Genomic DNA, 72,089 nt, shown 5'->3' on the forward strand with positions numbered 1-72,089 from the left:
CTCCATGACTGGTGCTACAAGTTGGAGATTGATTGTACACAACGCAAGAGTAGTACTGTTACACATCCACTGCAGAGCCGGTGGTCCATCTCCAATAAGAACTCTCTGCCAAGGAGAGAGTACCTGAATGAATCCAGAGCCCACTTGACTGCCAGGCACTCCTTCTCCACTGTCGAATTCCGAGCCTCTCTTGGGAACAGCTTCTGGCTAATGTAGGCAATAGGATGGCAGTCCCCTGGCTCACCCTGCAGAAGAACAGCTCTTACAACACCCAGAGGCATCAGTTTGCACGGTAAAAGTCTTGTCAAAATCTGGACAACACAGGTTGCTTACTCAGAGCTTTCTTGAAGTCCTCGAAGGTGTTCTCCGCCACTTTTGTCAACTGGACCATGTTTGGACAGGTCTTCTTGGTCAGATCTGTAAGGATGGCAGTACCAACCTACGGTACCAACCTGCCATCCCAAAAACAATCAGACCTGGCTCTTGGTCTGAGGAAGAGGACGTCTCAATGACCTTCGTCACCTATGGCCTGATGACACCATTCCCGATCACATACCCAAGGTATTCGGTCTCTGTCTTGACGAAGGCACATTTGGATGAATTGATTGGCGGCTGCCTGAATCCCATAGACCACCTTCTGATGCTGCAGATGCTCTTCCCAGATGGGGCTGGGAAGGATGATAACATCATTGAGGTAGAGAGAAGAAAAATCAGACAGTACCTGATCCATGAGCTGCTGGAAGGTTGCCAGCGTTCCGTGACATTCAAACTGCATTTTTGGAACAGCCTCCAGGGGGCCCTGAACACCGTCAGCTCTTTGGACCTGGAACTCAAGGAAACTTGCCAGTAGCCTTTACACAAGTCAATGGTATTCAGGAATTTGGCCTTACCCAAGCATTCGATGAGGTCGTCAACGCGAGGGTTTGGATAGGAGTCAAACTTCGACACTGAGTTCAAGTACTGGAAGTCAATGCAGAACCTGAGAGTGCCATCCTTCTTTGGCACCAGCACCACAGGACTGCAGCACTCACTCCGTCAATGTCTTTCTTCAGTGCCACCAGGAGGCGCTCAGGGATACGGTAGCTCATACATCTGGCAAAAGCATGTTCTTTCAGCATTATGTCATGCTCAACCAGGTCTGTGCCTGGGTGGCTGAGATCCAAGACAGAACTGGAGGGGGTCTGACCAGTTAAGTATTGCTCTTCCAATTCCTCCTCATCCTCCACTGTCCTGATCATTAATACTTGTTTCAGATCTGACTGGTGACAGGTAAGGGTTGCAAAGGTACTTTGATTTTTCCTCTGGCTGAAGTCTGTTGGCACCGAGGACAACTCCTGCAGAATACACAAATGTCAGCCTGTAAGCCTGGCCATTGGAAAATCATGCGGTCTGTGGTTTTGTGCTTTTCCATGTGCCGTGCCCAGGGGATGGAGTGACTTAAGGTATGTACTAGCTCATTGACCTCTTCTGGGACAGCCAACTGCTGGACTGGACCAATTTTAGATTTTTTAATTTTGATTATAATAAAAAAAACAAAAAAACATTTGTGGTTAGATTAGCTTTAATATTGCAGATAGATTAGCTTCCATCATTGTAATTGTCTGCATCATTTACAATCCCCCATATATTTTTTTGTAAATATACAGTACCAGTCAAAAATATGGACACACCTACTTATTCAAGGGTTTTCTTATTTAAAAGAAAAACTTTTTTTTAAAGTATTGTGTAGTTGAGCTGCATAAGTATTGCTCTTCACTTTCTAGAAGATCAAGTTTTGAAATCAGTGGAATTAGAGCATGATAGCTAAAGAGATGGAGAAAACACCTGTCTCCTGATTACATCTTCAAACTAAGGGCAACTGTGGTATGGCATTCCTGACATGGAGACACATCCATCATGCATGATGATGTATACAGTTAAGATAGCTAGCTACATTTTCAGATATTACACGTTTCTAATTTTGACAAAGTGGTTTCATTTCAAGCTAAAGTGTATTGTTAGCTAGCTAATGTTAATTGACTTGCTCCCTAGCTGACTATTATTGTAATGTTTCCCGGAGCCGTTCTCTTTTCTAGTTAGAGCCAAATGTTAGCTAGCTAACATTTGACGTGGTTGGTTAGCTCCCAGCACTATGGCATTGTTGGCACTTTTTTCATTGTTGTTTAACTAGCTAACGTTAGCTGGCTGACTCGTTAGCTAACATTACGTGACGTGTGTACAACACCCGTTGAATATGGCCGGTGTCAGTAAACGTCTGCAAAAAAGTGTAATGAAATTGTTGCCAGCAGAGCTGGTTAGATTGGATAACATGAAAACGGAGGTAAACAAATCGGTCAGAGCGCCAAGTGCTCGCTCCGAGGGCGAAATGAGATGGGTGGGGCTAAAGCTTAAGAGGGTGTGAACGATGCTGAATGAGTGTAGACAAAGAGAGCTTCACTGGAAGGCGATTTTCTCAAAAGTGAGTTTACAAGTTGATCAACTTTCAAAGCAGAATTACTTTCCCATTGTTCCTCAAATACAGTGTATGATATACCATTTTGTAGCTCTGAGTCTACTTTTATCCAATGTAAAAAACAACATTTCACATCTTGCTACATAAGACCGAATCCAGGTGGTGAGTCACAAATTTACATTTGTCATTTAGCAGACGCTCTTATCCAGAGCGACTTACAGTAGTGAATGCATACATTTTTTTTTCTCCGTACTGGTCCCCCGTGGGAATCGAACCCACAACCCTGGCGTTGCAAACACCATGCTCTACCAACTGAGCCACAACTAAACCTTACACAGCCTGGAGGTGTTTTGGTTCATTGTCCTGTTGAAAAACAAATGACAGTCCCAATAACCGCAAACCGAATGGGATGCCGTGTCGCTGCAAAATGCTGTGGTAGCCATGCTGGATAAGTGTGCCTTGAATTCTAAATAAATCACTGACAGTGTCACTAGCAAAGCACCCCCACACCATCACACCTCCTGCATGCTTCACGGTGGGAACCATACATGCGGAGATCATCCGTTCAGCTACCCTGCGTCTCACAAAAACACAGTGGTTGGAACCAACAATCTCAAATTTGGACTCATCAGACCAAAGGACAGATTTCCACCACTCTAATGCCCATTGCTCATGTTTCTTGGCCCAAGCAAGTCTCTTCTTATTATTGGTTTACTTTAGTAGTGGTTTCTTTGCAGCAATTAGACCATGAAGGCCTGATTCACACAATCTCCTCTGAACAGTTGATGTTGAGAGATGTCTGTTACTTGAACTCTGAAGCATTTAGCATTTATTTGGGCTGCAATCTGAGGTGCAGTTAATTGCCGATTTCTGAGGCTGGTAACTCTAATGAACTTATCCTCTGCGGCAGAGGTAACTCTGGGTCTAGTTTCATCAAAGCGCTTGATCGTTTTTGCGACTGCGAAATTGAAATTTTCTGGATTGACTGACCTTCATGTCTTAAAGTAATGATGGACTGTCGTTTTTTTATCTTTGCTTTATTTGAGCTGTTCTTGCCATAATATGGACTTGGTCTTTTGCCAAATAGGGCTATCTTCTGTATACCAACCCTACCTTGTCACAACACAACTGATTGGCTCAAACGCAACAAGGAAAGATATGACTTAACAATTAATTTAACAAGGCACACCTGTCAATTTAAATGCATTCCAGGTGACTACCTCATGAAGCTGCTTGTGAGTGTGCAAAGCTGTCAAGGCAAAGAGTGGCTACTTTGAAGAATCTCAAATATATTTTGATTTATTTAACACCTTTTTGGTTACAACATGATTCCATATGTGTTATTTCATAGTTTTGATGTCTTCACTATTATTCTACAATGTAGAAAATAGTAAAAATAAAGAGAACCCCTGGAATGAGTAGTTGTGTCCAAACTTTTGACTGGTTCTATCTCTATAAGGGGAGGGATGGTAGGGTTAGTGGAAAATACATTTTTAAAATATGAGATATATATATATATATATATATATCTCATATTTTAAAAATGTATTTTCCTTTATTATTTTCCACTAACCCTACCATCCCTCCCCTAATTGGAGTAAACTAATGAACAAAGGCTTTTACATACTATGTCACACCCTTCATCTCCATTCAAACCCTCCCATCTATATTGTATTTCTTTGCCATATACTTTTCAACTGTGCTGTTTCACAAAAGTTCTGAACCTTTCTATTCTCATAGTTTTATTAATCAATTGACTGTCTTCTCAAATCTCCCAGTAGTGCTATCTGCAGAGTTAGCTCCAGGTAAATGTTGCAATTCTTCAGCCATTCTTGGACCAAAAACAAGCTACATTGGGGGGAAAAAGTATTTGATCCCCTGCTGATTTTGTACGTTTGCCCACTGATAAAGAAAGGATTCGTCTATAATTTTAATGGTAGGTTTATTTGAACAGTGAGAGACAGAATAACAACAAAAATATCCAGAAAAACACATGTCAAAAATGTTATAAATTGATTTGCATTTTAATGAGGGAAATACGTATTTGACCCCCTCTCAATCAGAAAGATTTCTGTCTCCCAGGTGTCTTTTATACAGGTAACGAGCTGAGATTAGGAGCACACTCTTAAAGGGAGTGCTCCTAACCGCAGCTTGTTACCTGTAAAAAAGACACCTGTCCACAGAAGCAATCAATCAGATTCCAAACTCTCCACCATGGCCAAGACCAAAGAGCTCTCCAAGGATGTCAGGGACAAGATTGTAGACCTACACAAGGCTGGAATGGGCTACAAGACCATCGCCAAGCAGCTTGGTGAGAAGGTGACAACATTTGGTGTGATTATTCGCAAATGGAAGAAACACAAAAGAACTGTCAATATCCCTCGGCCTGGGGCTCCATGCAAGATCTCACCTCGTGGGGTTGCAATGATCATGAGAACGGTGAGGAATCAGGCCAGAACTACACGGGAGGATCTTGTCAATGATCTCAAGGCAGCTGGGACCATAGTCACCAAGAAAACCATTGGTAACCCACTACGCCGTGAAGGACTGAAATCCTGCAGCGCCCGCAAGGTCCCCCTGCTCAAGAATACATATACATGCCTGTCTAAAGTTTGCCAATGAACATCTGAATGATTCAGAGGACAACTGGGTGAAAGTGTTGTGGTCAGATGAGACCAAAATTGAGCTCTTTCGCATCAACTCAACTCGCCGTGTTTGGAGGAGGAGGAATGCTGCCTATGACCCCAAGAACACCATCTCCACCATCAAACATGGAGGTTGAAACATTATGCTTTGGGGGTGTTTTTCTGCTAAGGGGACAGGACAACTTCACCGCATCAAAGGGACGATGGACAGGGCCATGTGCCGTCAAATCTTGGGTGAGAACCTCCTTCACTCAGCCAGGGCATTGAAAATGGGTCGTGGATTGGTATTCCAGCATGACAATGACCCAAAACACACGGCCAAGGCAACAAAGGAGTGGCTCAAGAAGAAGCACATTAAGGTCCTGGAGTGGCCTAGCCAGTCTCCAGACCTTAATCCCATAGAAAATCTGTGGAGGGAGCTGAAGGTTCGAGTTGCCAAACGTCAGCCTCGAAACCTTAATGACTTGGAGAAGATCTGCAAAGAGCAGTGGGACAAAATCCCTCCTGAGATGTGTGCAAACCTGGTGGCCAACTACAAGAAATGTCTGACCTCTGATTGCCAACACGGGTTTTGCCACCAAGTACTAAGTCATGTTTTGCAGAGGGGTCAAATACCTATTTCCCTCATTAAAATGCAAATCAATTTATAACATTTTTGACATGCATTGTTATGGATTTTTGTTTTGTTATTCTGTCTCTCACTGTTCAAATTAACCTACCATTAAAATTATAGACTGATCATTTCTTTGTAAGTGGGCAAATGTACAAAATCAGCAGGGGATCAAATACTTTTTTCCCCCACTGTACATATGGACAGTGCCAAAATAAATGATCTAATGACTGTCTCTTCGCAGCAAAATCTCCAGAGCTGGGAAGGTTGTATCCCCCATATACACTACCGTTCAAAAGTTTGGGGTCACTTAGAAATGTCCTCGTTTTTGAAAGAAATGCAAACATTTTTGTCCTTTAAAAAACATAAAATTGATCAGAAATATAGTGTAGACATTGTTAATCTTGTAAATGACTATTGTAGCTGGAAAAGGCAGATCTTCTTTATGGAATATCTACATAGGCCCATTATCAGCAACCATCACTCCTGTGTTCCAATGGCACGTTGTGTTAGCTAATCCAAGTTTATAATTTTAAAGGCTAATTGATCATTAGAAAACCCTTTTGCTATTATGTTATCACAGCTGAAAACTGTTGTCCTGATTAGAGAAGCAATAAAACTAGCCTTCTTTAGACTAGTTGAGTATCTGGAGCATCAGCATTTGTGGGTTCGATTACAGGCTCAAAATGGCCAGAAACAAAGACCTTTCTTCTTCTGAAACTCGTCAGTCTATTCTTGATCTGAGGCTATTCCATGCGAGAAATTGCCAAGAAACTGAAGATCTCATACAACGCTGTGTACAACTCCCTTCACAGAACAGCGCAAACGGGCTCTAACTAGAATAGAAAGAGGAGTGGGAGGCCCCGGTGCACAACCGAGCAAGAGGACAAGTACATTAGAGTGTCTAGTTTGAGAAACAGACGCCTCACAAGTCCTCAACTGGCAGCTTCATTAAATAGTACCCGCAAAACACCAGTCTCAATGTCAACAGTGAAGAGGCAACACAGGGATGTTGGCCTTCTAGGCAGACTTGCAAAGAAAAAGCCATATCTCAGACTGGACAATAAAAATAAAAGATGAATAAGGGCAAAATAACACACTGGACAGAGGAACTCTGCCTAGAAAGCCAGCGTCCCTGAGTCGCCTCTTCACTGTTGGTGTTGAGACTGGTGTTTTGTGGGTCCAAAAATAGCATAACAGTTTATTTTAACACCAATAAACCCAAACATTTAAAAATGGATTTAGTATATGTCAATCTAGTATACCAGGCAACTAAAAGCAACTTTCTAAACAATGTTTTGATTCGTTTCTATTTCATTAGCTAGTTAGCTAATGTTAAGTTGGCTGGCTAGCCAGTTCAAATCATATAGGTTACAACTTCCTCAATTTAGCTCGTTTGTCTTCATTATGACAGGAAAATAAACTAACAATAACATTATTTACAAGTTAATGGCAAGCCAAATTACAGAAAATAGCTTACAGTTGTGAGTGTGACGAAATAAAGGCAGTGTCAGGTTCTGGATCTTCAAATTCCCTGGCATATCGGCGCCAAGGCACAGCGTGCCGGTAACTCCACAGCTTTATTGAAGGAAACCAAAACAATAACCAGGTACTCAGAAAGAACTGTGCCATACACACACACACAGAAATAACAATAACCCACAAACACAGGTGGGGAACAGGCTGCCTAAGTATGATTCCTAATCAGAGACAACGATAGACAGCTGCCTCTGATTAGGATCCATACTCGGCCCAAAACAAAGAAATACAAAAACAAGATAGACATACAACACATAGAATGCCCACCCCATGTCACACCCTGACCTAACCAAACAGAGAAAAACGACTCTCTCGGGTCAGGGCAGTGCATTCTACTGGAGGATTTATAAATTGGACACTGTCTCGTTGGCCTAACGTTATATCCTAATTTGACTTTGGTGCATGTCATGTTCTTCACATTACCGTCTCAGGTAAACACATATTATATAACACATATAACACACATGACACAGAAGGTGTAGTGAAATGGTTACTTGCATAGTAGATCTTTTGTTTAGATATGTAGCTAGCTAGCTTGCTAAACAATGAACCATAATCCCAACTCATAACGTTACTTTCCTGCATGAATCTGCAGGAAGCTAACCAACCAGGTTCATTGTTAGCTAGATAGCTAACATTAGGCTATAACTAGCAATGCAAATGGCTCTGAGATATGAATAATATTACTACACAGATCATACACGTAAACGTTAGCTAGCGAGCCAGCCAGCTAAAGTTAGCTAGCTAGCTAACAGTTAGCTTTAATTAAAATGAAAACGACTTTCTGGCAAAATTAGAAACGTATAATATCTGAAAATGTAGTTAGCTAGACTATCTTACCCATATACATGGATGGACACTTTGTCACAGATGCCATGGTTGCCCTTCATTTGAAGATGTAATCCGGAGACGGGTGTTTTATACAACAGCCTTCTGTGTGTTCTCTTTTCGAAACCTTCTGCATATTTGCAATCAAACGCCAGAATTTTCTCCATCTCCTTAGCTATCATTCTCTAATTCCACCAGGCATGATTTCAAAACTCGGTCCTCCAGAAAGTGGAGAGCAACACTTACGCAGTTCTACATAGTTCTTCTCTGTGATATCTTCTAAAAAAGCCGCTTTAGAAAGGATTACCTACAATACTGACCAGCTCATGTTATAGACATAAGCGTGTTACATGGCAGACTAATCCGAACTCATCTCTCGACATGCCCAGCCCATCCATTATCTCCGGCCAATCATGGCTAGCGGGAAGGGTCCTGTCTTTTTCCGTGGCTAAACCAACTAGGATCGTAATTTATCACTTGTATTCGTATTTACAGATGCCATACAAGTTCGTTATTAAGGCACATGAAAGTTCACATGTTCCAGAAGACATTTCTGCCAAAAAAAGGCATTTAGATTTTTTTATAAAGTTTACGTTCAAATAGCTCTCCTGTGAAGTAGTGACGCATGACATACGGCCAGTTTCCTGAATCGGGCCATAAATGTCTTTAATGTGAGACTCATAAAATGTATTTAATCAGGTTCAGAATTTTTAATCAAAGCTCTAATCAAATCCAGACAAAGAGATGTATTCTCGTGATGGAACAATTGTAAAATACCGGGAATAGACTGTATTCAACCCTATAGGAAACACACCACTAGCTAGGTTTCCATTCAATTGGAGACAGATTTCCATGTGAATATTAAAAGATCTGCATAAAGAAAATATGCAAATTTCCCCACTAGTGGTGTATATCCACCAAACTGAAATTGTTGCAGATACAAATTAGTGCGTGATGACTTAGTGCACACAAAATGTACTTTTCCGCTTAAGTTTACATGTACTGAATAAAAATCTAATGTAATATTCAATGTGTTTCCATCGCATTTCCAACTATACCCAGAAATACTTTTGGCCAAGGATGTCAGGGAGAACCAGCTGGGTACTTGAAAAACAAAGCAATGAGAGCTCTAAACAGCTGACTAACAAAAGCAAACAATGATAAATCAATGGATAAATCTAATGCATTGAAATAAAGGCATAGGTACATTTTTTAATCAAGAATGTATGGCATACAAATGGCGGAAATGAGGAAGTACAAAGGAAAATCTTATGCATAAAGAAGCTCGGCTACTTCCACGTAGAAATAAACGGTTTAAACCATAACAGAGAGGTGGGGTGTTATTTTCATTTGGAAGCTATTATTTTCATATTTACCACTGCATTTTAAAGAAAGATGATAATGGTTAAATTAGCATTATTTACACACTTTTGTTGCATTTATGGGAGCTAAGGTCTCATTCCCCCGTAATTCGCACCGACTCTACCGATAGTTTTGTCACAACTGTTGCGTTAAATAGAAAATGTGCCTACTCGGGTCTTGGCACATGCACTCTAGCCAACAGCTTGCAGATACAGTGTGGGTAGGCAAGTTTACATGATGAGATGAAAGGAGCACCAAGCTCATTCCATGCACTTTCACCACCCTGTGAAGTTCATCTTAATTTATTTCCTGCAGGCTAATTTAAACTGCATGGTTCCCCGAGACATATCATCACGTGACTCCAAGTTTACTTCGATATGATGGTTATTATATCAATACTTGCTCATAAAGGCGTTTCCACCGCCATTTCTCGCATAATACATTTTACCGATACAAAAAGATGCAACCATGTAGACATGTAGAACGAACAAATTATCTGTCTGCATTTATTAAATTGTACCAAAACTCCCTGTTTCCATTTTTTTAATAAGGTATGACTTTACTCGCATAAAAACTGTGGATGGAAACGTGGTTACTGGTGGGAAAATATTTTTCTTTCTGCGGATTTAGAATATTCGTTTAAAATCTGTCGCCAGTTGAATGGAAACAACAATACAAAAACTTTGTCACAAACTTTCAGGAGTCCAACGTGAAACAACGTGATTACGTCATTCACTTGTTGTGTCGAGACTACTGCCGCGTTCAAGTACTCGTCGGAACTAGGAAACATGGACATTTCCGACTCGCTAACTGGTTGAAAGTGGCACGTGTTTAACTACAACCAATTAGTAAGTCGGACATTGCCGAGTTTTTTCGTTTCGACAAGCACTTGAACCCGACATACCCTCCTCCGCCTCTGATAGTGCAGGAGTTTGTAATTTTAGTTTCAAACTCGGGAAGCATTTTCACATTTCTATTGGCAATAGGAAAACTGGTCTTCATAACTTTACTTAATTCCCAAGGAGGGAGAGGAGCTGGTATCTCGTCATTTCCATGCATGGGAGTGACATAGGAGAAGCGAAGGGAGAAGGTAGGTGTCGTATGATTCTGCCCGCTGTCCGTCCGTTTTCCATTCCTGCTACCGCATTGTCAACTCGGAGTGATAGAAACGGAAGAGCCAGGGCCTTGGCGAATAATAAGTGGCACACCAGAAAACGTGAGTTTTAACAAACCTCTGATGATTGACATTAGGGTAGGGTATAGTGGATTGCCGATTGTGTGCGGTGTCATATACCGGGGGTCGAGGAGAAGATGGGCGATGACTTCATCATTCAATCAACCGGTTTGTGTGTGCCAGTTCAGTTTACCAGCTAGGAATTGAATGGGAGCGAAATAGCGGGGTTAACGCTTGGGGGAAGTAGACTATGCTATAGGGCGTTTGTGTTGACGGACGATCTCCTATTCTATCGCTTATTTTTGTCCGAAGTAAATTTTAGTAGCCTACGTGGAATGAGATTACATTATTCACGCTTTCTTGAGCCAACTCAATGACTGCATTTTGAGGTTCATTCATTTGTGCTTTTGAGAAGATTGTCATTTTCCACTTGCTTTAGGTTCTGAATGATGCAATATCCTGTGTGGTGTTTTTTAATAATGTATTTATTGTTGAGGAGAGAAGCCATAGCTTTCATTTCTTCTCTCAGGAGAATATCATATACTGAACAAAAATATAAAAGCAACATGTGTTGGTCCCATGTTTCATTAGCTGAAATAAAAGATCCCAAAAATGTTCCAAATGCATAAAAAGAAATTGCACAAATTTGTTTACATCACTGTTAGTGAGCAATTCACCTGTGCCAAATTAATCCATCCACTTGACAGGTGTGGCACATCAAGAAGCTGATTAAACAGCATGATTGTTACACAGGTGCACCTTGTGCTGGGGACAATAAGGTCCCTTTAAAATGTGCAGTTGTCTTGCATAACACTAGGGAGCGTGCAATTTGCATACTGACTGGAGGAATGTCCACCAGAGCTCTTGCCAAATAATTGAATGTTAATTTCTCTACCATAAGCCACCTCCAATGTCATTTTAAGAGAATTTGTCAGTACGTCCAACCGGCCTCAGAACCGCAGGCCATGTGTAACCACGCCAGCCCAGGACACTCTGGCTTAGACTTACTGACAAAACTGTGTGTTTGCACAATCGAAGAAGTACAGCAGAAACCGTCTCAGGGAAGCTAATTTGCATGCTCGTCATCCTCACCAGGGTCTTGACCTGACTGCAATTCGGTGTCGTAACCGACTTCAGTGGGAAAATGCTCACCTTCGATGTCTACTGGCACCCTGGAAAAGTGTGCTTTTCACAGATGAATCCCGGTTGCAACTGTACCGGGCAGATGGCAGACAGTGTGCATGGCGTCATGTGTGCAAGCAGTTTGCTGATGTCAACGTTGTGAACAGAGTGCCCCATGGTGGGGTTATGGTATGGGCAGGCAGGCATAAGCTACGGACAACGAACACAATTGCTTTTTATCAATGGCAATTTGAACGCACAGAGATACCGTGACGAGCTCCTGAGGCCAATAGTCGTGCAGTTTCATCCGTCACCTCTTGTTTCATCATGATGCAAGGATCTGTACACAATTCCTGGAAGCTGAAAATGTCCCAGTTCTTCCATGGCCTGCATACTCACCAGACATTTCACTACCTATGTTTGGGATTTCCTTAAACTGTAAATCAGTAAAATCTTTTAAATTGTTGCATGCTGCGTTTTATAATTTTTGTTTGGTGTGTATATAGTCTAGCCTAACGTTAGTGCGGAAGAAGATGCACTGTTTTGGATGCTTCACTATCACATTCTCTGCCTAATCCAGTTTTTTTTTTCTGAACCCAGTCATCTTTTAGGGTATGAGTTAGGCTAGGTGGGTGCCGGGCCTCCTATGCACCACCAATGGTCAAGTCATTCCAACCCTGTTCACTTATAACCTGTTTCACTGCTCATTTAGTCAATAGATTTTATTTCAATCCACCAAACCATGACACGAGTGTCCATCCTTTCTTGGTGCCGTGACTCCTTTTTCTAAGACTCTCGCTCCATACAGAGAAGCACTGCCTTTGTGTTGCTGTATTATAATCTGATATTCCAGTCAGTTGGCTCCAGGGAGCCACATCACATCCTGCCCCAGGGGTCCATGTGTGTCACACAGGTCTAGCTGTGAAGATGCTCACACAGGATATGTGTTTATACTCTGTCTAAAACAAACTCTTTTCACATAATAGTTTAGTGCGTGGTCTAGGCTATTGTAAATCAGTGCCAACCCCCTAATTTAAGTATGATTTTAATGCGACTTATACCTTCTTAGTAGTCCTTTGTTACTTTCAAATTACTTTCCCCTTAAGAGACATTAGAAGAAGACACAAATTAATATAGCCAATTCACCAACATCTATTGCAGGATAAAACTGTTAGTTTACATAGCTGGCCAGAAATTGATGTTGCATTTTACTTTATGGGTTGGTTATGTTAGGCTTCTTCCAACCAATTACTTTCTATAGATAAAACGATTATCTTTACATTAACCCATAATAGTAAGCCAGGGGTGGGGTGCGCACACCTACTCATTCCAGGGTTTTTTCTTTATTTTTACTGTTTTCTACATTGTAGACATCAACTATGAAATTACACATGGAATCGTAGCAATCCAAATATATTTGATATTCTTCGAAGTAGCCATCCTTTGCCTTGATTACAGCTTTGCACACTCTTGGCATTCTCTCAACCAGCTTTATGAAGTAGTCAACTGGAATGCATGTCAATTAACCTCTGGTATCATTGGGACGCTAGCGTCCCACCTCGACAACAGCCAGTGAAATTGCATGGCGCCAAATTCAAACAAATCCCATAATTAAAATTCCTCAAACATACAAGTGTTATACACCATTTTAAATAAACTTCTTGTTAATCCAACCACAGTGTCCGATTTCAAAAAAGCTTTACGGCGAAAGCACACCATGCGATTTATGTAAGGAGAGCGCCTAGCCACAAGAAACCATACAGACATTTTCCAGCCAAGGAGAAGACTCACAAAAGTCAGAAATAGCGATTTATATGAATCACTTACCTTTGATCTTCATCTGGTGGCACTCCCAGGACTCCATGTTACACAAATGTTTGTTTTGTTCAATAAAGTCCCTCTTTGTCCAAAAACCTCAGTTTTGTTGGTGCGTTTAGTTCAGTAATGCATTGTCTCAAATAACATCCGGTGAAATGGCAGAGAGCCCCTATGAAATACTCATCATAAACATTGATGAAAGATACAAGTGTTATACATAGGATTAAAGATAAACCTCTTGTTAATCCAGCCGCTGTCAGATTTCAAAAAGGCTTTACGGCGAAAGCACACCATGCAATTATGTTAGGACAGCGCCTTGCCACAAAACACCATACAGACATTTTCCAGCCAAGGAGAGGACTCACAAAAGTCCGAAATAGCGATTTATATGAATCACTTACCTTTGATCTTCATCTGGTTGCACTCCCAGGACTCATGTTACACAAATGTAGGTTTTGTTTGATAATGTCCCTCTATGTCCAAAAACCTCAGTTTTGTTGGTGCGTTTAGTTCAGTAATCTAAAGGCACAAAGCGCGCTCTCAACATCCAGATGAAAAGTCAAAGTACAATAAAAGTTCGTAGAAACATGTCAAACGATGTTTAAAATCAATCCTCAGGTTTTTTGTCATAAATAATCAATATTTCAACCGGACAAAAGCTTCGTCAATAGAAAAGGAGAAACAAGAAAGGCGCGCTCCCGATCAAGCGCTGGCTTTATGTCTGGAAATGTCCACTATCCACTCATTGAAAGTGCTGTATTTCCCTCATTTTTCAGAGTAAAAGCCTGAAACAATGCCTAAAGACTGGCCACATGTAGAAGAAGCCATAGAGATCGTGAACTGGGTCCTAAGTCTTTGTATGGTGGATAGGCTTTCAATGGAAAAACAGCCTTTCAAAATAATAGTACTTCCTGGATGGATTTTCCTCAGGTTCTTGCCTGCCATATCAGTTCTGTTATACTCAGACATTATTTGAACAGTTTTGGAAACTTTAGTGTTTTCTATCCAAATCTACCACTTATATGCATATCCTAGCTTCTGGGCCTGAGTAGCAGGCAGTTTAATTTGGGCACGCTATTCATCCAAAATTCCGAATGCTGCCACCTCCCTAGTGAAGTTAACAGATGTGCCTTGTTAATTTGAAATTTCTTCATTTCCTTAATGTGTTTGAGCCAATCAGTTGTGTTTTGACAAGGTCGGGAGGTGTAAAGAAGAGAGTCCATATTATGTCAAGAACAGCTCAAATAAATTATTGAAATGAAGCAAAGAAACCACTACTTAACCTGTTGAGGACAGACGTTCCGCTAGCGGAACCCCATTTCCCCTGCGGAACCCCTAGCCAACAGCCAATGGCATCGCACGGCACGAAATACAAAACCAACTAAAATACCACAATTAAATTTTCTCAAACAATCAACTATTTTACACCATTTTAAAGATGACTATCGTTAATCTAACCACATTGTCCGATTTTCAAAAAGGCTTTACAGCGAAAGCAAAACATTTAGATTATGTTAGAGTACATAGACACAAATAATCACACAGCCATTTTCCAAGCAAGCATATATGTCACATAAACCCACACCACAGCTAAATGCAGCACTAACCTTTGATCTTCATCAGATGACACTCCTAGGACATTATGTTATACAATACATTCATGTTTTGTTCAATGAAGTTCATATTTATATCAAAAAACAGCTTTTTACATTAGCATGTGATGTTCAGAACTAGCATACCCACCGAAAACTTCCGGTGAATTTACTAAATTACTCACGATAAACGTTGACAAAATACATAACAATTATTTTAAGAATTATAGATACAGAACTCCTTTATGCAATCGCGGTGTCCGATTTTGAAATAGCTTTTCTGCGAAAGCACATTTTGCAATATTCTGAGTACATAGCTCGGCCCTCACGGCTAGCTATTTTGACACCCACCAAGTTTGGGGCTCACTAAACTCAGAATTACTATTAGAAAAATTGGATTACCTTTGCTGTTCTTCGTCAGAATGCACTCCCAGGCCTTCTACTTCAACAACAAATGTTGTTTTGGTTCCAAATAATCCATAGTTATATTCAAATAGCTCCGTTTTTTGTTTGTGCGTTCAGGTCACTATCCGAAGGGTGACGCGCGAGCGCATTTCGTTACAAAGAAATTCAAAATATTCCATTACCGTACTTAGAAGCATGTCAAACGCTGTTTAAAATCCATTTTGATGCTATTTTTCTCGTAAAATAGCGATAATATTCCAACCGGGCGACGTTGTATTCATTCAAAAGCTGAAAGAAAAAAATGGAGTAGTCTCGTGACCGCGGATCTCTAGTCTCACTGTCCCCAGGCTGACCACTTACAAACTCTCCTGCTGTTTTTCGCCCAGAGACAGCGGACACCCCATTTCACTTTCTGGCGGCTTTAGAGATCCAATGGAAGCCTTAGAAAATGTCACGTTACAGCACAGATGCTGTATTTTCGATAGAGATGCAACAGAAGGACAACAAATTGTCAGACAGGGCACTTCCTGTATGGAATGTTCTCAGATTTTGGCCTGCCATATGAGTTCCGTTATACTCACAGACACCATTCAAACAGTTTTAGAAACTTTGGAGTGTTTTCTATCCAAACTAATTATATGCATATTCTAGTTTCTGGGCAGGAGTAGTAACCAGATTAAATCGGGTATGTTTTTTTATCCGGCCGTGAAAATACTGCCCTCTATCCCAAAGAAGTTAACTTGTTATGGATAGGGGGCAGTATTTTCACGGCCGGATAAAAAACGTACCCGATTTAATCTGGTTACTACTCCTGCCCAGAAACTAGAATATGCATATAATTATTAGCTTTGGATAGAAAACACTCCAAAGTTTCTAAAACTGTTTAAATGGTGTCTGTGAGTATAACAGAACTCATTTGGCAGGCCAAAACCTGAGAAGATTCCAAACAGGAAGCGCCCTCTCTGACCATTTCTTGGCCTTCTTGATCATCTCTATCCAAAACAGGGGATCTCTGCTGTAACGTGACATTTTCTAACGCTCCAATAGGCTCTCAGAAAGTGCCAGAACGTTGAATGATGACTTTGCAGGCCATGGCTGAAAAACAGAAGCGCATTTGGAAAGTGGTCGATCTGAGAACAATGAGTGTCGTGCACGAGACGACTCCATGTTTTTATTTTCAGTCTTTGAACGAAAACAGGGTTTCCCGGTCGGAATATTATCGCTTTTTTACGAGAAAAATCGCATAAAAATGGATTTTAAACAGCGTTTGACATGCTTCGAAGTACGGTAATGGAATATTTAGAATTTTTTTGTCACGAAACGCGCCAGGCACGTCACCCTTCTTTACCCTTCGGATAGTGTCTTGAACGCACAACAAAACACCGCTATTTGGATATAACTATGGATTATTTGGAACCAAACCAACATTTGTTATTGAAGTAGAAGTCCTGGGAGTGCATTCTGACGAAGAGCAGCAAAGATAATCTAATTTTTCTTATAGTAAATCTGACTTTGGTGAGGGCTAAACTTGGTGGGTGTCCAAATAGCTAGCCATGATGGCCGGGCTATCTACTCAGAATATTGCAAAATGTGCTTTCACCGAAAAGCTATTTTAAAATCGGACACCGCGATTGCATAAAGGAGTTATGTATCTATAATTCTTAAAATAATCTGTTTTTTGTGAACGTTTATCGTGAGTAATTTAGTAAATTCACCGGAAGTGTTCGGTGGGAATGCTAGTTCTGAACGCACAGTTACCTCTGCTGCAGAGGATAAGCTCCATTAGTTAACTGCACCTCAGATTGCAGCACCAATAAATGCTTCAGAGTTCAAGTAACAGACACATCTCAACATCAACTGTTCGTGAAGGCCTGATTCACACAGTTCCCACCGTGAAGCATGGACGAGATGGTGTGGGGGTGCTTTGCTGGTGACACTGTCAGTGAGTTATTTAGAATTCAAGGCACACTTAACCAGCATGGCTACCACAGCATTCTGCAGCGTTACTCAGTCCCACTAAGTGCAAACCAGATGGGATGATAATTTGTTTTTCATCAGGACAATGACCCAACACACACCTCCAGGCTGTGTAAGGGCTACTTGACCAAGGAGGAGAGTGATGAGTGCTGCATCATATCACCCGACCTCAACCCACTTTAGATGGTTTAGGATGAGTTGGACCGCAGAGTGAAGGAAAATCAGCCAACAAGTGCTCAGCAGTATGTGGGAACTCCTTCAAGACTGTTTGAAAATCATCCCAGGTGAAGCTGGTTGAGAGAATGCCAAGAGTGTGCAAAGCTATCAAGGCAAAGGGTGGCTTATTTGAAGAATCTCAAATATATACAATTTAAATGTAACACCTTTTTTTGGTTACTACTTTATTCCATATGTTATTTCATAGTTCTGATGTCTTCACTATTATTCTCCAATGTTGAAAATGGTACAAATTAAAGAAATCCATGAATGAGTAGGTGTATCCAAACATTTGACTGGTACTGGATATATTTATACATCCACAACAACCACAATCCGTAAGGCGCAAATAGCTAAATGAGAGCGCAGCGGTGCACGTCAATGTGCCATGTAGATATCAATAATAAGTGATAACAGCATTTTCCATAGGCAACACCACTGCTGTCGCCCTTGCCTCCAACTAAGCGTTTATTCAAGTTGGATAATCTTTGGATGCTGACAGCTGTCACATCTTTGGAAGACATAGCTTGGACTGTAGCCTACAAAAGCCTTTTCCTGCTCTTTCCCGCGATCCATCAAACACATTTAGTGTCATCATAGTGATCTCTGACTTGTGGTCAGACTCGCTCAGGCAGAATAAAATTAAATTCGGGCCCTAATCTATGGATTTCACATGACTGGGAATACAGAACTTTTTTTAATTAATTTTTTTGTTTTTTTAAATGTAGAGGCATAGATCAGAAAGAAAACCAGTCTTGTGTGAACACCATTTGCCTCATGCTTTGCGACACATCTCCTTTGCATAGATTTTGTTCATTGTCCTTAGCTTATGCTTGCCCATGCCATAACCCCACCGTCACCATAGGGCATTCTGTTCTCAACATTGACATCAGCATACCGCTCGCCCACACGCCGCTGTCTGCCATATGTCCGGTACAGTTGAAACCGGGATTCATCCATGAAGATGGCCATCGACGGTGAGCATTTTGCCCACTGAAGTCGTTTTTTTTAAAAAACCTTTTATTTAACTAGGCAAGTCAGTTAAGAACAAAATCTTATTTTCAATGACGGCATAGGAACAGTGGGTTAACTTGTCTTGTTCAGGGGCAAGAACGACAGATTTTTACCTAGTCAGCTCGGGGATTCGATCTTGCAAACTTTCGGTTATTAGTCCAACGCCCTAACCACTAGGCTACCTGCCGAACTACAGTCCGGTCAAGACCTTGGTGTCGATGCTAAGCACACAGATGAGCTTCCCTGAGACTGACAGTTTGTGCAGAAATTCTTTGGTTGTGCAAACCCACAGATCCATCAGCTGTCTGGGTGGCTGGTCTCAGACGATCCCGCAGGTGAAGAAGCCGGATGTACAGGTCCTGGGCTGGCATGGTTATACGTGGTCTACGGTTGTGAGGCCGCTTGGACGTACTGCCAAATTCTCTAAAACGACATTGGTAGAGAAATTAACATTCAATTCTCTGGCAACAGCTCTTGTTGACATTCCTCCAGTCAGCATGCCAATTAAACGCTCCCTCAACTTGAGACATCTGTGGTATTGTGTAGAGGTCGACCGATTTTATGATTTATTTTTTTTTTTGTTTTTTTTTTTTTCCAACGCCGATACCGATTTATTGGAGGACCAAAAAAGCCGATGCAGATTTTTTTATTTGTAATAATGACAATTTCAACAATACTGAATGAACACTTAACTTAATATAATACATCAATAAAATCAATTTAGCCTCAAATAATGAAACATGTTCAATTTGGTTTAAATAATGCAAAAACAAAGTGTTGGAGAAGAAAGTAAAAGTGCAATATGTGCCATGTAAAAAAAGCTAACGTTTAAGTTCCTTGCTGAGAACATATGAAAGCTGGTGGTTCCTTTTAACATGAGTCTTCAATATTCCCAGGTAAGAAGTTTTAGGTTTTAGTTATTATAGGAATTATAGGACTATTTCTCTCTATACGATTTGTATTTCATATGCCTTTGACTATTGGATGTTCTTATAGGCACTTTAGTATTGCCAGTGTAACAGTATAGCTTCCGTCCCTCTCCTCGCTCCTACCTGGGCTTGAACCAGGAACATATCGACAACAGCCACCCTCGAAGCAGCGTTACCCATGTAGAGCAAGGGGAAACAACTACTCCAAGTCTCGGAGCGAGTGACGTTTAAAACGCTATTAGCGCGCACCCCGCCAACTAGCTAGCCATTTCACATCGGTTACACCAGCCTAATCTTGGGAGTTGATAGGCTTGAAGTCATAAACAGCGTAATGCATTGCGAAGAGCTGCTGGCAAAACGCACGAAAGGGCTATTTTGAATGAATGCTTACGAGCCTGCTGCTGCCTACCACCGCTCAGTCAGACTGCTCTATCAAATCATAGACTTAATTATAACATAACACACGAATACGAGCCTTAGGTCATTAATATGGTCGAATCCGGAAACTATCATCTCGAAAACAAAACGTTATTCCTGTTACATTGCACAACCTTCAATGTTATGTCATAATTACGTAAAATTCTGGCAAATTAGTTCGCAACGAGCCAGGCGGCCCAAACTGTTGCATATACCCTGACTGCGTGCAATGAACGCAAAATGACACAATTTCACCTGGTTAATATTGCCTGCTAACCTGGATTTCTTTTAGCTAAATATGCAGGTTTAAAAATATATACTTGTGTATTGATTTTAAGAAAGGCATTGATGTTTATGGTTGGAGCAACGTGTACCTAAGCGACTATATGCAACACAGGACAGGCTAGATAAACTAGTAATATCATCAACCATGTGTAGTTAACTAGTGATTATGATTGATTGTTTTTTATAAGATAAGTTTAATGCTAGCTAGCAACTTACCTTGGCTTCTTACTGCATTCGCGTAACAGGCAGGCTCCTCGTGGAGTGCAATGTAAAGCAGGTGGTTAGAGCGTTGGACTAGTTAACCGTAAGGTTGCAAGATTGAATCCCTGAGCTGACAAGGTAAAAATCTGTCGTTCTGCCCCTGAACAAGGCAGTTAACCCACCGTTCCTAGGCCGTCATTGGAAATAAGAATGTGTTCTTAACTGACTTGCCTAGTTAAATAAAGGTCTAAAAAATGTTTTTATGAAAACTTGAAATCGGCCCTAATTAATCAGCCACTCCGATTTTAATCGGTTGACCTCTAGTATTGTGTTGTGAGACAACTGCAGATTTTAGTGGCTTTTTGGTGTCCCCATCACAAGGTGCACCTGTGTAATGATCATGCTGTTTAATCAGCTTCTTGATATGCCACAACTGTCAGGTGGATGGATTATCTTGGCAAAGGAGAAATGCTCACTAATGGGGATGTAAACAAATTTGTGCACACAATTTGAGAGAAATAAGCTTGTGTATATGGACATTTTCTGTGATCTTTTATTTCAACTCCTGAAACATGGGACCAACACTTTACATGTTGCATTTTTATATTTTTGTTCTGTGTAGAACGGTGTCAAAGATTTTCTTTTTTTAATTCAAAAGTAATCTGGTTTTTCAAAAGTATCTGTCATCTGATTACAATATTTTACCTGGCAACGTAACTAGTTATTTGTTTAAATAATCTGTTACATGTAATCCGTTTCTCCCTAACCTTGTATGTGCGCCAACAGCCTTGTGCGTGCGCCAACAGCCCCTGTAGTTTCACATGCGATTGTAGATGCATAACATGAGTGCATGTGTACCTCTGTGTTTAGTGTCATTGTCTGTGAGTGTTGTCACAGTGAGTGTATTTTATTTAAAGAAAAATAATAATAATTTTATAAAGGGATACGATATCCCCTGTACCTTGCCTTCTTTCTTTTGGCAATTTGCCTGACTGAAAGCCTGTAATGTAGCCTAGTCCAATTCACCTGTGGGGGATTTGTCATGGTACCCACACACTGCTACAACAGTGTGGGCATCTGCAATCACACACACTGACACAAACACGCCTCCCCCACATACACAGCCAATAATAACATTCCTCTTTCTTCCTGCTAGAAGCATCAGCTATTGCATGCCCACACATTTTCTCGGAGGTCCTGAAACACACACCAACAGGCAGACATGGATCTCCATCAGCATAGATTCATCGTTTTGTCAGTTTGTGTATACATGCTTTTTTTTTTAAAGATGCACTATGCAGAAATTGATCTGCCATTTCCTGGTTGCTAAAATTCTAATAGGCTAATTTCAGTTTGGCAAAACAAGCAAGTATAGTATAGAGAATCATTGTACCATCTAAACCATTGTAAAATATATACTGCTCAAAAAAATAAAGGGAACACACCTTCCCTGTGGCTCAGTTGGTAGAGCATGGTGTTTGCTGTGTTTATTGGGGGTGTCTTGCTAATTGCCTAGAATTTCCACCTGTTGTCTATTCCATTTGCACAACAGCATGTGAAATTTATTGTCAATCAGCGTTGCTTCCTAAGTGGACAGTTTGATTTCACAGAAGTGTGATTGACTTGGAGTTACATTGTTTAAGTGTTCCCTTTATTTTTTTGAGCAGTGTATTTCCCATAACCAAAAATATTGTTTTCAGCTGCTTGATACCGGTGTTCAAAACAGAAAGTAAAAGACGCAAAAACGAAGCATAGAAATAGCGCACATGCTTTCAATGCGAAAGATTCATTTCTATGTGAATTTGGTCAGGTCACCCCAAAAATGTGTCAAGCTGCATGTGTTTTGCCAGAGGTTGCAAGGGAGTAATGTTGTGTAACTGGGTTAGAGCAGGCACAGCAGTGTTTAGACAAAGGCCCTAGGCGCTCCCAATCTGTCAGCTAGCCTCTCACTGCTTCTGTCCTCTTATACTGCATTTAAACTCTCTCTTGCTCTCACACACACACACACACAGAGACCCCTCACACACACACAGACCACTCACACACTCTGCTTAGATTAACAGAACTTGGATGGCTGGAAGGATGCTTTGCAAATTTCACTGAGACATACGTTATGAATTATAGTAAGACAAGTCCTACTATATTGATCTCTGTCTCCTAGACTGGTTCCAGCCCCTGAGGCAGCACAGAGGCCCCTGACTAAGGCAGCAGCAGTATGAGTGTGGGTGAGGGCCAGTTCTACAGTGTGCAGGTGGGAGACTCCACCTTCACTGTTCTGAAGCGCTACCAGGAGCTCAGGGCCATCGGCTCCGGGGCACAGGGCATTGTCTGGTAAGACAACCGTTATGTAGACGAGCAATATGTCCTCTAATAGGCTAAGTGAAAGTTTCACTTAATTGTTTATACCAGTCAAATCCTCCATCTCCACAAGTGCATTCCATTTGGGATTGGGCCATAGGTTGTGTAGTCCTAGAACTAGGCTAGCTACTGTTTACTGTTCTCTATTCTACAAGAATGAAAGGTTCCATGAGTATGTCTCTTAGCCTTGCTCTCATGAGTCATGGCGCACACATTTCTCTCCATCCTCCCTTTACCCCCACCCCTCATTCTTCCTTTTTCACCCTTCTCTTTCTCTCCCCCCCCCCCCCCCCCCCCCCCCACACTCTCTCCAGCTCTGCTCTAGACTCGGTGTTAGGTTTTCCCGTGGCAGTAAAGAAGCTGTGTCGGCCATTCCAGAACCAGACTCATGCCAAGCGGGCCTACAGGGAACTGGTGCTGCTCAAATGTGTCAACCACAAAAACGTATGGCACCCGATTTTTAACAAGCTACTGTTTGAATGCCCTCTTCCCAGTCTATTGAGCTGATTGTCTATTTTAAGCTGACACATGTCGTATGATGCAAAAATAATTACCTAATAGATACAATAAAGTCATCATCAGTAATAGCTTGATATTACGTTTCATTACCTGTTTTATAACCTATATTCTATTAATCTATTCAGATGATGAGTGGTGTTTGTCTGTCCTCAGATTATCAGGTTGATCAATGTGTTCACGCCTCAGAAGTCACTGGAGGAGTTTCAGGACCTGTAAGTCTTCTTGTACCTGTGATCTTTCTTTTATTGTTGATTAGTTCTGCGCTACATTCCGATGCGTGATGTAATTCTACGTGTACTATACGAGTGTGGATATTGAAACAGAGCCCTAATCTTCAACTCAAATCCAGTTTTGATACAGTAATACCCATAGGTTTGCTGATAGACGTTCTCTCCAGTCTTCTACTATTCAATCTCTGCTTGTTCTTATGTCTTCTCCTTCCCTCTCCTCTCCCGGTCTCTGTGCCAGCTACCTAGTGATGGAGCTAATGGATGCCAGTCTGTGCCAGGTGATCCACATGGACCTGGACCATGAGAGGATGTCCTACCTGCTCTACCAGATCCTCTGTGGCATCAGACACCTGCACTCCGCTGGTATCATCCACAGGGTGAGGAGCACACACACCTGCGCACGCTCACACACTTGCATGAATGCAGCACGCGTGCACGCACACACCAGCATACACACTGAATAAATAGTGCCTGCCGATAGTATTCAGAGCCCTTGACTTTTTCCACATTTTGTTACATTACAACCTATTTCTAAAATTGATAAATATTATTATTTTTCTCAGCAAACTAAACACAATACCCCATAATGACAAAGCGAAAACGGGTTTTTAGAATGTTTGCTAATTTATAACAAATAGGAAAAACGAAATACCTTACATTTTCAGACCCTTTGCTATGAGACTCAAAATTGAGCTCTGGTGCATCCTGTTTCCATTGAACATCCTTGAGATGTTTCTGCAACTTGATTGGAGTCCACTTGTGGTAAATTCAATTGATTAGACATGCTTTCCACCTGGCTACCCCTACCCTGGTTAACTGCCTGGCACCCTCCACAGCAACCCACCAAAGCCCCCACCATTTCTCCTTCACCCAAATCCAGATAGCTGATGTTCTGAAAGAGCTGCAAAATCTGGACCCATACAAATTAGCTGGGCTAGACAATCTGGACCCTCTCTTTCTAAAATGATCTGCCGAAATTGTTGCAACCCCTATTACTAGCCTGTTCAACCTCTCTTTCGTATCGTCTGAGATTCCCAAAGATTGGAAAGCTGCCACGGTCATCCCCCTCTTCAAAGGAGGTGACACTCTAGACCCAAACTGCTACAGACCTCTATCCTACCCTGTCTTTGATATCTATCCTACCCTGTCTTTCTGAAGTCTTCGAAAGCCAAGTTAACAAACAGGTTACCAACCATTTCGAATCCCACCGTACCTTCTCTGCTATGCAATCTGGTTTCAGAGCTGGTCATGGGTGCACCTGAGCCACGCTCAAGGTCCTAAACGACGACATAACCGCCATCGATAAGAGACATTACTGTGCAGCCGTATTCATCGACCTGGCCAAGGCTTTCGACTCTGTCAATCACCACATTCTTATCGGCAGACTCGACAGCCTTGGTTTCTCAAATGATTGCAATCCAAAATTAAATCTAGAATCGGCTTCCTATATCGCAACAAAGCATCCTTCACTCATGCTGCCAAACACACCCTCGTAAAACTGACCATCCTACCGATCCTCAACTTCGGTGATGTCATCTATAAAATTGCCTCCAACACTCTACTCAACAAACTGGATGCAGTCTATCACAGTGCCATCCGTTTTGTCACCAACGCCCCATACACTACCCACCATTGCGACCTGTACGCTCTCGTTGGTTGGCCCTCGCTTCATACTCGTCGCCAGACCCACTGGCTACAGGTTATCTACAAGTCTCTGCTGGGTAAAGCCCCGCCTTATCTCAGCTCACTGGTCACCATAGCAGCACCCACTTGTAGCATGCGCTCCAGCAGCTATATCGCTCTGGTCACCCCCATTTTGGCTGCCTTTCCTTCCAGTTCTCTGCTGCCAATGACTGGAACGAACTGCAAACATCTCTGAAGCTGGAGACTTATATCTCCCTCCCTAGCTTTAAACACCAGCGGTCAGAGCAGCTCACAGATCACTGCACCTGTACATAGATGGGCTGTTTACAGATGGGCTATCTACCTACCTCATCCCCATACTGTATTTATTTATTTATCTTGCTCTTTAGCACCCCAGTATCTCTACTTGCACATTCATCTTCTGCACATCTACCATTCCAGTGTTTAATTGCTATATTGTAATTACTTCGCCACCATGGCCTATTTATTGCCTTAACTTACCTCATTTGCACTCACTGTATATAGACTTTTTGTTTTCTTTTGTTCTACTGTATTATTGACTATGTTTTGTTTATTCCATGTGTAACTCTGTGTTGTATGTGTCGAATTTCTACGCTTTATCTCTGCAAGGTCGCCGTTGCAAATGAGAACTTGTTCTCAACTAGCCTACCTGGTTAAATAAAGGTGAAATAAAAAAATATCTATTTTTTTGGAAAGGCACACACCTGTCTATATAAGGTTCCACCGTTGACAGTGCATGTCAGAGCAAAAACCAAGCCATGAGGTCGAAGGAGGTACAGATCTGGGGAAGGGTACCAAGACATTTCTGCAGCATTGAAGGTCCCTAAAAGCACAGGATCCTCCATTCTTGAATGGAAAAAATGTTGAACCACCAAGACTCTTCCTAGAGCGGGCCACCCGGCCAAACTGAGCAATTGGGGGAGAAGGTCCTTGGTTAGGGAGGTAACCAAGAACCTGATGGTCACTCTGACAGAGCTCTAGAGTTCCTCTGTGGAGATGGTTGTTATTCCGGAAGGTTCTTCCATCTCTGCAGCACTCCAACAATCAGGCCTTTATGTTAGTGGCCAGACGGAAGCCACTCCTCAGTAAAAGGCACATGACAGCCTGCTTGGAGTTAGCCAAAAGGCACCTGAAGGATTCTCAGACCATGAGAAACAAGATTATCTGGTCTGATGAAACCAAGATTGAACTCTTTGGCCTGAATGCCAAGTGTCATGTCTGGAGGAAACCTGGCACCATCCCTACGGTGAAGCATGGTGGTGGCAGCATTGTGCTGTGGGGATGTTTTTTTTAGCGGCAGGGACTGGGAGACTAGTCAGGATTGAGGAAAAGGTGTACGGAGCAAAGTACAGAGATCCTTGATGAAAACCTGCTCAGGAACTCAGACTGGGGCGAGGGTTCACCTTCCAACAGGACAACGACCCTAAGCACACAGCCAAGACCACGCAGGAGTGCCTTCGGGACAAGTCTCTGAATGTCCTTGAGTGGCCCAGCCATAGCCTGGACTTGAACCCGATCAAACATCTCTGGAGAAACCTGAAAATAGCTGTGCAGTGACGTTCCCAATCCAATGTGACAGAGCTTGAGAGGATCTGCAGAGAAGAATGATGAGAGAACCCCCAAATACAGGTGTGCCGAGCTTGTAGCGTCATACCCAGGAAGACTTGAGGGTGTAATCGCTGCCAATGGTGCTTCACCAAAGTACTGAATAAAGGTTCTGAATACTTAAGTAAATGTGGTATTTTATTTTGAATACATTTGCAAAAAATGTCAAACTTGTTTTTACTTTGTCATTATGGGAGATTGGGGGGGGATTGAATCAATTTTAGAATAAGGCTGTAACGTAACAATGTGGAATAAGTCAAGGGGTCTGAATGCCAGTGTCGCATTCCACTACACTCGCATTAACATCTGCTAACCATGTGTATATGACCAATAAAATTTGTTTTGATACTTTCCGAATGCGCCGTATGCTCTATCCCTCTCTCCCTATAGGATCTGAAGCCCAGTAACATAGTTGTCAAGTCAGACTGTACTCTGAAGATCCTGGACTTTGGATTGGCCAGAACGGCCTGCACCAACTTCATGATGACCCCCTATGTGGTGACTAGGTACTACAGGGCTCCAGAGGTCATCCTGGGCATGAAGTACAAGGAGAATGGTAAGTGGGAACAAGGCTATGGCTGTGTCTCAAACCACACCCTATTTCCCCTGTTGTGCACTACCCTTGACCCTCTGGTTTTGGTTAAAAGTATTGAACTTGGGAAATAGTGTCATTTAGGACACAGCCTAATGTACAATATGTTTTTGTATCTGCATGCTACAAATCTGACTAATCCACTAACAAGTCCTGGGTCCTGTGTGTATTGTGTACCACTGAACAGAGTTGTCCCATTCCTAAAGGTGCTGATGTGTTAGTGATTGGAATTCCTCATAGTGCTGTCAATAGCCACACAGACCAATACCTCACAAGGCTTCTTCTCTCTAAGCTGAGACCTTGAAACTGAGAGATCCCTTTCTCTTAACAAGGTTCTGGTCATACTGCCAAATTGCAGATGCTGATAGTGAGGATTCATTCAATCAGTCACTTGCATGAACACAGAAATTGGTTTATAGAAAAACGGAACTCACAGAAATTGGTTATTAGAGAAGAACAAACATATAAAAATGTCCATCACATTCATCTTATCACAATCATTACATTTTAATGTAAGCATTTTGTTTTCTTCTATATCATATTTATTTTAAAGTACGGGAAATCAACACATAGAACCAGACACTTCAAACCCTTCGTTCTGTGTTATACAATCTAATTGGTATGGTAATACTATCATCATAATAAAGGTTATACTTCTATTAATGGCAATTAATTTATCAAACATACACAGCATGTTAAATAACACAATTTAGACAAACTAGGAAGAAAAAAAAAACTTGCTGCAGCCCATTTTGTCAATTTGGCATCCCCAACTTCTAAACAGGGATTCCAAACAAGTTCCAGGTGTCCCCTCTGGTTGTGGGGAATTATTCTTAGCAACAGTGGCAATGTATTCGGTGAGATCAGTTATATTAGGAGAGTGATCTGGGACAAAAGTACAAAATTCATCGCCAATATACACACTCACTATACATACACATGGATTTAGTACTGTAGTGGTGGAGTAGGGGCCTTAGGGCACACAGTGTGTTGTGAATATACACATTTTAAAAACATTACAATACAAACTGCCTTAATTTCGCTGGACCCCAGGAGGAATAACAACAGCTAATGGGGATCCATAATAAATACAAATGATTGCACAAGTGCCCCCTTGAACTGCCAAGAGATAGTCAAGAGCCTCTCTGTTTGCAGAGCCAATTTACGCAATTCTTTAGGCATTGCCAATTTTCTCTACGTCTCTAGAGATCTCCCAAATTTGGTCTAGGGCACATGCATATTGGCTTTCACAGGGAAGAGAGAGAACACATGTTATAACAGTTTTCACACCAACCTTGATAAGAATGAGATTGCAGCTTGGGCTAACCTTGCCCCAATCTAGTGGCTCTCCTCACATTTTAGGTGTATAGCTCTGTCTCTAGAAGCCTCGCCTTTCCAAACCATAATTAGAACTACCGTAATTTCCGGACTATTAAGCGCATCTGAATATAAGCTGCACCCACTGAATAAAAAAATATATATATATTTTGAATATAAATAAGCCGCACATGTCTATAAGCTGCAGGTGCCTACCGGTACATTGAAAAAAATGAACTTTACACAGGCTTTAACGAAACACGGCTTGTAACAAAAATAAATAGGCTTTAACGAAACACGGCTTGTAACAAAAAATAAAAAAATTAGCAGTTTAGTTGTCTTTTTGCACTGAGTCAATTCCTCACGCTGCTGTTTCCAACGTCTTATCATCGACTCATTAAGACCAAGCTCCCGTGCAGCAGCTCTATTTCCTTTTCCAACAGCCAGATCAATCGCCTTCAACTTGAAAGCTGCATCATATGCATTTCACCGTGTCTTTGCCATGATGAGGGTGACAAAATGACTACCGTAATCAGAATGATGGGAAGTTTGAGAGCGCTCGATTTAATCTAAACAGTAAACAAAAAAGTTTGACCGTAACCCGTTCGGCAATTTCATTGGTCTAATGAAAGCTTCATGCCGCCAAAAAACTGAGCACGTCACAGAATGTGTTTTTTTTGGAAGAAAAAAAATTGAAAGCGGGAAAAATCCATATATTAGCCGCGTCATTGTTTAAGCCGCGAGGTTCAAAGCCTGGGGAAAAAAGTTGCGGCTTATAGTCCGGAATTTACGATATTGCTAAATTGTCCAACCCAAATTTAGAATGGTAGTCCTTAGAACCAACTTGACGCAGGATCACTTTAATTTAAGACCTTCAACTTAGCACACACCGATACTGGCAGAATGTACATTGACATACAGTATATTCATCTTATATTTCCAGTATTAACTATTCTCATCCCTTGTGGTAATGACAGATTTGGTATCTCAATTCATTCTTAGTCAAAATTACTATACATTTCTCACTGTGCAGACCTCCACAATCAACCAGATACTTCAAATAAACCATTTTGGATAAGCCTAAATCAATTACGGGCACAGTTTACCCGACACATCCTTCTGGCGTTTCTTCATGTGTTTCAGTTTGTCCTCCCAATGGCACATGTTAAAAGTGGATGGCCCTTGATAATGTCTCTCACCTGAGCCGCCACTGTCCTTTACAGTCCATTATGTCTTGTCCATTTTCCTACAAGTACACCAGCAAGTTTGGGTGGGATCTTTCTCCATGCTTACTCCATGTGGACCCATGTCTCACTCCTGAGAGAAAAGGCAGTTGATAGCTTCGACTGGATGCTGTGTACATGCTGGCTCGGACTCCGGTCTCACGGTAGAAGTGGTGAAGGACCATACTGAACGCCATTGCTTCAGCTGGTTGGGGGAGGGGGGGGGGGGGGGTGGTGTGAGGTTCACACTATTCTTGGTCAAATTATCCCTTCAATGCATGTAGACACCATCTGTAGTCACTTTTGCCATAGAGGAGAGACCAGAACAACAGTTTTTAGTTTAGGGCATTTCTGATTCAGGAAATCCAGACAAATGATTTATTGTATGACAAACTGTTACTGCTACCAATATTCTTAATACAGATTTCTAAAACAAATGTCAGAGAAACAGCACAGTTGAAACCATTTTAGAGATAGAGATGGATATCTATCTCCATCTCAGCAAAAAAAAGGAACCCTGTCTTTCAAAGATAATTTGTAAAAATCCAAATAACTTTCCAGATCTTCATTGAAAAGGGTTTAAACAATGTTTCCCATGCTTGTTCAATGAACCATAAACAATTAATGAACATGCACATGTGGAACGGTCGTTAAGACACTAACAGCTTACAGACGGTAGGCAATTAAGGTCACAGTTATGAAAACTTAGGACACTAAAGAGACCTTTCTACTGACTCTGAATAACACCAAAATAAAGATGCCCAGGGTCCTTGCTCATCTGTGTGAACGTGCCTTAGACATGCTGCAAGGAGGCATTGAGGACTGCAGATGTGGCCATGGCAATAAATTGCAATGTCCGTACTATGAGACGCCTAAGACAGTGCTACAGGGAGACAGGACGGACAGCTGATCGTCCTCGCAGTGGCAGAACACGTGTAACAACGCCAGCACAGGATCGGTACATCCGAACATCACACCTGCGGGACAGGTACAGGATGGCAACAACTGCCCGAGTTAACACCAGGAATGCACAATCCCTCCATCACTGCTCAGACTGTCCGCAATAGGCTGAGAGAGGCTGGACTGAGGGCTTGTAGGCCTGTTGTAAGGCAGGTCCTCACCAGACATCACCGGCAACAACGTAATCTACAGGCACAAACCCACCGTCGCTGGACAGGACTGACTAGTTGCGGTTTTGTCTCACTAAGGGTGATGGTCGGATTCGCGTTTATCGTCGACGGAATGAGCATTACACCAAGGCCTGTACTCTGGAGCGGGATCGATGTGGAGGGTCCGTCATGGTCTGGGGCAGTGTGTCACAGCATCAGCGGACTGAGCTTGTTGTCATTGCCTGCAATCTCAATGCTGTGCGTTACAGGGAAGACCTCCCTCATGTGTTACCCTTCCTGCAGGCTCATCCCGACATGACCCTCCAGCATGACAATGCTACCATGCACAGAACGAGCAGTATGGCTGATTTCCTACAAGACAGGAATGTCAGTGTTCTGCCATGGCCAGCGAAGAGCCTGGATCTCAATCCCATTGAGCACGTCTGGGACCTGTTGGATCGGAGGGTGAGGGCTAAGGCCATTCCCCCCAGAAATGTCTGGGGACTTGCAGGTGCCTTAGTGGAAAAGTGGGGTAACATCTCACAGCAAGAACTGGCAAATCTGGTGCAGTCCATGAGGAGGAGATGCACTTAATGCAGCTGGTGGCCACACCAGATACTGACTGACTTTTTGACCCTCCCTTTGTTCAGGGACGCATTATTCAATTTTTCTTAGTCACATGTCTGTGGAACTTGTTCAGTTTGTCTCAGTTCTTGAATGTTATGTTCATACAAGTATACTGCTCAAAAAAATAAAGGGAACACTTAAACAACACATCCTAGATCTGAATGAAAGAAATAATCTTATTAAATACTTTTTTCTTTACATAGTTGAATGTGCTGACAACAAAATCACACATTGGATTTCCATTGATTATTTTTATCAACCCATTTAGGTCTGGATTTGGAGTCACACTCAAAATTTAAGTGGATAACCACACTACAGGCTGATCCAACTTTGATGTAATGTCCTTTAACTTGTTATGGATAGGGGGCAGTATTTTCACGGCCTTATAAAAAAACGTACCCGATTTAATCTGGTTATTACTCGTGCCCAGAATCTAGAATATGCATATAATTAGTAGCTTTGGATAGAAAACACTCATAAGTTTCTAAAACTGTTTGAATGGTGTCTGTGAGTATAACAGAACTCAAATGGCAGGCCAAAACCTGAGAAGATTCTGTACAGGAAGTACCCTGTCTGACCATTTCTTGGCCTTCTTTGTCATCTCTATCCAAAACAAAGGATCTCTGCTGTAACGTGACACTTTCTAACGCTCCCATAGGCTCTCAGAAGGCGCCAGAACGTTGAATGATGACTCTGCTGTCCATGGCTGAAAAACAGTAGCGCATTTGGTAAGTGGTCGATCTGAGAACAATGAGACTGGTGTGCGTGTGCACGTGAAGAGTCCATTTTAGATTTTGAGTCTTTGAACGGAAAGGACGTCTCCCGGTCGGAATATTATCGCTTTTTTACGAGAAAAATCGCATAAATTGATTTTATACAGCGTTTGACATGCTTCGAAGTACGGTAATGGAATATTTTGAATTTTTTTGTCACGATGCGCGTCACCCTTCGTTACCCTTCGGATAGTGTCTTGAACGCACGAACAAAACGCCGCTATTTGGATATAACTATGGATTATTTGGAACCAAACCAACATTTGTTGTTGAAGTAGAAGTCCTGGGAGTGCATTCTGACGAAGAACGGCAAAGGTAATCCAATTTTTCTCATAGTTAATCTGAGTTTGGTGAGTACCAAACTTGGTGGGTGTCAAATTGGCTAGCCCGTGATGGCGAGCTATCTACTCAGAATATTGCAAAATGTGCTTTCACCGAAAAGCTATTTTAAAATCGGACACCGCGATTGCATAAAGGAGTTCTGTATCTATAATTCTTAAAATAATTTGTTTTTTGTGAACGTTTATCGTGAGTAATTTAGTAAATTCACCGGAAGTTTTCGGTGGGTATGCTAGTTCTGAACAAAACATGCTAATGTAAAAAGCTGTTTTTTGATATAAATATGAACTTGATTGAACAAAACATGCATGTATTGTATAACATAATGTCCTAGGAGTGTCATCTGATGAAGATCATCAAAGGTTAGTGCTGCATTTAGCTGTGGTTTTGGTTTTTGTGACATTATATGCTAGCTTGAAAAATGGGTGTCTGATTATTTCTGGCTGGGTACTCTGCTGACATAATCTAATGTTTTGCTTTCGTTGTAAAGCCTTTTTGAAATCGGACAGTGTGGTTAGATAAAGTAGAGTCTTATCTTTAAAATGGTGTAAAATAGTCATATGTTTGAAAAATTGAAGTTTTCGGATTTTCGAGTTGTTTGTATTTCGCGCCACGCCTTATCATTGGATATTGGAGTGGTGTTCCGCTAGCGGAACGTCTAGATGTAAGAGGTTAAACAACTCAAAATGAGGCTCAGTAGTGTGTGTGTGGCCTCCACGTGCCTGTATGACCTCCCTACAACGCCTGGACATGCTCCTGATGAGGTGGCGGATGGTCTCCTGAGGGATATCCTCCCAGACCTGGACTAAAGCATCCGCCAACTCCTGGACAGTCTGTGGTGCAACGTGGCGTTGGTGGATGGAGCGAGACATGATGTCCCAGATGTGCTCAATTGGATTCAGGTCTGGGGAACGGGCGGGCCAGTCCATAGCATCAATGCCTTCCTCTTGCAGGAACTGCTGACACACTCCAGCCACATGAGGTCTAGCATTGTCTTGCATTAGGAGGAACCCAGGGCCAACCGCACATGGTCTCACAAGGGGTCTGAGGATCTCATCTCGGTACCTAATGGCAGTCACGTCCTGCACGGTGTTGGGCTTTAAGCACAACCCCCACCTGTGGATGTCGGGCCCTCATACCACCCTCATGGAGTCTGTTTCTGACCGTTTGACCAGACACATGCACATTTGTGGCCTGCTGGAGGTCATTTTGCAGGGCTCTGGCAGTGCTTCTCCTGCTCCTCCTTGCACAAAGGCGGAGGTAGCGGTCCTGCTGCTGGGTTGTTGCCCTCCTACGGCCTCCTCAACGTCTTCTGATGTACTGGCCTGTCTCCTGGTAGCGCCTCCATGCTCTGGACACTACGCTGACAGACACAGCAAACCTTCTTGCCACAGCTCGCGTTGATGTGCCATCCTGGATGAGCTGCGCTACCTGAGCCACTTGTGTGGGTTGTAGACTCCGTCTCATGCTACCACTAGAGTGAAAGCACCGCCAGCATTCAAAAGTGACCAGAACATCAGCCAGGAAGCATAGGAACTGAGAAGTGGTCTGTGGTCCCCACCTGCAGAACCACTCCTTTATTGGGGGTGTCTTGCTAATAATTTCCACCTGTTGTCTATTCCATTTGCACAACAGCATGTAAAATGTATTGTCAATCAGTGTTGCTTCCTAAGTGGACAGTTTGATTTCACAGAAGTGTGATTGACCTGGAGTTACATTGTGTTGTTTAAGTGTTCCCTTTATTTTTTTGAGCAGTGTATTTACACATGTTAAGTTTGCTGAAAATAAACGCAGTTGACAGTGAGGACGTTTTCTTTTTTTGCTGAGTTATTTATATATATATATAATTTTCACTTTTTTTTTTTTTTTTTTTTTAAATTGGCTTATACTCCCCTATCATCTTGGTGAACTCACTGCAGAGTTACAGGTCAGGGAGTTAGAGGGCTAATCCTAAAGGAGAAATCCCAACCATCCAACAGACCCAATCTGGTGATATGTGTTATTGAAGCAAGACAAGAGCAAGAACAATGAAAAGACCACAGCAATACACATCACTTGATGTGTGGAAAATCCAAATGGATTGAGGTTAACTGTCAATCATTTCCAACATCTTTTTATCCCCTTTTTACAGGCAGGCATGTGAAGAAAATCAATTTGCCTATTTACTCTTGTGCATCTTCAACAATTCTCTTTTTACTTGCTTTGCACAATATGTATCTTCCGTACATATTTAATAACACCACGTATTCAAAAACACCATGTTATTTGTAGTGGCTGCAGACCACGTAGACTTTTCTTATAAATGCCTATAGATAGCTCTTAGTGGGGCTTTCCATGGTACCATTATGCCCTCGTGCTAGAGTTCTCATAAAACTAGTGAATAGCCTTCTCTCTATAAGACTATGGGTACTTTTTGTATGTGTTATTCACCTTGATTTTATTTTTCATATTTTTATTCAGATTCATTTAAATGGACTTATTGAAATCAGTTGCCGTCCCTCAATTGTTCGCGGATGATGTCTCCACCTGGACAGCTCACAGTAAGGGTCTGGGCAGGTCTCATCTTTTGGTCACATGGGAATTTACCCTCAGGCTTCATAAAATGCGCCACTGGTTTTTCTCGCAGACCCCCACTGGAAATTCTTACACAGGGATACTCTAATTCAATCTTTAAATGAATCATTGTTTATCATCAGTGCACTGGAGAGGTTCCAACAAACTTAATGCACCAAGTACTCATGTCGATTAGGAGCTCTAACTAGGCAGTCCTGTTAGTTCCCTTATATACTAACAAGTTATATTTGCATGATTTTAGCTTATTCATAATTAATGTTTGCTTAATTCATGTGACAGACCAATACCTCACAAGGCTTCTTCTCTCTAAGCTGAGACCTTGAAACTGCAATATCCCTTTCTCTAAACAAGGTTCTGGGCGTACTGCCAAATTGCAGATACTGAACGAATCCTCCCTATCAATCAGTCACTTGCATGAACACAGAAATTGGTTTATAGAAAAGCATCAAACAGAACACAGAAATTGGTTATTAGAGAAGAACAAACATAAATGTCCATCACAGTGGGTTGGTTTTAAAATGGAGTGCTGTTGGTCATGTTTGGTGTGTCCAAGGACCTTGAAGGGTTGGATGGAACTAAACTGTTGTGGTGGCTGATCAAGATTAGATAACAGTGACTGATCATGTTTATATTGATGATGGTTGTTGACGGTTCTGTGCTGCTCTGCAGTTGACCTGTGGTCTGTTGGATGCATCATGGCTGAGATGATTGCACACAAAATCCTCTTCCCTGGAAAAGACTGTATCCTTTGTGCGTGTGAGAGCGTGCGTGTTCGTTCCACTTATAACACATCACTCTGATATGAGAATTTGTATGTAGCAGTGTTACATAGTGAATGGTATTCCATTTATGTTTTTGTTTATCGATGTATAGTAGTCAAACCTACTTCCTGTGTAGGAAGTTAAGGCATATTTTTCCAGTGCATTAGAAGTTTCCTATTGACCTTATCAAAGGAAAATACCTCAAGTCGTCATCAGGGCTGAAATACAGGAAAGGGGGAGGGGTTTAAGAACATTTGTTAAAGGCACACAGTCCAAAGCAATTACTATCCACGCCCTGACCACATCACATCCTATTGTACCAGCTACACACACTCGTACACATCAGGGTTTGTGTTATCCAGAAATATCCGGCTTTTGGCCTTATTTTATTTAAAAAAATGTTAGTAAGCACAATTGGCGGCAGGCTATTGTCTGGGAGAAAAAAAATCCAATTGCAAAATAATGCTTTTTTTGACTGTTTGCAGTGGTGGAAAGTACACAATTGTCATACTTGAGTAAAAGTAAAGCTACTTTAACTCAATTTTCAATTAAGGTATCTGGTTTTAAGTATACTTAAATATCAAAAGTAAATGTAATTGCTAAAATATACTTAAGTATCAAAAGTATAAATAATTTTACATTCCTTATTAAGCAAACCAAACCGATTAATTTACGGATAGCCAGGGGCACACTCCAACACTCAGACATAATTTACAAATGAAGCATTTGTGTTTAGTGAGTCTGCCAGATAAGATGCAGTAGGGATGACCAGGGATGACCAGGGATGTGTGAATTGCACCATTTTCCTGTATTCACAATTTAATGAGTACTTTTGGGTGCCAGGGAAAATGTATGGAGTAAAAAGTTCATTACTGAAGAAAATGTAGTCAAGTAAAAGTTGTCAAAAATAGTAAAGTACAGATACACCCCCTCCCCCAAAAATGATTTAAGTAGTACTTTAAACTATTTTTACTTAAGTACTTTACGCCACTGCCTATTTGTTGACGTAAATACATTTGACCAGTCATGCTTATCGGTCTATGGGTTAATTTGCGTAATTTAGTGGAATTTAATTGGTACGTGAGTATTTTCGTTATAGATACAGTGCCTTTGAGCGGAAAATCTGTCTTGACAGCGATTTTTATTATTTCCAACAATTCTCAATGCAATCACGTGTTAAAAATAGTTGTGACCACGATTTAAAAATTGCTATTTTTATTCTTCAGCTGGTAATTGAAGCGCGCTTCCCATTCAGTATTTAAATGCATTGGCAACGGAAGTCAGGCTTCATCAGCGCGTCACACACCACTTTGCAATGAGCTGGAATCAGTATGCATTTTGAAAATGTATAGCTACTTAATTGTTCAAAACCTGAACATTTTACTACATATTATGAGGCATGTTTTACCTTGCTTCAAAGTAGCCTGGGCATATGCCATTGAAACCAGAAGCCTATTTATCTCATGTTCTATAGGTTTTACATTTCCTTCCATTGTCCAGGTAGCCAAATGCCTTGTGCACATTACTGCGCTAATTATGTTAAGAAATAATACTTTACATTTTAAGCTAAATGTTATGATCTGTTGCATCTTCATTGCTTTTCAACATTATTTTTATATAGCCTAGGCCTAGTGGTTGTATGAATTTGGGATCTATCTTCCCACAACTGTCCCAGAGACTGACTGGGCTATTTATTTCTCGACAAGCTGGCCAATAGAACAGTAAACTTTTCTACTATGGGAATAGTAGATTGACAGGCTCATAGGTGACGCATCCATAAGGCTAGGGGAATCTAAGCTTTCCCTAAGTTACTTAAATTATATAGCCTAATTAGCCTACTCCTGTCTATACAGAAATAAAACATAGTTTGGAAAACAAAATGGCTATTGCTGTAAAGAGAAGACAATGAACATCTGTCTTTTAGTAACCAAATTCTCAACCTAATTGAACAGTAGGCCTATAGCTTATCATATTTGCACCAGCGGAGAGTGCGCACAGCGCGTGTTCACTCTTTCTCATTGTTCAGTCAGTGCCACTTAAGTTTGTTTTTGGACAATTATTTCCTCCTCCGGTTTAGATGGACGTCATATTCTATTTGCGTCTCCCCCTTCTCATAGGCCTATTATATGGACAACGTTGTTTTTATTTATCTGTTTCAGTGTCAGCAGAGTAGGCTACCCTGTAATTTGTTGTATTAAAAAAAGATTCTGCTTATGTCTCCAGTCCATATAAAGCGTAGTAGAATTGCATGAAATGTGTTTTTCCCGTGCAAAGAAAGAATAAACGTATCTGATGTAGCCCAGGACTCGACGATATACACGTTCGGTCTTTTTTTAAACATTTTTTATTTTTTGCGAACTGTGACCGAGTTATATTATTAGCCTAAATTATGATGCCCAATCTACTCATCCCATTATGCATAGTAGGCTATCTTACATAAGTCTGTAAATGCGATTATGTATTCAATGCTTTATTTTAAAGGTGCATTTTTCTGGTAAAAATGTGCTGAAACTCAAGAGCCACCTATGCATACGCTGGTGGTTTTGCTGTTCCTTACTCGTCTTGTCTGAGGAAAAGTAAATGTGGACAGTTATTCTAACGTCTTCAAAGTGTCCAGTAAGGACACACGTTATTTCATCCTCGACTTGCAAATCGGGAAACCGAAACGGCTGTGTGAACTGATAAGCAGTGCTTCTAAGCATGTGAGAGGAGCCTGAAAGGCTGTGTTTGAAGTTAGTTAGTCTGTCCTTCCCATCCTAATGAGTGCTCTCTGAATGGAAACAGCCTGGAGTATGTCCCTAATCCTGCATTTGAACCATTTCATAACTCTAAAGCATTATTCTTCCATTAACATATAATTTAACCACCGCCATATGTCTTTCTATGATTTTGATGATTTGTGTTATAAAGACAACCAACCATGTTTGAACATTGTGTTTTCGATTTCTTCCTGTTCCCAGTGGACATCTGGTCAGTGGGGTGCATCATGGGAGAAATGGTGAAGGGCAACGTTATCTTCCAGGGCACCGACCGTATCCTTCATCCATCTCTCTCCCACCCTCTCTTTTTTTTCCTTCTATATCTCACTCCTCTTGATTCTTCCATTGTCTCCATAAGTATTTATACTTTGGCTTGCTGTTTGGTTAGATCCACATGGATGATTGAGACCACATTGTGTTTTTCCTCAACCAGTGACGTCACCTCCCTTGATAATGAAAGAAGAACTGGGATGACTCCTATTAGCATTTATACTGGCTGCCTGTTTCACCTTTTCTAATGGGATTGGGCTCTGTCTGTCCTGTCTGTCTTCTTCACACATTTTTAGTTGATGTAGTACACACCCATGTTCTCCTTAACTGTGGTGCCTGTCCAGACATAGACCAGTGGAACAAGGTGATTGAGGTGCTGGGTACTCCCTCCATGGAGTTTATGAACCGGCTGATGGAGACTGTGAGGAACTATGTGATGAACAAGCCTCAATACCCAGGGGTCAACTTCGCGGAACTATTTCCTGACTGGGCCTTCCCCTCTGATTCCGAACACGACAGACTCAAGAGTAAGATATCTCCCCACTGACCCTATGTTTTTTGACTTTTATTTTAGTTATTGGTCCTGGAGGGCTCTAGTATCGCAGGCTTTTGCTCTAGCCCATCACTGACACCAGATTCAGCTGACCAAGGCCATAGTGATGAATGGATAAGTTGAAACCTGTGTGTTAGTGCTGGGCTGGAATAAAATATCGCTCGCATTGTAGAGCAGGAGTGAAGAACACTATCCAGCGATATGTGTGTTGCTGTATCAAATCGATCTAGTTGAAAGCTGGATCAGTATTCTTATCTAACACCTTGTGTGGGCTTAAGCGGTCGCATAGAGACCACGGGGTCTATCTTAATGAAATGTCAAGATAGTCTTGGTTGCTGTAGAAACAGTGCAGTGAATGTGCCATTCTCTCATTTCCATGACAGCGGGTCAAGCTCGGGACCTGCTGTCCAAAATGCTGGTGATCGATCCCGAGAGCCGCATCTCTGTGGAAGAGGCCCTGAATCACCCGTATATCCATGTGTGGTACGATCCAGGAGAGGCAGATGCGGTGAGTGGATTGTTCCACATTTTTGAGAGATGTATACAGTTGAAGTCGGAAATTTACATACACTTAGGTTGGACTCATTAACTTGTTTTTCAACCACTCCAGAAATTTCTTGTTAACAAACAATAGTTTTGGCAAGTCGGTTAGGACATCTACTTTGTGCATGACGCAAGTAATTTTTCAAACAATTGTTTACATAGATTATTTCACTGTATCACAATTCCAGTGGGTCAGAAGTTTACATACACTAAGTTGACTGTGCCTTTAAACAGCTTGGAAAATTCCCGAAAACAATGTCATGGCTTTAGAAGCTTCTGATTAGGTTAATTTACATAATTTGAGTCAATTGGAGGTGTACCTGTGGATGTATTTCAAGGTCTACCTTCAAACTCAGTGCCTCTTTGCGTGACATCATGGGAAAATCAAAAATCAGCAAAGTCAGAGAAAAAAATGTAGACCTCCACAAGTCTGGTTCATCCTTGGGAGCAATTTCCAAACGCCTGAAGGTACCACGTTCATCTGTACAAACAATAGTACGCAAGTATAAACACCATGGGGCCACACAGGCGTCATACCGCTCAGGAAGGAGACGTGTTCTGTCTCCTAGAGATGAACGTACTGTGGTGCGAAAAGTGCAAATCAATCCCAGAACAACAGCAAAGGACCTTTGGAAATGCTGGAGGAAACGGGTACAACGGTATCTCTATCCACAGTAAAACGAGTCCTATATCGACAGAACCTGAAAGACCGCTCAGCAAGGAAGAAGCCACAGCTCTAAAACCGCCATAAAGCCAGGCTACGGTTTGCAACTTCACATGGGGACGAAGATCGTCATTTTTGGAGAAATGTCCTCTGGTCTGATGAAACAAAAATAGAACTGTTTGGCCATAATGACCATCATCATGTTTGGAGTAAAAATGGGGAGGCTTGCAAGTCGAAGAACACCATCCCAACTGTGAAGCACGGGGGTGGCAGCATCATGTTGTGGGGGTGCTTTGCTGCAGGAGGGACTGGTGCACTTCACAAAATAGATGACATCATGAGGCAGGAAAATGATGTGGATATATTGAAGCAACATCTCAAGACAGTCAGGATGTTAAAGCTTTGTCGCAAATGGGTCTTCAAAATGGACAATGACCCAAAGCATACTTCCAAAGTTGTGGCAAAATGGCTTAAAGACAACAAGGTCAAGGTATTGGGGTGGCCATCACAATCCCTGACCTCAATCATATAGAAAATGTGTGAGCAAGGAGGCCCAGAAACCTGACTCAGTTACACCAGCTCTGTCAGGAGGAATGGGCCAAAATTCACCCAACTTATTGTGGGAAGCTTGTGGAAGGCTACCCGTAACGTTTGACCCAAGTTAAACAATTTAAAGGCAATGCTACCAAATACTAATTGAGTATGTAAACTTCTGGCCCACTGGGAATGTGATGAAAGAAATAAAAGCTGAAATAAATAATTTGCTGTACTATTATTCTGACATTTCATATTCTTAAAATAAAGTGGTGATCCTAACTGACCTAAGACAGGGAATTTTTACTAGGATTAAATGTCAGGAATTGTGAACTGAGTTTAAATGTATTTCGCTAAAGTGTGTATATATGGGGAATACATTTGTTTGGTCTGATATGTGTGTCACTGTGTTGTCTATGTTGTATCTAATAGCCTCCCCCACAGATCTGTGACAAGCAGCTAGAGGAGAGAGAACACAGCATCGAACAGTGGAAAGGTAGGGGGTGGCTCCCTCTAGGGACAGAACTCTCACCTGTTCTGATACAGTACATTATCACACACACACACACAGTGTAGATGACTGTACAGGGATGAAATGAATCACTCTTTCTCCTCAGAGCTCATTTATGAAGAATTGATAGACTGGGAGGAGAGGAACAAGAATGGAGTGATGAAAGAAGAGTCAGGTAACTCTTTACACAATACACAGATACAAGATCACATCTTAATGTACTATATAACAAGTCCTCTAGGTCTGTTGTGACTGTTTCTGTGACACAGTGGTGAATGTTAGTGGACCGGGCCCCAGGGTTGGGGTTAATTGCACAAATTCGATTGAACTTGAATTACAGTCTTTGAATTCAGAGAGAATTCAACTCCTCTCAATTTTAATGTTAAGTAAATTCCAAGAATGACATTCCCAATTCAATATTATCCCCAATAATTCCAATTAGAATTCATATCCCTCAGGCTTTCAGCCTGATCATGTCACTGTTCAGACAGCCTAGCTATAATGGAAATAAAAGTTTAAATGTTTTTAAACCAATCCTGCTGTCCATTTTTGATACTAAGTGCGTTGATTCCATCAACTGGGAAATGTACAAATATTGAATTCCAAGATAAAAAAATTGAAATTCTAACAGTCTAATTCCAATTAAATTCCGTAACTTGAAGGTTGTTGAAATTCAAATTTGAATTCAACGTAACTTCTCCACTTCAAGAATTGAATTGAAATGTCTAATTAAAATGGAATTGACCCCAACCCTGGTGGACCCTGCCAGGTATTAGGGATGGGCATGGTTATTCGCATATTCTAATATCCAAATGAACATTAGTATTCAAAACAACAACACAAAATGGGCCTATTTTAACAATGAAAAATTGTTACACACAAGGATATACAATGCCACTTGAAAATCTTAATTAAATATAACTACAAAAATGTAGTGTTTATGTACATGCATTGAGCTACTGCTGCTTCAGATGGTTTTGAAAGTAAATTGTTTACTGTTGCCAACGGTAAATGTAGCCTACAGTTCTGAGGATGCATAAAATGATTTTGTTTGAATTTAAAGCAAATTTTCTCTCACATGGGCTATGGGTTGCATTTACATGAAAAAGCATTTTACTATAATAGCGCATTTAGCCCACTGGTTGGCTCTGACAATGGTATGCTATTTTCCTCACTTCAAATAGCAGTTAGCCTATAGTCGCGCACCAACAGACGGTGCATAAGACCTGACACAGATCAATGCAAAACACCTTTTGAAACAGAATCAGTTCTATTATGGGGAACGTCAGACTTCTCTTTCACTGTTGCTGTTAGCCTAGGCTACTGTTAGCCAAAAACACTGGAGAATACCACCCTGAAAACAACTGCTGTTGTGGCATTATGCGTCATTCTGATTGTTCAAGAGTCTAACTTATTTTTTTATTAAAAATAAATTGGCTCATGGTATTATTTGAATAGTGATATTTAAATGTCCATCCCTACCTGGTGTGTGTATATAGTAGACCAGTGGTCACTAACCTGTGAATCGCGATCAACTCGTTGGTCTTCAAGGCATTCCTCATCGATCACCAAACATTTCTGTACAAAAGGTTGCGTTCTTTTATTTATTTTATGTTGGCGGAAGGTGTACTTGATTCAGAATCCCTGCACACTGGGTAGGCAAAGTTTACCCATTTGGAACCATTTCATTTGTCTAAAAAGACAAACTCCGCCTTCCCGGTGGACCGGCTAAAGGGAGTGCGCCTACTGCGCTGGCCAATCGGATAGCTTAAATCACCGTGCCAACAGCTTCCCCCGGCCACAACGTTTGATACTAGCCTACGTGACATTTCATGACTTTTAAAACCATGACCAGAGAGAGACTGTTAATTAGTTTTTTTTGTGAGTTCATGTCTTTAAGTTTTTATTCAACACTATTACAAAACATAAAATGCGCTTCTCCCTATGTCCACTCGCGCTGCAGCTGCAATGAATTAGTAGCTATGCTTTTTAAAATTATTATTGTTATTAGCAGCTCGTCATGTCTAATTTATTATTATTTCACTTTCTCTGGTCATAGGAACAACATGAATTTGTGCATGAGGCAGATCAAATAAAATGTTTGTCACATGAGGTGCGACTCGAGATTCGCCATCAGATGGAAGACGGTCCCCTCTCTCTGGTCAGTCTCACCAGAGGAAAGGAAGGAGAGAGCAGGGACCGTGAGAGGCGGACCCTCTGCTGCTCTCTCCCTCCCTCCGCTGAGACTAATGTGTTCAAAACAACTGGGAACTCGGAAATGTCCTACTTCTGACTTCAGTGCGTTCAAGACAATTGGGAAGTCGGGGGGAAAATAATTTGATCCGTCTGGGGAAACATTGTTTTGAACAGTCATCCAACTCTGAATTTCAATTCGGAAACTCGGGCATCTTTTCTAGAGCTCCGACCTGAAGATCACTGACGTCGTGATTTGACCCCCCCCTCCCCAGTAAAATAAAAAAGCGAATGATTTCAATTAATGCTCAGCTGTGCCTCACAAGTGCTACACCAACTGATCTATTTTATTATCAAAGCTTGAGTTTTGAAATATAATATGGTCTGAGAAGAACAATATTGCTAAGCATTTAGCCAATATGTTGTGATGTATTAGGCCTACTGTTCCTACAGAACTGTTTTTATTAGGTTGTTAAAGAATTAAGCCATTTTAAAAAAAAAAAAAATTTTTTTAACTGAACAGTAGATCTCGGCTTGCTTTTTGACTGCGAAAGTGATCTTGACTCGGAAAAGGTTGGTGACCACTGCATTACACATACCGTATAAACCCTATTATATTTTTTGTCTCTGTGTCTGTCTCTGTGTTTGTCTGTCTTTGTGATAGAGGCAATGACGGGGTTGGCCTCCCAGTCGTCCTCGGCCAATGACATCTCGTCCATGTCAACAGAGCAAACCCTGGCCTCAGACACTGACAGCAGCAGCATTGACACACTCACTGGACACCTGGACGAGAGCCAATGAGATCGCACCAGGAAGTGTATACGTTTCTATTTTCTAGCTTGCTTTGTCTCGCTCACCTCTTTATATTTCTTTCCGTCTTCTTTTTTTTTTCCTCTAACTTCCATGCATAGGTCTATTTTTCTAAAGAAAAATTGTGTGATCTTGGACACGTATAGTTTAGCTGTAACCCCAGAGCAGTGTTTCAATTCTATCCTAAACCTTATTTTTCTGACTGTAAGAGGCGCAAGTTACAATATCTATATTGGGTTAATAATCTTTTTATTAATATTTGAAGTATTCTGTAATATTCTTCCATTTTGAATCTGTCTTGAGAATTCTTGGCAAGGGACTTGATATTTACTTTGCCTACCTTTTTTTTAAATTGTTTTTGTTTTCAATTAAGGTTACAAAGATTTTAACCTAAAGACAGGAGTATCATTAGATTTGAGCAGCTGCATGCTACAGCGACACAAACAAGGCTCTGATCACATTATCAAACCATCAAATGTTCATCTGATGAGCAACCACTAATCACATTTTTTTTTTAGATTGTTTTAGTTAGGTAGCAGTGTTGAGAACAAGTGAGAGTGGTGCCTGTGAGTATAGTGTTTTAATTGTCTTGAGTGATGTGGCTTGGAGCTGTTACTCCTCCTGACCTCCAGGGGTGGCTGTGGTTTCAATGTTAAGGTTTTATTTCCTTATAAATGTACTGTATGTAATAGTATCAAGCTAAAGCTCTGATAATGCACGTAGATATGTAGCTAGGCATATTTGTTTATTAGACATTCAATGTACCCATAGAAACATCTTCATATAGTACAATCAACCCGTATGCCATAAGGTACAATGTGTATATTGAAATATCATTATCCTGTACATTTTGAGAGTACAAAAAACAGGTCCGTGTGTTTTTAGTTTGAGTTCTTTGCTAAATGTTGCACACCACTGACGATGTTTGACCCATACAAAACAAGACCCTTGTGAAACGTTTTATTGATGATCAAATGCATGGGGCCTCTTATTCTAAACCATTCCATCAGTACTGGAAATCGTTTGGGAGAAATCATGACATAAAACATATATTGAAATTTAGTATCTAGAGATGTAGCAACTTAACAATTGTTGTTCAACTTGCATGGCGGCACATGCACTGTACTTTTCTCGTGTGTGTGCTATATCGGTACCATGCTGTCCTCTCATCGTTCCTCTAATGGATTTTGCTCCTTCAAGACAAGCACAACCACATTAGTAGATGAATGCCTATATGGACCTGAAGGACACTCACAGTGGTGGGGCACAGCTGTTGGTTTGGAATGTGGACATGTCACATAACTGTCCAATACCTAGTGTGATTCTGGACCTTGAAGTTCTGGAGCAGAACTCTGAGCATAGAACTAAACAGAGTTTGATGAAAAGTAACTCTGTTGAATGATGGATATGCACAAACAGACATAATGTAGTCAGATGAGGACTGTACCCCATATTTGTTTTCCTTTCAAACCATGACAGCCTTATTCATTCATCATGCCTTAAATGACCAGAGGAGTGTCCAGCTCCCTCTTTACATCCTATTTGATAAGGACTGAGGTGTGTGTGTACCATGTTTAAAATATTCACTGTGTACAAACTGTACATTTCATGGTTTATCTTGTTCATTTCCTTTTATTTTCATAATGTACTGTCTGCAATGGCATCTGTTTCACAATACCACTTTGCCTTCATGTTGTCCTTCCCCATCAATTAAAAGTGGACAACTCAAAGAATGTGATGTTAATTGCTGTAAATGCAGAGGTACTGTACATCGATACCAGTTCAGAACCTTCTAGATGTGTGAGCGCCTCTTGCACTTCCCCACCGAACTGGCAAATCGGCTGTTCCAGATCCCGACCCAGCACTAGAAAGTGCTAATAGAGAGGTGTGATATAATCATCAAAGATGAGGCAAACATGACGCAAGATAAAGGTGTATGAGCCCGTGGTCTGAATCCATGGACAATATACTGTAGCTTATGAATATGCACATTTATGATAATTAACCTTTCCATAATCCATTAGAATTCCTGAAGGCTTCATACTCGAATGTTTCCTCTCCAACTGGCCTTAAAGATTGTGTAAATAGTCTTAAAGACAGAGTTGTGTCTTATCACTTCCAATCTCACCATACATACTTCATTCCCTCCCATACATACAGTACACACCCCTCAGCCAAAGGTCAGTGTCAGAAACTCCTGACGATTTTCTCCGTCTTCTTGGCCTCGTTGTTGAGCTCTCCGAAGGTGTCAAAGAACTGCTCCATCTCCCTCTGCAGGGCTGCGTTTCGGAGGTCTGCTGCAGCCCGGCCCCTCTCTGACTCCAAGATCTTAGCCTGGACCACAGAGTACCACCGCCTCTGCTGAGCCAGGTTAGCCCTCAGGTCAAGCACCTCTACCTGGAGAGCCTCGTTCCTCTCTTCCAGACTGGGAGGGGGAGGGGAGAGAGAAGGTTAGGAAAATGTGGGGGGGACAGTAACTCTGCTGAGCCAGGTTAGTCCTCAGGTCAAACACCTCTCCCTGTAGCACCTCACTCCTCTGTTCCAGACTGTTAGTGAGAATCTTAATTGCATTTCCTTGGTTCATTGCATCCTCTCGCCTCTTGAAATGGCGAGGCGAAGGCGTGAGGGATCAGGGAGAATCTCAATTCTATTTCCTTAAGTGTTCGAAGGAGAGAGGGTAAGTGGGACAGGAGGAGGAGAGCGAAAAGGGTAAGGAAGAGAGAGGTCCTGAGCCAACACCTCGATCGAGTACCCTTTGAGGGCATCCATCTTGGGTTTAGGTTAGGGTTAAGGGTGATGAATTAGCCTATGTGACAGTCAGACATCATTGTCCCTGTGTACTGTATGCTCCTAATTTTAGTTGTATGGCCAGTTAGTCTCAATTTGACCAGGCATCCCGTCTGTCTATATCAGTACTAGTGAGGTATGTGTTAGTGTCTAGGTTAGCCCAGACCCTTTCTATAGCTCTTTTTCCATCCACCGCTACACAAACAGCCTCAATTTCTATAAGACAGTCATGGCCTCATTGTGTTTTTAGGCATAATATTACTCCACCCGAAGAAAACAATTTCATGAAGTGTGTAATTGTCGGTTTTGAATTCCGGTGTTTTTTTTTTTTTTTTAATATGGCATTCATTCCTTGTGTGCGTACTAATGACATGTCAAATAAATATAGAAGAGAATGCAGGAAAATGTTTGTGGAATATTCCATGACTGATCTCTGTCAGTAAACAGGATGGGGGGGGGGGGGGTTATATCTGGATAGAAAGCCTTTGCAACTCATCACTGAAAGTACACAGAGAAATCATGTCACTCCAAAAGCAAGCCAAAATGTGCTTGTCACCATCTTTTTTTAAATTATTATTATATGTGTGCACATTAGATGATGATGATGATGATGATGATGATGATGATGATATGAAGTTCTTACCTGTGTATGCGTTCCTCATACTCCTCCCTCTGCCTGGCTATCTGCTGCTGGAGGCTGGTGAGGAGGCTGCGGAGGGCGCTGGCTGAGGGGTCGGCCAAGGGCAGGGGAGGGGGAACCCGGGCCCCAGGGACAGGGATAGGACCAGAAGGCTGGAGAGGCTCTACTGGATGGGCGTCAGAAGCCTGTAGAGGTGGGACAAGGGGCTGGAGATGGGAGAAGTTATCTGGTCGATGGGGTTGTGGTTGGATCAATGGCTGGAGTTGGAACGTGGGCTCGTCCTGGTTAAAGTCCAGTTCTGGGTCCAGGTCTTGGTACTGGTCTGGTCCATTGCTGGCGCTGCTCCCTGCAAGGAGGATTTCACAGGAAGACCAGGAGCTACTCTCCCCGCTGACCCCTCCATCCTCCATCAACACCGAGACCGGCACCGGGATCCTCAGGAAGCGCTGGGGCGTGGGGAAGGTCACAGTGGTTTCCATGGCAGCGTCCTCGGTGGGGGTCACGGTGTGGAGGTTGTCGTAGACGGAAAGAGCGCTCTCGTGTGTGTCTCCGTCGCTGTGGCTCGGGCTGGGGCTCTGCTGATGCCGAACGCTCTCCACCTCCTGCACTCCCTTATTCCCTCCTCCTCTCTCTCGTCCTCTCTCTCCTCTGTTTGTCCCCATGTCCCAGCCCTGCCTTCCCAGGCCTCCCCAGCTGCAGTGACTGTGAGCTGGCAGCACGCCAGCCCCTCTCTCCCCTCCTCTTCCATCTCTCCCCCTTCCCAGTGTGGGAACCACAGCTGCAGCTGGGGCCAGGCCAGGGGGGGAGGAGGGGTGAAGGATTCCGGTTACAGCAGGGTTGCAAAGTCCCCCACTTTCCCTTTTTCTCTCCTTCTCCATCTCCCTAAACCCTCTATCCCTCCCTCTCCCGGCATGGGGTAGACAGTTGTCGTACAGGGGGTCGGTGGAGCAGGAGCTGGCTGTGGTGGGGGTTTCGGTGGGCAGGCAGGGCAGCTCCATGTCACTACCTCACCCTAGGGGGGTCCGGCACGGTGAGGGGGGGGGGGGCGCTGAGGGTTCGAGGGGTGCAGTAGTGAAACCTTGCTCTGCTGTCAGTTTAGTCAAGGAGAGGTCTGGTTGTAAGTGTCTGGAGGTGTAAGGGAGGGTCCCTGCTGGCTGTCCCCTGGAAGGAGTGCCGCGTCCTTGGGAGGGAAGTGTGTGTAGGACCCCCTGCCTGGTTCTCCTCGGTGTCCTTGACGCGGCTGGTGGGCGGCAGGTAGCAGGAGTACTGTGGCCGTCTGAGGAAAGGACTGCAGCTCTCACTCAGCAGCTGTGTGTGTGTGTGTGTGTGTGTGTGTGTGTCTTTAAGCAGCCCTGACTTCAGCTGTTGCACCATAACAGCTCCTGAGGGAGTGACCAGAGTGTAACTCAGCCTGGCTCATTCCTGAAGACACACACATTCAGAACTAGCTACAACCACAAAAATAGATACTGTATGTGGGCACACACACTGCAATAAACCCCCCGACACCGGAGAGGAATGAAAGTGGTTGCCAGGCAATGCTTCCTGATTGGAGCATACAGGGTTAGAAACTCCCCTTTTACCGGGGTACAATGGCACAAATGCTGGCACACTTCTGGCCTGGCTTACACGTCACCGTGTCAATTGACACTCAGTTCCCCTTTTCTTGTGGCAACAGGTCACAAATCTTGCTGCTGTGATTGCACACTGGTATTTCACCCAATAGATATGGTAGTTTCTCTATCTCAGTCAATCTGTTTCTACTTCCCTGTTTGTTTCTCTCTCTATCCCCTCCCCCTTTCTCACTCCCACACTCTCTTGGTTTATGGCACCTGTCCATGCTAATGCTGTGGGATGCAGTGAACCAAGTGTCAGGCGCATTTAACAGTGTGAGGAGAGTGATGGTGGTCAGTCACCCCACAGTTTAGCCCAGGCCATTCAGCTGATCTATGGAGGGTACTCACACGCACACGCTCACACAGAGCGTACTCAGAACCAGTGGGCGGCTACCGACATACCGTACAGGAAACGAATCATACGGTCTCACAACTCCTAGACTATAGATTTTACCCTGAGTATACAGAGTGGGAGAGAGGGAATTTAGACAGAGGTTGGTTTACAGTAAAGTGAAAATGTGATAAGTAGAAGAGGGTTTATTTTACAGTTTAACTACAGAGAGAAATGAGGTTGGAGACAGAAGCAGAGATAGAGATACAGCTTCCCTATTATGAGTCACTTAAACATTGGCAAAGAGAAACATTTAATTAGAACTGAATGCTTTTAGTACAGTTTGTGTTAATGCACCTTACTCACTGCAGGCTAGAGAGCTGAGTTCTGGAGGTAAGCCATAGCCACCTACACACACACACACACACACACACACACACACACACACACACACACACACACAGATGTTGCTATGGAACATTTGACCACCAGATGGGGCTATTAGCTATTTTATATGGAAAGTGTGATTTCAATGGGTGGTGTACCTTGTCGTCAGCAAAAATGTAACAGGCAGGAATTGCTTCCATCATCTTCCAAACCTAATCTGAATCACAGTATCCTTTTTCTAGCACTGTAGGTGCTCGGTTTGTTTCTCTTTTTAAAATCCATGAATGGTTGATAGGACCCTACTTGTCCAATGAAGGACAAAGAGCTATCAGGACACATTCTCTCTTTAACCGCCAGCTTCTCCCTTCCCTCCGATTTAGGGTTAAAACACGGTTTCCAGCATCAGATCACACCTATCGATCCAGTATTGATCAGTGATCCAGTGTTAGATCCTCCTCTGCTTCAGCTGCAGGGCAGGGTCAACCCAGTCTTTATCAGGGACACTGATCCTAGATCACAGGAAACAGCCATATAATGGATCGATATTTTCCCTTAACTCACCTCAGCTCAACTCAGGTCAGGTCAGCGGCAATGATCAGATCATTTGCAGTGCAGTAGTGAGAGGAATCATGGGTTGACCTAGAATGCTTTATAGAATTAGGACTTTGGAATAGATCTGCAAGATTCTATCGACGTGGCCATGGGATAGACGCGGATCTACTTTGGAGTCTCCTCTGTAATTTAGTCAGCTTGGTAGAACTGTAGACTTATCTGTCCTATGTAAATCACCCTTTTGGCCTTCAAGCCTACACATCGAGCATAGTCTTCAGTCACTTCAATTACTGTAGAAAAACAGAGAGAATACATTCTGGTCTTGGTGGCTCAGCTGAGTCCAGCAAAGCACATAGCCCTGTCCAAGGTTCTGAACTGGCCTGTCTCTTAGAGACCAGCGACTTCGGAAGGAGACGTGCAGCTAGAATGACAGAAATGTTCATCTTCACCCTTATCACTGCTTCTGACGTTACAGTTTGACCTTCTAGTGTCTTTTAAACAATTTCAAGCTGACCTCTCTCCTTTAACCTCTTATTCAGAGGCCAGTGACTTCTTTATGAAGATGGAAAGTTCAGCCCTGCAGAGGTTAACCTCTCTGAGGCCTTCAGGCACCTCCTCACCCGTCCTCCCGCTCCTTACATCTACGCAGTTGTTTGTAGCCATGACGACTAAGGGGCCTCTATGGCAACTCGGATCCTCGTGTTTTAAATAATAAAGCGTCAGGGTGGTGGTGAGGGGAGAGCTCAGTGGTTTAGTGCAGACTGTTGCTTGATGGAGTGTAATTGAGGAGGGCTGTTAGCATGGGAGCAGGCCCTGTTAACGCAAGAGGCCTTGGAGGGAGAGAGGAGACGTATTCTGTAAGAGCTGTCTGGGCATCTTTCTACTGAACAGCATATAAAGAACCATACTGTAGCTAGGGAAACCATATGAGGTGATGTACTGCAGCTGTAGATCCTTCCACAGGATAGAGAGAGAGAGAAATGCAGAAAGAGTGAGTGAGAAGAGAAGGCGATGAACGCAGTGAGAGACTTGTGTGTGATTATGATATGTATGTCTAGGCACAGCTACATTTCTGTGAGATTACCCCCCCCCCCCCCCCAACCTCTTCTGCTGTTTCCTCTTTAGCCTGTGTACCCTGATGTGCTGTTCTGTATTGTAGCAGCAGATTCCATTCAAATTCCCCCCAGTTCTGTTTACTCAGGTCTTATTAAGCCCTTCTGTCCATTTGAAGATTCCTCTGAATACTTCTCATCCTGGAAATGAAAGCTCAACGGGGTTTTCAGGCTGCATCCTTTGACGTCAGAAATGTGGCTTTCTATTCTTTCTATTCACAAGGCTTTTAGGCCTCTCTACCTAGAACTCTATCACCAATGTCACTCAGCCATAAAGCCTCAACCGATAATACCATCTACAGTATATGAAGTGTTATTTGTCACTGTTATCCATATGCCTCTGTGCCAAACCTTATCTGCTGGGTTTCTGTTGACTGTCATCCAAACCTTATCTAGAGTGTTTATTGTCGAAAACAAAAATATCATCCTTCATTCTCCACACAGTCATCCCTCAGAACAAGACATCCCCTGTCAGAACATTGGCATGAATACACACACACACGGGATGTGGTATATATACATTGTAGAAGATATATGTTATGCATTCCCATGTGTGGGTAGCTGCTTATTATCACGCCATAATTAGATTAGCAGCTAGATTCAACACTGCTTACAGATACATCCGTAGGTGTCTCTCCAGTATGATATCAATAAACCACGTATTTCTGTGTCGCTTTGCATTTAGTATTTCATTATTGTCTCTTGAGATTATAGCGGTCCTTTGTCCTAATGTAAAAAGGTATTTTTTTTTATATACATTTTATTTTAGTTACGTTTTTATTTTTTTAAAGTTATAAAACATGCATCTGACAGTATAGTGACAGATCTGGCTGTGTTACCATGGGAACATCTTCTTTTAGAATATGATTGGCGACTGGGGAATAGAGAAATTCCGACATGGTGCTTTAAGCGAATGTAATCTGTATTCCTGACAGGTTTGACATCTTACTCAAATTAGCACATCACTGAACATGACTGAATGAGACGTCCATCTTATATAAGAAAGAGAGAGGATTAAATGGAATTCCTATAGCTGGAATTCCCAGTGCCGGATTATTATTATTTTTACATAAATGCATTTCGTGCAGTTCTACATAATTTACATGATAAAGGCATTAGCTGAATCTCTTGTAATACCACACAAATGACAGAATTGACATACTGAGATCAGTCTTCTCTTGAATTCAAAAAAAACAATAGCTCAGGCCAATAAAGCGACACACAGATTGTATTATATTAGGAGGATATATATATATATATATATATTGCTCAAAAAAATAAAGGGAACACTTAAACAACACATCCTAGATCTGAATGAAAGAAATAATCTTAAATACTTTTTTCTTTACATAGTTGAATGTGCTGACAACAAAATCACAAAGAATCAATGGAAATCCAATTTATCAACCCATGAGAGGTCTGGATTTGGAGTCACACTCAAAATTAAAGTGGAAAACCACACTACAGGCTGATCCAACTTTGATGTAATGTCCTTAAAACAAGTCAAAATGAGGCTCAGTAGTGTGTGTGTGTGTGTGTGTGTGTGTGTGGCCTCCACGTGCCTGTATGACCTCCCTACAACGCCTGGGCATGATCCTGATGAGGTGGCGGATGGTCTCCTGAGTGATCTCCTCCCAGACCTGGACTAAAGCATCCGCCAACTCCTGGACAGTCTGTGGTGCAACGTGGCGTTGGTGGATGGAGCGAGACATGATGTCCCAGATGTGCTCAATTGGATTCAGGTTTGGGGAACGGGCGGGCCAGTCCATAGCATCAATGCCTTCCTCTTGCAGGAACTGCTGACACACTCAAGCCACATGAGATCTAGCATTGTCTTGCATTAGGAGGAACCCAGGGCCAACCGCACCAGCATATGGTCTCACAAGGGGTCTGAGGATCTCATCTCGGTACCTAATGGCAGTCAGGCTACCTCTGGCGAGCACATGGAGGGCTGTGCGGCCCCCCAAAGAATAGCCACCCCACACCATGACTGACCCACCGCCAAACCGGTCATGCTGGAGGATGTTGCAGGCAGCAGAACGTTCTCCACGGCGTCTCCAGACTCTGTCACGTCTGTCACGTGCTTAGTGTGAACCTGCTTTCATCTGTGAAGAGCACAGGGCGCCAGTGGCGAATTTGCCAATCTTGGTGTTCTCTGGCAAATGCCAAACGTCCTGCACGGTGTTGGGCTGTAAGCACAACCCCCACCTGTGGACGTCGGGCCCTCATACCACCCTCATGGAGTCTGTTTCTGACCGTTTGAGCAGACAAATGCACATTTGTGGCCTGCTGGAGGTCATTTTGCAGGGCAAAGGCAGTGCTCCTCCTGCTCCTCCTTGCACAAAGGCGGAGGTAGCGGTCCTGCTGCTGGGTTGTTGCCCTCCTACGGCCTCCTCCACGTCTCCTGATGTACTGGCCTGTCTCCTGGTAGTGCCTCCATGCTCTGGACACTACACTGACAGACACAGCAAACCTTCTTGCCACAGCTCGCATTGATGTCCCATCCTGGATGAGCTGCACTACCTGAGCCACTTGTGTGGGTTGTAGACTCCGTCTCATGCTACCACTAGAGTGAAAGCACCGCCAGCATTCAAAAGTGACCAGAACATCAGCCAGGAAGCATAGGAACTGAGAAGTGGTCTGTGGTCCCCACCTGCAGAACCACTCCTTTATTGGGGGTGTCTTGCTAATTGCCTATAATTTCCACCTGTTGTCTATTCTATTTGCACAATAGCATGTGAAATTTATTGTCAATCAGTGTTGCTTCCTAAGTGGACAGTTTGATTTCACAGAAGTGTGATTGACTTGGAGTTACATTGTGTTGTTTGTGTTCCCTTTATTTTTTTGAGCAGTGTATATATATTTATTTGAGAATGACACAAATATTAATTTTCATCTGGTTTGCTTAATATAAGGAATTTGAAATGATTTATTCTTTTGATACTTAAGTATATTTTAAACCAAATGCTTTTAGACTTTTACTCGAGTAGAATTTTACTGGGTGACTTTTCTATTAAGGTACTTTTACTCAAGTATGACAGTTGGATACTTTATCCACCACTGCCAGCAGCAGGTGACTGCCAACATAAAAGAAACACTTGAGTAAATGGGGGAAACAAATAAAATGTTATGGTGTAGGGTGCATTTTCCTGGCAAGGTTTAGGTCCACTTGTAGAATCTATGCCAAGGTGCATTGAAGCTGTTCTGGCAGCTTGTGGTGGCCAAACACCCTTTTCAAAACCTTTTACTGCAGTTGGCTAAACCAGGGTCAAACAATTTTTATTGGTAGTCTTAAACAAATCTACTTTGAAACTAAAGTATACACCTCACACACATGGTTATGGGTGTACAAAAAAGAAGACACATGTACCATGTCAGATATAGAGTTGAAATATATTCAATTTTGAATTTGCACCCCAATTTTACACTTTACATATATCACAGAAGACGGAAATATAACAAACCATTTGACAGAGAAACACCAGATTTTCTGCTTTTTCAAATAATGTTTACTAATTATGAAAAAGATTCATAACGTTCCACCCATGAAGCCACTAGAGGGTGCTTTGGTCATTTGACTGCCAGTGCAGGAAAGGCTTAAAACACTATGTTGTTGTTTCCTTTATTTTGGCAGTTACCTGTATACTTGTGATAAAATGTAATCCAGTTATTTATTTTTAAACTTGATCTGTGGCTAGATTATGCTTTCTATAAAAAAAAATTGAGTCAATTGTGTGAGTCAGGGCCCAGCACCTGACTCACACAATTGACCAGTCACATTTATTTATTATGCAGTTTATTTTTTATTAATCAATTACCCAAACATGACAGGGCCCCCCAGTTACCGAAATGTCCCCCCTACCTCCTCTGTTATTGGAGTATCCAGCAGTCGGGAGAATAACTTCCAAATGAGACCAGGGAATGTTCCAGATGAAGAACTCTAGGAGACACACGAGGGAGACCAATTATAACACATACCCTGGACAGAGAGAAGGGAGAGAAGGGTAGAAAGAAGGAGCATGAGAAACAACAAGGTAGAGAGAGAGAGAGACCCTGGCCATGCCCCACTTTCCGAGGGTGCCTCTGGGAGAGTTGTGATCTGCAAAAAACACATTTCCAATTCATGCATGTGTACAATACACACGTGTACATGTGTGAAATAAGACACATACAGTTGAAGTCGGAAGTTTACATACACTTAGGTTGGAGTCATTAAAACTCGTTTTTCAAGCACTCCACAAATTTCTTGTTAACAAACTATAGTTTTGGCAAGTCAGTTAGGACATCTACTTTATGCATGACACAAGTAATTTTTCCAACAATTGTTTACAGACAGATTATTTCACTTATTATTCACTGTATCACAATTCCAGTGGGTCAGAAGTTTACATACACTAAGTTGACTGCCTTTACAGCTTGGAACATTCCAGAAAATGATGTCATGGCTTTATAAGCTTCTGTTAGGCTAATTGACATCATTTGAGTCAATTGGAGGTGTACCTGTGGATGTATTTCAAGGCCTACCTTCAAACTCAGTGCCTCTTGACATCATGGCTGATTTATTTTGATTTTCCCAAGACCTCAAAAAAATATTATAGACCCCCACAAGTCTGGTTCATCCTTGGGAGCAATTTCCAAATGCCTGAAGGTACCATGTTCATCTGTCCAAACAGTAGTAAGCAAGTATAAACACCACGGGACCACGCAGCCGTCATACCGCTCAGGAAGGAGACGCGTTCTCTCTCCTAGAGATGATTGTACTTTGGTGCAAAAAGTGCAAATCAATCCCAGAACAGCAGCAAAGGACCTTGTGAAGATGCTGGAGGATAATTCGTAAAAATCCAATTAACTTTACAGATCTTCATTGTAAAGGGTTTTAACACTGTTTCCCATGCTTGTTCAATGAACCATAAACAATTAATTAACATGCACCTGTGGAACGGTCGTTAAGACACTAACAGCTTACAGACGGGTAAGCAATTAAGGTCAGAGTAATGAAAACTTAGGACACTAAAGAGACCTTTCTACTGACTCTGAAAAACACCAAAAGGAAGATGCCTGGGGTCCCTGCTCATCTGCGTGAACGTGCCTTAGGCATGCTGCAAGGAGGCATGAGGACTGCAGATGTGGCCAGGGCAATAAATGGTGATGTCCTTACTGTGAAACGTCTAAGACAGAGCTACAGGGAGACAGGACAGACAGCTGATCGTCCTCGCAGTGGCAGACCACATGTAACAACACCTGCACAGGATCGGTACATCCGAACATCACACCTGCGGGACAGGTACAGGATGGCAACAACAACTGCCCGAGTTACACCAGGAACGCACAATACCTCCATCAGTGCTGACGGTCCGCAATAGGCTGAGAGAGGCTGGACTGAGGGCGTGTAGGCCTGTTGTAAGGCAGGTCCTCACCAGACATCACTGGCAACAACGTCGCCTACTGGCACAAACCCACCGTCGCTGGACCAGACAGGACTGGCAAAAAGTGCTCTTCACTGACGAGTCGTGGTTTTGTCTCACCAGGGGTGATGATCGGATTCGCGTTTATTATCGAAGGAATGAGCGTTACAATGAGGCCTGTACTCTGGAGTGGGATCGATTGGGTGGACATGGAGGGTCCGTCATGGTCTGGGACGGTGTGTCACAGCATCATCGGACTGAGCTTGTTGTCATTGCAGGCAATCTCAACGCTGTGCGTTACAGGGAAGACCTCCTCCTCCCTCATGTGGTACCCTTCCTGCAGGCTCATCCTGACATGACCCTCCAGCATGACAATGCCACCAGCCATACTGCTCGTTCTGTGTGTGATTTCCTGCAAGACAGGAATGTTAGTGTTCTGCCATGGCCAGTGAAGAGCCCGGATCTCAATCCCATTGAGCACGTCTGGGACCTGTTGGATCAGAGAGTGAGGGCTAGGGTCATTCCCCCCAGAAATGTCCGGGAACTTGCAGGTGCCTTGGTGGAAGAGTGGGGTAACATCTCACAGCAAGAACTGGCAAATCTGGTGCAGTCCATGAGGAGGAGATGCACTGCAGTACGTAATGCAGCTGGTGGCCACACCAGATACTGACTGTTACTTTTGATTTTGACCCCCCCCCCCCCCCCCCCCCTTGTTCAGGGACACATTATTCCATTTTTGTTAGTCACATGTCTGTGGAACTTGTTCAGTTTATGTCTCAGTTGTTGAATCTTATGTTCATACAAATATTTACACGTTAACTTTGCTGAAAATAAATGCAGTTGACAGTGAGAGGACATTTCATTTTTTTGCTGAGTTTATATCCACAGTAAAACGAGTCCTATGTCGACATAACCTGAAAGGCCGCTCAGCAAGGAAGAAGCCACTGCTCCAAAACCACCATTAAAAAGCCAGACTACCGTTTGCAACTGCACATATGGACGAAGATCGTACTTTTTGGAGAAATGTCCTCTGGTCTGATGAAACAAAAATAGAACTGTTTGGCCATAATGACCATTGTTATGTTTGGAGGAAAAAGGGGGAGGCTTGCAAGCCGAAGAACACCATCCCAAACGTGAAGCACGGGGGTGGCAGCATCATGGTGTGTGGGTGCTTTGCTGCAGGAGGGACTGGTGCACTTCACAAAATAGATGGCATCATGAGGGAGGAAAATGATGTGGATATATTGAAGCAACATCTCAAGACATCAGTCGGGAAGTTTAAGCTTGGTTGCAAATGGGTCTTTCAAATGGACAATGACCCCAAGCATACTTCCAAAGTTGCGGCAAAACGGCTTCAGGACAACAAGGTCAAGGTATTGGAGTGGCCATCACAAAGCCCTGACCTCAATCCTATAGAAAATTTGTGGGCAGAACTGAAAAAGCATGTGCGAGCAAGGAGGCCTACAAACCTGACTAAGTTACACCAGCTCTGTCATGAGGAATGGGCCAAAATTCACCCAATTTATTGTGGGAAGCTTGTGGAAGGCTACCAAAACGTTTGACCCAAGTTAAACAATTTAAAGGCAATGCTACAAAATACTAACTGAGTGTATGTAAACTTCTCACCCACTGGGAATGTGATGAAAGAAATAAAAGCTGAAATAAATATTTCGCTCTACTATTATTCTGACATTTCACATTCTTAAAATAAAGTGGTGATCCTAACTGACCTAAGACAGGGAATTGTTACTAGGATTAAATGTCAGGAATTGTGGAAAAACTGAGTTTAAATGTATTTAGCTAAGGTGTATGTAAACTTCCGACTTCAACTGTATAAACACCCATCAAATTATTATACATTTTTATTAGATAGAGAAAGTGGGAAGTGGAGATGCACAAGGACCGAGCCAGCGAAGTAAAAAGCCAAGCGCTGCCAATTTGATTACTTATTTATTGTTACTCTTGAGCTCTCCTCTAAAGCTCTCCCTCCCTTTCTCTCTTTGAAACAGGCTGTGTTTGAAGTTGAGGTGCTGTCTGCTGTTCTGCTCTGTTCTGCTCTGTCCAGTCTGCTCTGTTCTAGTCTGCTCTGTTCTCTTCTAGTCTGCTCTGTTCTAGTCTGCTCTGTTCTCTTCTAGTCTGCTCTGTTCTCTTCTAGTCTGCTCTGTTCTAGTCGGCTCTGTTCTCTTCTAGTCTGCTCTGTTCTAGTCTGCTCTGTTCTGTTCTAGTCTGCTCTGTTCTAGTCTGCTCTGCTCTGTTCTGTTCTAGTCTGCTCTGTTATAGTCTGCTCTGCTCTGTTCTTGTCTGTTCTGTTCTAGTCTGTTCTGTTCTAGTCTGCTTTGTTATAGTCTGCTCTGTTTTAGTCTGCTCTGTTTTAGTCTGCTCTGTTTTAGTCTGCTCTGTTTTAGTCTGCTCTGTTCTGTTCTAGTCTGCTTTGTTATAATCTTCTCTGTTCTAGTCTGCTCTGTTTTAGTCTGCTCTGTTCTAGTCTACTCTGTTCTGTTCTAATCTTCTCTGTTCTAGTCTGCTCTGTTTAGTCTGTTCTAGTCTGTTTTGTTCTAGTCTGCTTTGTTATAGTCTGTTCTGTTCTAGTCTGTTCTAGTCTGCTCTGTTCTGTTCTAGTCTGCTCTGTTCTGTTTTAGTCTGCTCTGTTCTAGTCTGCTCTGTTCTGTTCTGCTTTGTTAGTCTGTTCTGTTCTGTTGTACTCTGCTCTGTTCTAGTCTGCTCTGTTCTAGTCTGCTCTCTTCTAGTCTGTTCTGCAATGTTCTGCTTTGCACTGTTCTTCTCTGTTCTGCTCTGTTTTGCTCTGCTCTGCACTGCTCTGTTCTGCCATCTGAAGGGAAGGAGAAGTGGATCTGACATACAGACTCTACAAACTCCCCTGTACTTCACAGCACACTCGGCAGCACTTAACAGTAAGAGCCAGAGCACAAAGACACTATCAACTCTAGTTACTTTGGGCTATCACTGATCTATCACACTGGGCGGATAAAAGGAGGGAAGCAAAAAAAGAATGAAAGAACAGAAGAACGATATAACAATAAATAAAGAAGGAAAATGGAAGGAAGGACCTTTCAAAAAGAGGATCTGTATTTTGAATTCAGGCTCCTATACTGTCAGTGTGTGTGTGTGTGTGGTTAAGCATATTTGAAACCTGGACAATTTTATTTGCCCAAAACTTCTCTGTGGTTGCCGACCGAGATAGACCCGGGATTGTTGATTGGCTCTGGGAAAGTAAACGCAGTGCTGTGATAAACGATGCGATTGGCCACTGCTCAGGTTAGGGGTCAGCTGTGTGTATTACATATCTGAGAGGTATCGCCTTCCCCAATCTCCACAGCTCCACACACACATACACACACACATGCATAAATGAAAACACCATCAGCGAGCATAAATGTCCTCCCCCACCCTGTCCCTGGCAGACTGCAGTGTGTGTGTGTGTGTGTGGGGGGGGGGGGCTACTGTACTTATAATTGAGTCACGGAGTTTAAACAGGGTTTACATTCATTATAGACAAGGAGAAATCTGGAGCTCATATTTATTTATACTGTAGATATCCATTGAGACACTGGGCTCTATGTGTTCTAAAGGAATAAACAAGGATTTGTGTATCGATGAGGATGTAAGGTGGTTTGTGTGTGTTTATAAAGAGAGATAAGAGGAAATGGCGTGTTTTATGGAAGGTAGAGACATTAGCGTATCTCACAGAGTGATAATGGAACTGTGTGTATGATATATTTACATTGTATATCAGGCCTGGGACAGGAAGAGGATAAAGGGGGATTTGGGGACAATGAGAGTGGTGCTGCTGAATGGGCTGTTGTGTGTGTATATATTCCCAGAGTAGACTAACCCCATCTCCCAGTGAGAGACAGTAGGGCAGGACATTACTCTGTGTTTACACTGTACACAGAACCAGACCACAATCTATATGTCAGTATTGACACAGGGACAGAGAACTCGGATGATCTCACACATCCAACACACACACCCAAATCTTCTCTCACAGAGAGACAAATATGCTAGAGAATGTGAGAAGGAGGAATAGGTGGATAGTAGAGAAGAAAGTGAAAGAGAGAGAGAGTAAATGAGTGAGGGAGAGAAAGAGAGACAGGAGAGAGTGTGGGAGGGGGATGGTGTGTGTGTGTGTGTGTGTGTGTGTGTGTGTGTGTGTGTGTGTGTGTGTAAGAGAGATAGTGTAAGCCCATTTGAGCAAGGCCACGCCAGCACAAACCAAACCTGCAGAGAGGGAGAGGGAGGTCATATTTAGCATATATACCACACATGCGGCCGTTAATAAGACTATGCAATTAATATGAATAAAATGTTTATCTGAGCCCATAATGACGATTTAGCAGTGTGCAATCAGGACTATTGTTGAGTTACAGGAACAAAACAAGAAAGGTCTAAGAATGGAATACTAAAAGCAAATAGATTTCATCTCTTTGTAAAATGAACGCTTCACATTATACAAGGTTTACATTACAGGGCAATACTTCTATTAACAAAGCATTCATAATCTAGGCATGATCAGAGAGGGAGGGAGAGAGAGAGAAGTTATAGTCATGTCCCAAAACTCTTGGGAGTGGAGGGAGAGAGGCAGAGAGAGTGTCGGTATCGCACTAGAGCAGGTCAGGACCTAAAGAGGAAAGACTAAATGAATCTGAGACCCTTTTATAACATCTGACTGTTTGGATTCAAAATCGGAGTTCTTAACCAATAGAATACTGTAGAAATGAACTTCCAATCACATCATCAGACCTACAGGATGTCATCACAACAGCAGCTACTGCTTCACAGATGTGAACAACACAGAGAAGGTTGCATTCCTGAGAAGACAATAAAACCTTTTGCATTGAGCATTAATAAAAGTGACACTGGGGGATGGGCCGGCCTAGATAATCCTCCCTTTTTATGATGCAAACTGTATTAGACAGGAGTGTTCAAAACCAAACTGGACAGCCAGCACTCTAGACACTGTGGACATCTTCAAACCAGGAGTTCGTGGTCCCAGCAGCATCACGTCAGCATCACAAATTATTCTTGGTGCAACAGGAGTCATTTGTCTAGCAATCTGTATACAAAGAACACACACTCACAAATGTAACATAGTCATCACGAATGGATATAGTAACCATTTAGTTGTAAAGGCAAGAAATACTTAACACTTCATTGTCAAATAATCAACAACCTATGTTTTCATCAGAAGGCTCCAAATTGAACTGGATAGTTGGTCCTACTCTGTGGGCCGTCAGGCTGCCTGAAATGCGCAGGAGGGTTGCCTCTGACAAGGTTCCAATAGCGCCTGACGGTATGCCTTTCCCTTTTATAGAAATCACAACAACGCTTTGTGGGCTGTTTGGGATTAGTCTCTGTACCTGTCCCAATCTCTGCAATGGGGGCTTGGCCTGCCCACACACACTAGAGAGGAGTGTGGTGCACACCACGCCGGTCGGTGGGATTGACTGTGCGCCCATCCCGCTATCTGTGTCAGAGAAGTTGCTTGCGGATCTATTTGCGCTCTGTTCTAACAAATCTCGCTGCGTGTCATGCAGAAATGACCTAGTCAGCTCATGCTCTTTTGTTGTTGTTGCATGCTTGCAGTTCTGATTGTAACTCTTCTATTTTGCACTCCGAGGTCCTCTGGGAACTCACAGTGGTATCAAGCATGTTCACTGCTAGCTTGGGGTCTCCCAATTTGAGACCTTCCTTTTTAAGCTTTTGAGCCCAATCATTGACACGGGTCGATTGCAATAACTCATAAAGATTGGTTGCTAGCATATTTTCCATCGTGTGTTCGTTATGTATCGGGAAGTAATGGAATAAACTCAAATTTATACCAAATTAGACGGAAGATAAATCACGTCGGGGTCACCAAATACTGTAGGGGAGTAATGTTTGTCATATATACCACACATGTAGCCTGTAATAAAGCCATGCAATTAATATGAATAAAGTCTATTACAATGGTTATCTGACTTCATAAAGATGATTTATCAATGTGCAAGCAGGAGAGTATTTGAACCTTTTTGTATTGTTTGTTGGTTTGGTAATGCCACTGTCAGCCAGAAAGATATGCTGAGAATAATGTTCATCTGCAGTGGGATTAACCTATAGTTTGTATGGCCATGCCACAAGTCAAACAGCACTCTGCACACTAAATGATTTCACACATTCTAGTACAGAATGTTTAACAGCCATTTACAGTATATAGGGCATTGGTGTGTGCAATATATTGTAAATGAGTTCAGTATTTTTGAAGGTAGAGTGGGATATTGTTGTACTGTAGAGTTACGTCTGCTGCAGTTTAGATGTTGTTTCTCGCTGCGATGCCTCTGGCTTTAGCTCAGCTTCAATGTAGACTGCTGTTATACACAGAGATGTGAACGCATTGTAGACCGCAACACTTTATGCCCAAGAGGGTGATGGTACAAACGGTAAGACCTTATGCCTCCCTTCTCCTCCCTTCCCCTCTCTTCACACAAACAGAGCCCAGAAATAGCAGAATGCTTCAATCCGCATATGCCTCAGACCCACTTTATCAAACGTGTTTGCAGCACTGTAGCTGGAGGGGGAAGCAACCTCAATTTGGTGATTTTGAGAACCTGAGAAGCATACTAATCAAACTAGACCTCTTCCCAGAGTGGCCAAAGCATTTAGTGTCAACGCATAAGAATCTCAACTCCTCTGAATGCAAATTCAAATGTTTATTTTCATACCACCAGATAAGATGTATTTTCTACCACTGGCACATTACGTAATGTGGCATTCATGTATGCTTTGAATACTGGTTGTGATTGCTGGTGGGATGTGTTCAGTTTGTATCTCGCCCTCCCACTGACTCTGACTCACTTTGAAAGACAGCGAGAACAAGACGAGGGAAAAGATGGGGGATAGAAAGGTAAAGGGAAGACTGGCTCGAGGCAGACCGGGTGAGAGGAACACAAGATGCCCCCAGGCTGCGTTCGCTGTGTGTCTGTGATTTAACACTCACACACACACATATGAACGCACTCTCTCTCTCGTCTTTTTCCCTCGTCTTTTTCTTGTTTTCTCTCTCTCTCTCTCTCTCTCTCTCTCTCTCTCTCTCTCTGTGGCAGGCCTTTTTGGCAATGAGATGCTGAACCTCTCCTCAGTATTATTCCACACCTTCTTATTTAAGCTTCAGGCCCAGAGCTACTATATCCATGGGCCCAAGCAAAGATCCACAGCTAATTTCTAACTCAGAGATACCCTACTCTGCCCAGTCTGGAGGATGGCATTTGCATATACAGAATAAAGGGGAAGATAAAGAGATAGGAGCAAGGCACATCTAAAGATATTTCCAATCTGCCTTTTCATCACTTTCATGTTCCAGTAGTCACCCAAGGTCTCCTTTCCACCTTGTCTTTTCATTCAAACTGATCAGGCATGACTCGGTAAGTGGAAGCAACATAGTGGAAACCCATTCAATCCTTACTCTCATTAGTGGTTCGAATGTAGAGGGGACAAGTAGAGGAAGCCATTTGAAAAGTGTTTGACAGTGTCCTTTCTTCCCACACTAGCTGGCTGTGTAGTGGCTGAGAGGAAGATCTGAGAACCAGCTCTATTCACTCACGGAAAGACAGGGAAATTGGCTGTAACACACACGCAAACACACACACACACACACACACACACACACACACACACACACACACACACAATGTGTGTCTGTTTAATACTGTATGTCTGCTCAATTGTATATCGCCCTTAAAAGAAATCTCTCTCTCTCCCCCTCTTTTTTTCCCTTTCCTTTGATTCTCTGAGAGGGCTGTTTGAAGATGTAGAGATTTCATTTCCATTAGAGAAGCTGTCATATATTACAATTGAAACATGAAGTAGTATCAATTCTACATGAATACGACGAAGAAGAACATACGCGTAAGATCAGTTGAAAGTTCCAGTTCCAAGATCAGTCGGAGGAACGCATAAGAATCTCTCAGATTTGTGACCCTTCTCTGTCATAGGGAGAGACCGAACCGAGATTTTAAAAGAAAGATTGATAGATATCTTTCGTCTATCTTTAGTTTTGTGTGTCCTCGTTTTTTTTTTAAGGAGAGGCATTGCTCCATAAAGTGGTGTAGTGGGAGGAGAAATGGAACACTTAAAGTGCGTTCCAATTCGCATCGGCTCTATACAATGATTCTGACTCGATATTCACATTTTGCTCTGCACATTAGAATAACCTACCAAAACCAGGACAACCCTTTGCTCGCATTCCACTGAAATTCATTCAACGGGGGGTGTCCGTAGGGCCACATTCACAACACTTTCTTTAAAGCATATTGTAATACTTTACTAAGCCACGACCATGTCTTTCTTTTAATAGACTTTAAGCTCTGATTTCCGCTGGGTTGTTACAGGGGCTAACTCATAATCATTAGAAGCGTGTTAAGGCACACGCTGCGAATTCTCTTCAAACCCTTTGGGTATTACTCTACATAAACCTTTCATTCGGACTCACTTCAACGATAGCATCATCTGTCGGGAGGCTTGTTTTAACCGATCTGTGGAGGTATTTTGGGTTCCTCGAATGTAATTCCCTCCCTCGAGGCCCTTGTTAGAGGGTGAGGCAACACCCATTTGAGCGAGCCAAGCCCCATAATGACTATTCCCCCGGATCTTTTTAGGCCTGCGTTGCTACGCCGTATCCAGGAAATCAAGTAGAAGAGACTTGGAAGAGATTAGAAGGGACTCTCAGCAGTTAAAGGAGCAGTGTCGTCATTGAGAGAGAGAGAGAGAGAGAGAGAGAGAGAGAGAGAAAAAAAAACACCTCTGTCACCAAAGATTCCTGTCATTTTGGGGAAGGCTATGTTATTTGCATCCTTGCAATCTCAAAGGGTAAGGCAGCAGGCTTAACTATGATGTTATATTTAAATTAAGATTCATATCTTTTATATCCACCGATTAACCCATATTCAGACGGATATATCCCAGCATGAGAGTATGCAAGAATATCAAAATGTGGCCAGCCACATCATGTCTAAATAACTCTGATTTGATTTCCCCGGTCTCAAAATTCATCTTATTTTAACAGACAAAGATGGAACCTCCCGTCACTCCCCGCTCACCCCTCCTCCCCCGCCCCAAAGTCATTTTTCATCTTTCCATTAAGTTGACCAAATGGATGCCTGGAGGAGGAAAGGAGGAGAGGAAAAGGTTTCCACTCTGTTAAAGGGATTTACTCTGAGAGATGGAGGGCGACGGAGGGAGGGAGGGAGGGAGGGAGGGAGGGAGGGGGAGAGGGGGAGAGAGAGAGAGAGAGAGAGAGGGAGGGAGGGAGGGAGAGAGGGAGAGAGTGGTATTCTTGTGAGAGTGGGAGAGAGATTGGGCGACAGACAAAAAGGGGAGAGATGGGAAGAAAGAAGAGATGAGCAGAGAGAGGGGGAAGGAGAGACATCTATCTATATAGTAAAATTAGATGTACTAAAGCCCTGTATGCCGTGACCTACTTTAAGCAAGTCAGCCATTACTTTCTCTTCCTCTTATTTCCCCTGCACTGGTCACTCATTAAATCTCTGTCAGACTCTCATTGCTCGTCATTATATGAGGAAGAGACACCAATCAATCAAAGTAGGAACAAAGAATGGATTTTCTTGTAGTAATAGATAGTGTGGCTGCCCTTTCAGAGGGAACCCATAGACCTTTGGTGGGAGGTGTGTGGATTGTATGAGAGGGGTGTGTGTTTGGGGTTAGTTTAAGTACAAGAGATGCTTCCCCCCGCAGCAGGAAGTGAATTTATAGATCAGTCACACCTCAGAAACTGGGCCTCACGCCAAAGCAGTGCTCTGTGGGTATTCTATGCAGCTCAAACGGCCATTACCCATGGGAAGAAGCAAAGATGTGACATCTAATGCTATCTAATGGAGAAACAGGTTTGACACACGCACACAGACAAACGCTCTCTTAGTTACGCTAACACTTACAGACATAGACACTCCCACGTGGGAGTTGCTAGCCGGCTAATTATTTTCCTCTTGGATGTTGAGTTTACTATTGCAACCTTTTAATAGCAAATGTATTCAACCCTATAGTTGTTGCTGTCCGACTTTTCCAGGCAAGTGTTTGTACTGCAAGAGATCAAGCACATAACGGCGCTACCGTTGCACTCCAGTAGGCGGCCTATGTTGTTGAATTACATTTTACTGCTGTAACATTTATAGCTGACTCCACTTGTAGCGTAACCTACATGCTTGTTGTAGGCTACAAGCAAACATGAACACCAGCTGTCTGATACTGACTGATCGAAGGGTGGCTGGCCCAGCAGCGCTTGAGAACTCTCAGAGAGAGCACGTTATGCCATCTTGCCTGGGTTTGTTTACATTATGTCTTGCCTGGGTTTGTTTACATTATGTCTTGCCTGGGTTTGTTTTGTCGCCATGACAATTTGGTATTTCATAATCACAAATGACGTAAATGCAGTGGTGGAAAAAGTACCCAATTGTCATACTTGAGTAAAAGTAAAGATACCTTAGTAGAAAATGACACACGTAAAAGTCACCCAGTAAAATTCTACTAAAGTATTTGGTTTAAAATATACTTAAGTATCAAATGTAAATGTAATTGCTAAAAGTATCAAAAGAGTATAAAATATTTCCAATTCCATATTTTAAGCAAACCAGATGGCACTATTTTCTTGTTTTTTAAATTTATGTAAAGCCAGGGGCACACCAACATTCAGACATCATTTACAAATGAAGCATATGTGTTTAGTGAGTCTACCAGCTCAGAGGCAGTAGGGATTACCAGGGATGTTCGGTTGATAAGTGTGTGAATTTCATTATTTTCCTGTAACGAGTACTTTAGGATGTCAAGGAAAATGTTTTGCTAGCACAGACTGGAATATGTGTTAGCAAATATGAATATATGAATATGATGGCATTGAGGAGTACACCACATCAGTCACTGGCTTCATCAGTAAGTGCATTGATGACGTTGTCCCCACAGTGACTGTACGTACATACCCCAACCAGAAGCCATGGATTATAGGCAACATCCGCACTGAGCTAAAGGGTAGAGCTGCCGCTTTCAAGGAGTGGGACTCTAACCCGGAAGCTTAGAAGAAATCCCGCTATGCCCTCTGACAAACCATCAAACAGGCAAAGTGTGAATACAGGACTATGATCGAATCGCACTACACCGGCTCCGACGCTCGTCGGATGTGGCAGGGCTTGCAAACTATTACAGACTACAAAGGGGAGCACAGCCGAGAGCTGCCCAGTGACATGAGCCTACCAGACGAGCTAAATATCAGCTGCTCCGGACGACTGTGTAATCACACTCTCCGAAGCTGATGTGAGCTGATGTGAGTAAGATCTTTAAACAGGTCAACATTCTCAAGTGCGCAGTGCCAGACGGATTATCAGGACGTGTACTCTGAGCATGCGCTGAACAACTGTCTTCACTGACATTTTCAACCTCTCCCTGTCTGAGTCTGTAATACCAACATGTTTCAAGCAGACCACCATAGTCCCTGTGCCCAAGAACACTAAGGTAACCTGCCTAAATGGCTACCGACCCGTAGCACTCACATCTGTAGCCATGAAATGCTTTGAAAGGCTGGTCATGGCTCACATCAACACCATTATTCCAGAGACCTGACTGTGTGGTGCAAGGATACCAGCCTCTCCCTCAACGTGATCAAGACAAAGGAGAGGATTGTGGACTACAGGAAAAGGAGGCCCGAGCACGCCCCCATTCTCCTCGACGGGGCTGTAGTGGAGCAGGTTGAGAGCTTCAGGTTTCTTGGCATCCACATCACCAACAAACTAACATGGTCGAAGCACACCAAGACAGTCATAAAGAGGGCACAACCAAACCTATTCCCCCTCAGGAGACTGAAAAGATTTCTCATGGGTCCTCAGATCCTCAAAAGGTTTTACAGCTGCACCAACGAGAGCATACTGACGGGTTGCATCACTGCCTGGTATGGCAGCTGCTGCTCTCTGTTAATATCTATGCATAGTCACTTTAATACCTACATGTACATATTACCTCAATTACCTCGACACCGGTGCCACCGAACATTGACTCTGTACCGGTACCCCCTGTATATAGCCCCGCTATTGTTATTTACTGCTGCTTTCTAATTACTCTTACTTTTTTTAGGTATTTTCTTAAAACTGCATTGTTGGTTATGGGCTTGTAAGTAGGCATTTCACTAAGGTCTACACCCATTGCATTCGGCGCATGTGACAAATACAATTTGAGAAAATATTTTCTTAAGGAATGTAGTGAAGTAAAAGTTAAAGTTGTCAAAAATATAAATAGTAACGTAAAGTACAGATACCTAAAAATACTACTTAAGTAGTACTTTAAAGTATTTCATCTTAAGTACTTTACACCACTGCATAAATGAGACTTACTGAGTCTGGCTTTAACCATTTGAAATGAGTGCCTAAACTTAACCCTTAACTTAGAAATGTGATGTTTGGAGAAATGGGACGATACAGAGCAGCAGGAGCAACGAAAAAACGTAGAAATTTGACGTTTGGAGCAACCTTGAAATTTGACGTTTGGAGAACGTGGAATGAATGTCTAATTCTGCAGTGAGACTGTGAGAGCTTGTTGATATGAGAGCATCTATGGTTGTCTCCAGCCAGGATGATAGCTCTCTCGTGGCAGGCTGCCAGACAGACAGATAGACCTATTGCCCTGGGTCCAGGTCTGGACCTGAACATTGTCTAGCTTAGAATATGGATGTGGATCTAGAAATGGACTAGCCTCCAGTGTACTCTGAGAGATGAGCACTCACCCACCTCTTTCTTCAAATAGAAATAATAGAATGCAAATAATGCAAAGTACATAAAGACAAAATGTCAAGCAAACAACCACACCTTGCCCCTGCTCTGTGAGAAAGAGTTGCTATGGCAACAGCCTACATAGTTGAGGGCCAATTGAACGAAGGGCATTTTCAGTTTGCCTTATTCAAAGAAACACAATGTGACAAACAGACACAGATTCTGACTGAAGCCTTGGGTAAAGTATGTTGGTGCCCCAAATAACAGGTTTGACTCGCTTCAGATTTGGAAAAGAATGCCAGAAAATGGCTTTGGCTGTACTGTATATGTTAGCCGTACTGATTAAATGCTGAATTAGTGCATGTTAAGTTGTGAATTTGATAAGTCTATCTTGGATGTACTGTATTCTGTGTGTGACAGAGGGACGGGGGGGGAAGGGAATAATGGGTTACAGTAGAATAGGCGGGAAGGCCATATGAATCAATATAGTAAGGAGAGACGAGTCAGCAGACCCCCATGTGCATTTCTCCATGTTCTAATAATTACAACATGCTCTGTGGGACCACAGTAACATATGAGACTCTACTTCATTTCCCATCTGACTTTTTATTGTTATTCTAGTAGCCGATGAATGACTGTGTGTGTTCCTGTGTGTGTCGGCTCCCGCTGTGTAACGTGTGCATGAAAGTGTGTCCGCGTATGTGTGTTTTGTATAGACTCGCCACATAATCAGAACCTGGGGAACGTAAAGGTTAAGCCTGTGGATATTGACCTGTTCTATAACAGGATCTCCTGGATTAGAAATCCCCCATCCCTCTTTCACACTTCGATTATCGCACATCTGCCGTCTTTATTACAGCAATAACTTGCCAAATGATCATAGACACATGCTCAGTTCTCTCCATTGTTGAAGGAAGACGTTGTTGTTGAGGCTAGGGTTATGGTTGAACCGAGATGTGAACATGAAGCTAGGCTTAGGGTTAGGGTTGTGGTTTGGCATTCTGAGCAGGTCTCTCATTGTTCATTCTGTGTGGCTGGCTGAGTCTGTAGCAACTGATTGTTCCAGGAGCAGAGGATCTAATGAGCTTTTAGTCATTCTGGTGAATGCCCAGAGACAGCCTGCTTATTGACTAGTAGTTTTTTACACACACACACACGTCAGCTTTAGCACGAAGGCTAATTCATCAAGTGGCACACTGACATTTCCATAGCCATAGCCATGGGCTAAAGCTAAGCTAAAATAAGCTAAGGGTATTTACACACACAGGTCAAGCTTTAGCACGAAGGCTAATTCATCAAGTGGCACACTGACATTTCCATAGTCAAGGGCTAAAGCTAAGCTAAGATAAACATCCCTAAGGCACTTTGAAGCCATGTCTGGTC

The 72,089-nt window shown here is 42.5% G+C and overlaps 2 protein-coding genes across 5 annotated transcripts; one reads left to right on the forward strand and one right to left on the reverse strand.

The window, feature by feature from the left end:
• The first annotated feature begins 10,317 nt into the window (after window positions 1–10,317).
• LOC115174527 (mitogen-activated protein kinase 9) lies at window positions 10,318–46,845 on the forward strand. Of its 4 annotated transcripts, none has more exons than XM_029733159.1 (12): window positions 10,318–10,526; window positions 22,748–22,917; window positions 23,259–23,388; window positions 23,617–23,675; window positions 23,932–24,070; window positions 27,354–27,519; window positions 36,187–36,258; window positions 39,652–39,834; window positions 40,244–40,368; window positions 42,034–42,097; window positions 42,219–42,287; window positions 44,970–46,845. In XM_029733159.1, exons 2-12 carry the CDS (start codon window positions 22,802–22,804, stop codon window positions 45,104–45,106), a joined length of 1,260 nt encoding a protein of 419 aa, XP_029589019.1. In that variant the 5' UTR covers window positions 10,318–10,526; window positions 22,748–22,801; the 3' UTR covers window positions 45,107–46,845. The 4 variants fall into 4 exon arrangements, with proteins under 4 accessions (XP_029589019.1, XP_029589009.1, XP_029589029.1 ...); XM_029733149.1 differs by lacking the exon at window positions 36,187–36,258 and adding an exon at window positions 39,239–39,310 and having other exon boundaries at window positions 10,320–10,526; XM_029733169.1 differs by lacking the exon at window positions 36,187–36,258 and adding an exon at window positions 39,239–39,310 and having other exon boundaries at window positions 10,320–10,526; window positions 42,046–42,097.
• Window positions 46,732–49,851, reverse strand: LOC115174542 (rho GTPase-activating protein 24-like). The gene is made up of 2 exons (XM_029733183.1): window positions 48,546–49,851; window positions 46,732–47,540 (listed from the first exon to the last, which is right to left on the reverse strand). The coding sequence occupies exons 1-2, from the start codon at window positions 49,538–49,540 to the stop codon at window positions 47,303–47,305; spliced, it is 1,233 nt and encodes a 410-aa protein (XP_029589043.1). The 5' UTR covers window positions 49,541–49,851; the 3' UTR covers window positions 46,732–47,302.
• Window positions 49,852–72,089: the final 22,238 nt, after the last annotated feature.

The sequence above is a fragment of the Salmo trutta genome, chromosome 3 (assembly GCF_901001165.1).
Source record: "Salmo trutta chromosome 3, fSalTru1.1, whole genome shotgun sequence".
Classification (NCBI taxonomy): Eukaryota; Metazoa; Chordata; class Actinopteri; order Salmoniformes; family Salmonidae; genus Salmo; species Salmo trutta.

Bases quoted from the DNA above. Each gene is read 5' to 3' on its own strand.
- LOC115174542 (XM_029733183.1), bottom strand. From the start codon at position 49,540: ATGGAGCTGCCCTGCCTGCCCACCGAAACCCCCACCACAGCCAGCTCC. The intron at 47,541-48,545 runs GTAAGAACTTCA...TCCCCCTCCCAG, and splicing joins TATGAGGAACGCATACACAG to TCTGGAAGAGAGGAACGAGG.
- LOC115174527 (XM_029733159.1), top strand. From the start codon at position 22,802: ATGAGTGTGGGTGAGGGCCAGTTCTACAGTGTGCAGGTGGGAGACTCC. The intron at 22,918-23,258 runs GTAAGACAACCG...CACTCTCTCCAG, and splicing joins GGGGCACAGGGCATTGTCTG to CTCTGCTCTAGACTCGGTGT. The intron at 27,520-36,186 runs GTAAGTGGGAAC...GCTGCTCTGCAG, and splicing joins CATGAAGTACAAGGAGAATG to TTGACCTGTGGTCTGTTGGA.